This window comes from Sceloporus occidentalis, unplaced genomic scaffold (assembly GCF_023333645.1).
Source record: "Sceloporus occidentalis isolate IW3139 unplaced genomic scaffold, rSceOcc1.0.p SCAF_1, whole genome shotgun sequence".
In the NCBI taxonomy this organism is placed as follows: domain Eukaryota; kingdom Metazoa; phylum Chordata; class Lepidosauria; order Squamata; family Phrynosomatidae; genus Sceloporus; species Sceloporus occidentalis.
In genome coordinates, this window is record NW_028316981.1 from 271,276,842 (window position 1) to 271,348,930 (window position 72,089).

Below are 72,089 nucleotides of genomic sequence, written 5' to 3' on the forward strand. Positions count from 1 at the left end.
TTGTAGCAGTCAGATAATAAAAATATCCACTTAGAGGAATGGTAATGGCCACAGAAGAAGCAGAGAGGATAGTGGTGTATTTCACACTCTCTTTGAGAGTGTATCATACAACCCATGCTGTGGCAGAATTAATAAGCAGATCCATAAGAACAGAATCTCTGCTGGTGAATGTTTCCACCCACACAACATTCCTTGTAGAGCCATAGGTTAATTAATATAATCACAGTGCTTTAAAAATCGTTAAAACTGGAACAGGGATTCCTGGCCCAATGGCCATTAAGGCACTGCTGAGAAACTGTTACATGAAACAAGGCATTCTGAATTAAATTTCAGAGAATTTAATGTAAATGGATAAACTAAATATCATTTCTCCTGATTCAAACTCAGTTATTAACATTTGGGATTCATAATAGCCTGTGTCAAATGAGAGGGGAAACCCTCTACATTTTTTTCTCCATGTCAGATTTTGATATCACATATCAAAATCTGAGCCAGAGGAGAACCCCCAGCTTCCACCCTGTCAGGATTCATTGTCTCCAAATGCTACGTTTCCAATCAGGCTGAGTTTCAGTGTTTGGCTCCTTTTGTCTAGTCCTCAGAACAAGTGAGAGGAATCCCAGGGCAGCAATATTGCCTTGAAAAGTGAGGATACATACATACATATTTTTGTTAAACCTATTCTGAAAAGTATATACTGAAAAGTCTCCCTCCTGTAATTTTGAGCATCACTTTGCTTGCATGGGAGATTAATGTAATGATCCTGTGGTTACTGCAATCCCTGGTATTCCCTTTCTTGGGGACTGCAAAGTATATTTAATGTTTCCCACCTGTGGATCATTGTTTTGTTTTTCATATTTTTTGACAGATTTTGATTAGATTCTGTGTCTGCAGCTTGAAGCATCTCTATTGGTATGCCATCTGTTCCTGGTGATGTATTTTGTCCAAGTGCTCTGTATCCAGCTTCCACTTCACTTTCTAAAACTGGAAGTTCATCTTCAAATGGTCCTTCCTAAAATAAATCTGTCACCCTTTTATCCTTTTTATATGGGTCTTCCGTGTATTGTTTTCATCATCTTTCTGTGTTCCACAGATGGTCATAGTATATCCTTACTCTTGGTTTAAATTCCCTTTGATTTCTCAGATCTTGCAGAAGAAGTTTCTTGTTCTCCCTTTTATGTGTGTATCTTCTATCTCTCTGCATTTATTATTATAGTTGTTCTCTTTGTCCTGGTGCACAAGTTGCTGAACAATTGCTGTCAGGTTTCTGAACTGGTTTCTGCCATCTTTTAATTTTGCTACTTGCCTGTCCTTAACAGCTTAAAGAATTTTATCTGTCATCCATTGAAGCTTTTCTTTCTTTCTGGTGTACAGATAGTGTCTTGTTACATTCTGCCCTGACAATGTTCCAGAGTTCATTTCAGAGTTCTTCTGGCTCTGCTCAGAATAGTGCTAATTTGTATTTTATATTTTCTTTACATTCTTTGGGGATGTTCTTCAAGTTGTCAGAATGTTCTTCGTTACCTTTATTCTAATTTTTGACATTAACAATTCATGGTCTGTGCCACAATTTGCTCCTGGTCTTGCTTTTTTCAGAAAGAACAGTCTTGTTTTTTCCAGATATCTTCTTCTTCCAGTATGTAGTATATTTGATTTCTGTATTGGCCACTAGGTGATGTCCATGTCCTCTTTGGTTGCTTAAAGAATAGGTTTGTAATAAACAAACTGCTGGCCTCACAAAATCAGGCTCTCAACAGACCAGCAAAATATGTCGGCATGAGGGCATGCTGCACTCCCCCACGCCAGTGTGATGTTGGCATCACACTGCCTGACCAACTTCTCTGTGGGCATCATGCCATGTCTTTGGAGAAGCATGTAGACTTGCTGCACCAAAGAGCCATGAAAAAGCTGTGTCAGCAGTGGCTATGGCACACTTTCCGTGGTGCAAAAAGAAGACACTTTTTACGGGGTTTTTTGTGCCATGGACCTACTGGGTTGGGGGCATGATGTGCAATTGCTGCATCCCCAACCCAGTGCTTCCAGGGGTGGCATGGCGCTGCCTCTTAATGGAGGTCTGCCAAGCCTCTCAGTCAATCTTCTGCATCATTTCTTGATCCTAGAGCAAAATTTCCTACACTCTTTGATTCTGGTCTGTTTCCTACTTTGGCATTCCAATCACCTATGATTAACAAGAAGTCCTGTTTTGGGATGTGATCCACAGATCACATCCTGTACTCCAGTATATAGATCTTTCAGTTGTTTCTCTTTCTGCCTCTGTAGTGAGAGCATGAACTTGGATTATGTTTATATTGATGACTTTCTCTGAAGTCTTACTTTTATGATTCTTTCCATTATATCCTTTGACTGTTTTTGTAACATCTACCTTCATTATTAATGCTGCCCCATTCCTTCTTAGATCTTCATGTCCTGAGTAAAATACTGTGCAATTACCTAACTCAAAATGTCCCATTCCTGTACACTGTAGCTGGCTCGTGTCAAGTATTGAAATATTTGTACATTACATTTCTTGTTTTACTATGTTTAGCTTCCCGATTCATTCTTCACACATTCTATGTTTTTAGAATATGTATTGTGCAGTGTCAAACTTCCTTTTCACCTCTGGGCATGTCAACAGATGAATATTCTTTTTGCTTGAGTTCAATTGTGCCATTAGCCACAGTGCTATTCATAGCTGTCCCCTGTTCTAGGCCAGTAGCTCACTGAGTGCTATTTAACCTGGGAGTCTCATCTTTTGACACTATCTCTTGTTCATTTCGGATTGTGTCATCATAGGATTTTCATGGTAAAAGACATTCAAAAGATGTTTAGTATGCCTCCTTCTGTACAGTACTAATAAGTATTAGCTATGGTGCCATTGCTATTGTCCATGAGAGATCCTCCCTCCCACAGTGTCAATCCTCCACACGCACTACTGTTGCTATCCAGTAGCTGTTTGGCACATTTAGTCTAGCTCATCAGTAAAAGCTTGTCTGACATGGGAGGTCAGACTAGCTGCAGTGCTAATTAGCATAGCCTCTTGCCTCTTAAAAGCACACAGCCCCATCACTGTGGAAATGTAGAACCATGGTGAGAAAGAGCCCCAGGTATAGAGCAGGTTAAAACCTAGTACAGTCAATACATTCATGCCACTTTTTTGGACTTGTATCTTCAGAGACTACCTAAAAGAAGAAAATGAGAAGACTGAGACCCCAATAGAAAGAGCAAGAAGGACCAAAACATTGGAAAATTTCAGAAGTAAGACCAAGGAACTCAGTCAAGAAAAATCACAGGGTGTCTTGGATTTCTGTCATTCATATGCTCTCCATATTAATTGCTGGCTTGATGGAATAAACAAGATCACATGTGATTAATGACATCTGTGCTATGCAGTAGAAACAGGGTGCAGTGTATTGTGGGAAATGGGCAGTGTCAAACTAATGTTAAAATATTCTAAATTGCATTTATTCCAAATATTCCAAACTGTGGTTTCATTTCACCAGTCTCTTAAATGTCTTAATTCTCAAGTACTGTGTATGAAAAGGAAATATACCCCATTTTCTTCTGTATCAAGAAGCTATTACTTATTTTAGACCACCAAAGTTCAATCTGCTCTTTAGGTTTTTTAATTGTCTTTTTATTTATGCGGTTGCCAATGGAAAATATGTTTTATTTCTTCAAAGTGTTGGTAGGTTAATTGTTTAAACTGGGTTTATATTCTGGTACATTAAATTAGCTTTAAATTTTAAATAACTACATCTTTTTGTGAACCCAGCTTTACGGATCAGAAATAAACAACAAAGTCTGTACTCATCAATTATTATTAAGGGAATTCTGTCACAGCAGTAGTTGTCTTTATATCAGTTAGTACTGCTTCCATCTGCTATGGGGATATTTTTACTCCCAGTTCTCATCTACTATAGTTTACATACTTTGTCTGCTCTCCTCCCTGATTTTCTCAGTCACTGAGTCAGATCCTTGACATTAGTTTTATACAAGGCTTATCTGATTGCAAGACAATAAACCCTAAGCTTTTCATTAGCAAAACTGAATAAGGATGGGAAAATGACAATTTCAAAAAACTGATGACAATTATGCTTGCTTCTGAATGACAAGGGAGGCACCTGCCACTTTTAAAAAATAAAGAGTCCATTCATGTGTGAAATTCTCAGTTAGAGATCTAGACAGATGTGCTATTAAATTGTAAAATGTACTGTGAGCCCTGAAAATATAACAACATGCCTTGTTGCTTCTATCTTATGTTAGGTTGAAGAAGTCATTAACCAACAATTCTTTCTCCATAGTCTATTTAATATTCTACTGGTGTCAGAGGTACACTTACTGTTTTTGGTATCATTAGCATAAGAAACAGGGGATATATATCTTCTGTTTTGGAAACTATAGAAGTGAACCCTTTTTAAAAAATAAAATAAAATGCTTTCCTGAAAAGGAAGTGATGAAGGCAGCTTTCATTTCCCTTATTTCATTTGTTGCAGATATAAAAGTTACTGTTGATCAATGCATTCAGAGTCAGGACCATCCACACCAGTGAGTGAATCTGTTTGAGTCCTTAGGCTGTCTGTTATCAACCTCTCTATACCTCATAATCACTACTTGTTAAAACACATGCTTACTAGTTTCTACCAAATCTACTTTCTTCCTACATGAATGTGTCCTGCAGCCATTTTGTCTTCCCGCTTTCTCCCCCATTAAACCATATGACTATGCACAATCAGTAAATTAAGATACTATTATATATTTTATGAAGAAATTTAAACTTATGTCTCACTCTGCTATGCCCTGTGCATGTCTGTCTGTTGGTCTGTCAGGGGTGGTTGTTTTTCATCTTCTGCCTTGCATTTGATTACTCTGCATGGGAGTTCTGCATCTTTTACACTTCTCAACAGATTGGAATCATGGTGCACTACACTAGTGGTTGGCCAACACAGCTACTCCTGGATGTGTTTCCTGGATGTGAAGAGACTGCATTTTACTCACAAAAAAGAGGGAACCAATGGACTGGGACTTTACTATTTGAGGTTTCTTCTTCCAACAAAGGTAAAACTTTTTTTAAAAAAATTAGGACTGCAATTGGCCTGTTTAACCTAATAGCACCTATTTTCCCCAATGCAAAAGAATGGAGGCTTTTTGAGAGATTCAGTGTTCTTTGCCTAATAAAGGGGTTTGTAGCCTCCTAAAGGATTGAGATGTCCTGGATTACATAGGCAGTACCTTTTTTATTTTGCTAATGGAATTTTAATTTCCTGGACTTTAAAATATGTTGTCTCCCAGTACCACATGGCCAAAAGGAGGAATGACCTGCTTGCATAGATATTTCTCCATACTCAGTATACCAACAACATCTTGACAAAATGCAGGCCACCCAAAAGGGAAGTCTGCCACCGCCCTAGTTTGCTGCGTGAGAGAGCCACAGCGGACAAACCGCGTGGCTCCCTCGTGCAGCAAAAAGAAGCCACAAAAAGCGGCTTCTTTTTCCGGCGTCATTGTGACACCGCAAGGTGCCAATGGTGCACTTGCGGCGTCACAACCATGCTGAGACGTGCAGATGCTAGGCATCCATCACGTCAAAATGGCAGCGCCCGTGTGTATAGGGTGCCGCCATTTTGATGCCCTCATCACGTTCGAGGGGCGAGGGGCATCTAAAAGCGCCGCCCCTTGCATGTGACGACGGCACCCCATAGGGCCCATCTATAGAGCACCATTGTCAGTTATTTTCTCCTGTATTATTTATAATAATTTTGCCTGATGAAGAAGCCAGTGGAGCTTCAAAAGCTTTCAACATGTATTTTATGCATTTTGGTGCTTCAATAAAGGTATCACTTTTTGGATGGACAAACTTGTTCCAATGAAGGATTTTGGATATCATTGTACTTTGTTGTATGGCCATCATGGCTACCACCCCCCCCCCCCCCCACATATGTTTCTTCCAGAGTGGTAAGGTAGACAAATATTTGCCAGCTCCGTGCAGCCCAGTTCTTAATTGCCCTCTTTCATGACTGCTGCCCACATAGCCTTTTTTTCCTCCTACTACCACATCCTAAATAGGCAGAGTTATGATAGCATAGCATGCTGTATGGATCTGGAGCGCTTGTACCACTTTGGTCCTGCTCAAGTTTAGGTTTAAAGACTACAAGAATACAAACATAAGAGCTGTACAGACAGCCCGGTAAGGGATGGCTCTATGCTGCCCCTGGCAGTGCTGGGTTGGGGATGCGGCACCTGCACGCCACTCCCCCAACACGGTGTAAAAAGGAGCCACAAAACATGGTTCCTATTTGCGCCTTACTAGGGTACTATAAGCGCCCCAGTGTGGCATTATGACACCCTTCGTGCACAGTACTGTTCTGGCACTGCACATGAGGGATGACATCATGGCACGCACTATTTGGATGGGTGTGCACCAAGATGGTGGCCTGCAGTAGGCAGTAGAGCTCTAAGCGTGTGAATGCCCAGCCCTACTGCAGCTCTAATTCACCGGTCTGTACACCCTCTCAGTAACTGAATGTACAATATGTAGTTTTATTGGTGAATAAATGGAGAAAGATACTGAAATAGAAATAAATAAATGTTTTCATATCCCATTGCCAAATGCTGACACAATATGAGTGCAGATGGTCCCTGGGTCTGTGCTGCTACAGGCTGCATTGTTTTCTTAGCTTCAGGTGGGACTTCCAGTTCTTGGGCTAGGTGCTGGCATTTCCTTTTCCTCAAGGCAAAGCAAATCCATCCTAGCTGGAGTTAAATAGCTTAACAGAATAATCTTTCTAGAAGCTACACCATGAATTTCATATGTTTAGGAGTGGTATAGTACCCTCTTACACCCAAGACTAAAAGTGGAGGAGGTTTCCTGCTCTCAAAAAGAGGCTTTTTATCTGCATCAAGACTGGTGTAATCACATTTATTGCATCTTGGTTTACCTTTAGGCTTAAGATCTCTTTACTGACTAATGTGAGCAGAGTACAATGAAGGGATGAAACATGACCTTTAAAGCAAACTAGTAAACACACACACACACACACAGTTTTATTATCATAAATATATGCAAACGTTCTTATAGCACCTTTGAGGCCAGCTGATAGAGAGGCTACATAGACTATGAAAGTTCATTTGACCAACCTCTCTCTTTTAATTAATCTTAAAGGTGTTACAAGATCCCTTTGTGTATTGATTTTCCAAACTAACACTGCCACTTCTTTGAATTCTATTATTACATTTGTATGGATAAATAATAAAACCAAATACTAAACTTCTCATGGATCTTCCATAAACCAAACTAACTGCACACATCTATATGACTGCAACCTTAGTGTCTTCACAGAGCCTGGCACTTTTGCTTTACCAAAAAACAGACATAACATTTTTTTAAAAAGATGAAAACTGAGGTCATGCAATCAATCATCTTATCAAAATGAGAAGTGAATCAGTTATTTAAAAAGGCTTCTCAAAAGATACTTTGGTATGGTTAAAGAATAACACTTTCCCCCAAAGTATAATTTGTATACAAACTGAAAGTGCAAGTTGTATGGCCTTCACAGTACAAATTGGCCTGCTTGAATAGATACCCCTCCATACTCCACCATACACTGTACTCCACCATAAACCATATATTCTATATGTCTTAGAGATTCCACAGTCTTTTGTCAGAGGCTATGGGCTTTTTTCTCTCTCAATGGCTGACAGTTCTTGGAACTCCCTTGTAGCCTGTTCCTGGTGGTGAAGATAACCAAGGCGGGGTACAGACTGCCAGAAAGAGGCGCCTCCCTGGCGCCTCTCTTTGCTCTGCAGGAGCACCGCAGCAACCAAATTGAGGAGCAAAAAAGGAGTGCCCAGAAGCGGCTCCTTTTTGCGGTGCCGCTGCGACACCACAAAACGCCAGAGCTGGCACAGTAACATCGCAGCTGCACTGTCCCATCTGGAAGCAGTGCAGCTACGATGTCACCGTTATGTGCCCCATCTGGTGGGTGCGCCGCAACTGCAGCATCCTCGTCATGTGCAAGGGTTGCCAGGCATGTGGGCACTCTGCCCACTAGGCAACTCTTGCACGTGATGAGGGTGCCGCAAAGGCCCGTCTGTTCTGTGCCCAAGTCAAGTAACTTATGGCTGGGGCTGAGTCTGAATTCTTCCTATACTTTACCCCCTTGTTGCTTAACATCTCTCACCTCATGCTCTAAGGGTCTCATTACACTGTCCAGTGAAAGCACTATGGTTCCACTTTAACCGCAATCACATCACCCTATAGAAACCTGGCATTTGCAGTTTAGAAAGTAATATTTAGAATTCAGCCAGACAGCTCTAGCACCTCACCAAATGTCAAATCCCAGGATTCTATAGGTTGCTACCATGATAGTTAACATGGAACCATAGTGCTATGATTGTGTGGTATGGGAAGACCACAATTGTAGGAAGCTTGATGTCTTGCATGGCACCTTTGGTGAAGTGTCCCCCTTTCATTTTTCAAATTGTAGCATTTGTGGGGTAATGTTTGATTTATTTTCGTATATTGTACTGTTCAGTTAAGGAATTTATCTCATAGGTCATATTTGTGTTGTTTTTATATTTATTTTGTTGTGTTTTTATATTTTTGCTGGTTGTTCTAAGAAATCTAAAGAGCAGCTAAAATCATCCAGCTGTATTAATGTCAATATCTGTAACTCAATGCTCAAACTTATTTTTAACATAACAGTGATAGTCTATTGCCAAGTTGTGTCTGGGACATATGGTAAGGTGCTGCACTAACTTGATTATAGTTAGTGCTTGAAGTACTCTGTATATTCTATAAAAAAAAAAGTGGGAAAACAACTAAGACAAAATATGAGATTGGAGTAGGGATAATATTTGGATTATTTGAGTTTGGCTTCCAAAGTGAATTCACTTGATATACATCTCCCAAACCAGTTTGTGCATTGTACATGTGTCTACAGTGGACCCTTGGTATCTGCTGGGATTTGGTTCCAGGACCCTCTGTGGTTACAAAACTCCATGGATGCTCAAGTCTCATTAAATACAATGTGGGGTAGTAAAATGGTGTCCCTTATATAAAATGAAAAAAAATCAAGGTTTGCTTTTTAGGATTTATACTTAAATTTTTTTTTTCCAAGGTGTGGATGCTTGAATCCATGAATAATACATTCATGGCTATGGAGGCCTGATTGCACTTTGGAATAGCAATGCAAATTTCTTTCTTTATTCTTCTTGTCTCTGAAGGGGGCAGGCAATTTTATTACTCTTCTTGCTCCTCTGTGGTGAGTGAGATATTTCAACTTGGTCATCCCTCACGGAGAAATTAACCATTCCTGAAAATTCTCCATAGAATGAGGGCTATAAAATACTCATCTGGCTTTACCTCCCTAGCTCTCGTAATTAGTTGTGTGAACTGTAAAACTCCATTTGCAATGTCTAACATGGAAGGATGGTCTCTGTTTATCTTTACAATGGAATTCCTTCTCCCTTTCCCCTCCTGCAGCTCAGTGGAATAATTCAAGTTGCCTTGTTTTAACTAACACAAATAAAAGGGACAATATACTTCTATGATCTGAAGCTGTAATTGATCTTTTGGTGGTGACTGGAGAGCACCTTAAAACACTTAATTGTTTTCCCCTTCCACAGTGTCTTACACTGAAGATAAACAATGGCCTATATTCATCATCAGAATTGAATTCCTCCCTTTCACATTCCTGCAGCCAAGTGAAGTAATTCAAATTCTTTTAATTGAGACTCACACAATTAAAATAAATGGCTAACACACTGCTACTTTTACTACTTAAGCAAAAAAACAAAAAATAACAACACCATTTTGAATACTGAATCTTTCTCTAAAGTGCCCTTCCTGTTACTTCTTTTGCAAATATATCTGCAAACTCTCACACTTCAGTAGAACAGGTGTCATATTTCAGAGTTCATAATACTTGAGCTGAACACTGAGAAAACAATCCCATATGAATAGCAATGAGCTTTCCAGCTTTTGTCATATCCCTCTTTGGAATCCATACACCTATTGTTATCCTATCATATTTGATGATATATTGGTTCAAAAGTGTGACTCTTTTCTTTCCATTACATTTTTGTTTCTGTTTGCAGAAACCAGATACACATGGCTTCTACTGTAGGCTTGAAAATTCAGCTGCAATAATCCCTGGAAGTGATATGCCATTACTCAGTGTCCCCATTGGGGAGCCATTTAGCTCCTGAGCAATATAGGTGCCCTGTAACTTGGGGGTGGGTGGGTAGGAACATTGTTGTGTCCACTAACACATTCCTGAGTATCACCAGGTCCTGTGTGCACTAGCAGTTCCATCCAGCTAGTAAATGTAAAAATTCATTTTAAACACTTAAAAAAAAATAAGAAAAAGGTAGAAGCCCTGTAACCTGTTTCTACAGATGTCAAAAACATTTGTGGTTGCACATTCTAAAGGTTATTTAGGACATTCTCTGCCAGGCAGAATGGAATGGGATGAAATGGTTTTGATCTGGGACACAAGACTGTATTTCTAAAAACGTACAAGATTGCATGATTTTGAGAAATGAGTTTACGAGTATCTGTTGAATAAAAGTGATCTGTGTAATAACCCATTTAGATTTCTTAAATTAAAATTCAAGGATAAGATAAAAATGAAATAATCAGATGAGATTAGATAATATTTTAATCTGCAAATCAAACTTCCTAATGCAGAGAAAGATGAGTTAGAGTTTGTGAATCAAAATTTATCTGAGATTAGAATTTATAAATTTGTTTAAGAAACTCTAGTCCAGTTCATATTACAGTAAAGGTCAATATTCTTAGAATTAAATATTACATGGAAGCAGCAACTTGGATTGATTATTACCTATCAATATATGAAACACAAATGAAACTTTTCTTTTATTACAGCACACTTTGTAATTTGCATTTAAGTTAATTAGACTTAATTGTCTACTATTAAAAACCATTCATGTCCACTGGCTTTCATGTCTATATATAACATTTTGATATGGATTTAGAAGTCATTCTGTGATCATCTAGACACAGAAAATTATGGTGGATATTAATTTTCACTAAACTTTCTAGAGACAAGCAAACACAGACAGGAATGTAGTTCATGAAATTCCCCTCAGGAAATGTAAGTAAATGACAAGTTCTGATACTCCTATGCTCATTTAATTCTTTTTAATTCTTTAAAAAACATTGATCTGATGTGTTAAAAGCATTAGTGTGTAACCATCCCTAAATTGATATCGATTGACTATTGCAGTTTACAGTGTAAGTTGAGTGGAGAAAAGGAAACTTCAACATGTAGAATGCTTTGGAGGGCCGTTTCCATTATTTCACAGAAGTAAAGGGTGAAATCAGCCATCCCAAACTAAGTCTCTGGGTCCTTCAGCCTTTGGGAAACAATAGGGAAAAAAACCTGTATTTGACCCTAGCATTTACCTTTCTCTCTCTCAGTAATTTAGAAAGGAAACAGCAATGTCCACATGAAATGTGGATCAAACAGCTATAAAGTTCATCCTAGCAAAGACATAAAGAGCTGTTGTCAGGAAATACAGATCAAATGATATATATCTCCTGATTTTTTTTGATGTTTCACTCTTTCTCAAGGGTCAAACCTACAACTACATTCCTGTAGTACAGTTTGACATATGACTAGAAAGAAGGTATACATACTATTTAATCCTTGAGGGAGGGTACAACACAATATGTAGCAGCAGAAATATTTCTTTTATGTACTTTCTGACAACAGGTGTTTTAATCTTTTTTGCAAGGAAGCAACTGCATTTATTGTACAATTCTAAAGGCAAGGAGAGCATATTTCTATTTTATATACAAAAAAGGAACAGAAGTATATAGGAGGTCGTGTGACAGTTGGAAGACAGTTTTTCACTAGAAAGTCACTTATTTTGTTCTATGAGTGTTGTCCAGTCCAAGTCCAGTTTGAAGATAAATTGATAAAAGAAAGCAGGAGTTTTAATGTTGCCCATCAGCACTTAGTGTCAAGTTTTCAAGAAATTCCGTATATTGTTTGGATATCCATTACAACCCCAGCACAACAGAACTTATATATTAGAACTGGCCATCATGTCTGCCTTTTGTTTTGTTTCTTAAGCAGGAGTTGGAATGCAGTATGTGGGATACAGAAGCTTTACTCGTCTTTCTTAATGAAAATTGTGAATTGTGCAGCAATTCACATAATAAAAAAACCCTTTCCATTTGGGCCAATGGGAGCTTTTTTTCTATGACTACCCACAGTGTGAGTGTTGTCAGAACTGATGCTGGAGATGAAACCATTAGGATCCCAATGTGAAGTCGAAGGCTTTCATGGCCGGCATCCATAGTTTTTTGTGGTTTTTTCGGGCTATGTGGCCATGTTCTAGCAGAGTTTCTTCCTGACGTTTCGTCAGCATCTGTGGCTGGCATCTTCAGATAATGTTTGCCTGGAAAGGACCTGGCTATATATATTGTGTGATCTGGAAAGGTAGGAGTGATTTGCATGTGTATTGTTGGTTGCTAATGGCAGTCCTCAGGGTGTGAGGACAATTTCAACAGGAAAGAGGAATCCCTTAAAGTAAACAAGGTTTGGCTACCAGTCTTGAAAGATAGCAAGATAAAGACAAATGCAAATGAGAACTCTCCCAGGGCCAGGGGTTTCCCAGCAGACAACGAGCACTAATCAAGCAGACATTAGTCCTCTTGTGTAGACCCCCGCACCCTGAGGACTGCCATTAGCAACAAACAATATACATGCAAATCACTCCTGCCTTTCCAGATCACACAATATATATAGCCAAGTCCTTTCCAGGCAAACATTCTCTGAAGATGCCAGCCACAGATGCTGGCAAAACATCAGGAAGAAACTCTGCTAGAACATGGCCATAGAGCCCGAAAAAACCACAAAAAACAATTAGCATCCCCTTTGTCTGCCAGATGAATATCACTTTTCACAGGTAGTATTATTTAACAAAAACAGCAGCTACTTTGAAATATCTGCTAATCATGCTATTAAAATAAAGACAATATTTTCCTTTAGTCTGTGGTAACTATGGATGCTAGTGGAATCTGCCATGGAATCCTCTGACACTACATTTCCCTTTTGCATCATCACAATGGCAGCTTTGTCTCAACAGAATTCTGGCTGGGTGAGAAGAATCCCTGAGCCTTCAGAGTTGTGGACATATTTACTTATGTGCCTATTGCACATAAGTATTGCAATACTTTTGAAAATAATGTGGCTATTGTTGAAAGATATACAAATAAAAGAAAAAGAAGAGGGACACATGTTTGCATATACAAACTAGTACAAATGGTTGACATCCTGTTAGTTACAATGTTACAATGGGACAAGAAGGGTGCATAGAAAATCATGAAGTGGGCAGGAGCAGTGGCATCCCCACCCTTGTTTTCACCTGGTGTGTGGGGGGCTGCTAGGAGCCAAAGGGGCATGCTCAGCCCTCTTCAGAGCTGTGGCAATACTGCGAGGCATGCACTTGACCCTCTGCTTCATAGTGGCAGTGGTGGTTTCATCATGATGAAGCCTCCACGACTGTGGAAAAGCCAGGAGGGGTGCAGAGGGAGAGGGCCTGAACAGGTGTCACCATTCTTTTGAGGTGTCACCTGATGCGGGCTGCAACCCCTGCACCCTTTCAGTGATGCCACTGGACAGGAGCAGCTTACTTGCAGGGTCACTTACATTTGAGTCATGCATTACCAGGGGTAAGCTGGTAGAGACACTCGTTGTAACATTCAGAATTGCTCTCTGAAAGGTTTCTACATTAAAAGTACTGATATTTCAAATACTGGCAATTGAGCTTCTAATACAAGTAGAGACTAGGCAATTATAATTCTGAACTTCAAAAATTCATACAGTTAGCATAAAATAATCACACTGAGTTTAACTGTGTGATGATGGCACTTTTTGATGCACTATTTGCTTGTTTCAACTTGCCAAGTTCTAATTTATTATGCAAGTACTCTGAGATTATCTTTAAACAGGTGATAAGAATTAACCTAATCTGAGCAGATTGCCTAAGACTCCCAGAAATAATTTACAGATGATTAAATTCATAAACTTCATTTAATGTTGTTAAATCCTCCTTGGTCCCAAACAGTTTATTCTTAAATTGTTATTAGAATCTAAGCAGGCACATGGCAGAAATAGAGATTTAGAGAGAGAGAAATGTTTCTTAAGAATATTTAGTTATTTTAATTTAAAATAATACACTTAAAACTAAGCTCTAGGAAACACTGGAACATTCCCTCAACCTTCAAGCAAACTTCCCTGTAGCTAGCATAGGCATCCTTTCTTAATACATGATTATAACAGAAGAATTCCACTTTAACTGCCAATGTCCCATCCTATAGAATCCTGGGAATTTTAAAGAGCCAATATAGTGTAGTGGTTTGAGTACAACACAAGGGAGACCAGAATTCAAATCCTGATTCAGCCATAGACATTCACTGGCTGACCTTTGGCAATTCATACTTTTTGAGCCGTACAGGAAAGAAATGGTAAATTTCCTCTGAATAAATCTTTCCAAGAAAAATCTATGATAGGATTGCTGTTTGTTGGAGGGGCCTTGAAGGAACATAAAACAACATTTATTTTTATGATATTATTACACTTCTTTATATCTAATATTTTCCCAAGTATAAAAAAAAATCATCATTCATAAGTTAAAAATAAAATTGTAATGTTTAAATTGTAAAATACTAAAAAGAGATTAAACCAGACAGATATTAAAACAGTAGTATAAAATCACAGTTAAAATCAATGGAAATGTATAGCAGGGTCCAGATAGGATGGAAAAAGAGATGGAGAAAAGGGGAGAGAAGTGGAGGGGGGAGGCAGGAATATAAAGGTGGACCTAGTCTGGAAAGGCCTGCCGGAAGAGATCCATCTTAATAGCCTTCTTAAAGATTTCCAAGGTGGTGATCTGATGGATCTCATCCGGCAGGTCGTTCCAGAGTCTAGGAGCAACTGCTGAAAAGGAGCACTGGGTCACTGCCGAAAGTCTAGTCCTCTTTGGTTGAAGCAGATTCTTCCCATAAGAACGAAGAGTGCAAGGAGGATGATATGGGAGAAAGCATTTCCGCAAGAAGTCAGGACCAAAGCCATGTAGGGCTTTAAAGGTTAAAACCAACACTTTGTATCTTGCCCGGAAACTAACAGGCAGCCAGTGAAGGGATTTTAAAATAATAATAATAATAATAATAATAATAATAATAATAATAATAATAATAATCTGTTTATTTATAGCCCGCTTTTCCTTGGTAGATCAAAGCGGGTTACACAGAAGTACACAGATGTACACTTTACAAACAGTAATCACATAAAAATCCAAATCAATATATTAACTATTAAAAACTGTGCTAAAATTACAAAATTAAAACCACACAATAACTAGCTTAAAGTGCTGGTGCAACGGGGAGAGAGCAGATATTACAGCATGTCGGGGAAAGCCTGTTGGAAGAGGAAGGTTTTTAACCTCTTCCTAAATAGGTCAAGGGAGGTAGCCGAGTGGAGCTCACCGGGAAGAGAGTTCCAAAGCTGCGGGGCCAAGATAGAGAACGCCCTCTGTGCAGTCACAGAATATTTCGTGTCTGGAACCCTCAACAATTGCTTCACGGCCGACCTGAGAGCGCGGGGCGGATTATATGGGGAGAGGCAGTCCTCCAAGTACCCTGGGACCAAGCTGGTGTAATGTGGGCAAATCTAGATGTGCCAGTAACCAGTCTGGCTGCCATATTCTGCACCAGTTGAAGTTTCCATAAAGCAAAGGTGTCACTATCTCAGCCACCCGTTTGGCCAGTTTTTTATTTCGTAGGATTTTGGATTTCTGGATAAGGGATATTCAACCTGCAGTTGTGATATGCTTGTGTGAATCTTGCTTACAGCAAATTATTTGTAGCAAAAGCAGAAGTGTAGAGCTGAAAGGAACACAAAGGCCACCTAGTTTAACCTTGTCCATGAAAGAAAACACAGCTAAATCTTGAGAGATGGCCATCAAAATTCTGTTTAAAAACTTTCAAAGACGTTACCTGAGGTTGTCTATTGCAAATGAACAGCTTGATCACAGAGGGTCAGGATGTTTAATTTTTGGCATCTCCAAATTAGTTTTATTTTTCTTTGGCATCATGTCCATTACAAAACAGTGGTGCCTCCAATAGTGTCTCCAGAAGCATCATTGGATGAGATTTCTACCTTGAATTGTGAATAGCAATAGCAATAGCAAGTACATTTCTATACCACGTATCAGTGCACTTAAGCATTTCCTAAGCAGTTTACAGAGTGTAAGCTAATTGCCCCCAATAATCTGGGTACTCATTTTAGTGACCTCGGAAGGATGCAAGCCTGAGTCAAGCCTGAGCCCTTTCGCTGGTATTGAACTCGCAACCTTATGGTTTTGAGTGAGTGGCTGTAGTACAGGCATTTAACCACTGCACCACGAGGGTTCCTAGAATAACCACTGCTGCTCCAGGACCGACTGGACCAATAGTCTGAGGCAGTGTTAAGCAGTATCCTTTATATATTCATACAGACTAGCTAAATATTTAAAAATTGTCTACCTTTATAGCAATTTGTACTGCTTTTTAACCCTAATGCCAAATTCTTTACAGTTGGGCCTGATTAGATAGGAATTGACATCTGCTCTCACATTTTATAAAAATGTGTTATTACAAAGCATATTTCATCTATTCATATTTCAATTATTCACTGAGACAAGATCTAAATATAATTTAAGTCTAACAGCTGTACTAATGGTTATTTGGGCTGTGGACTGCTACAGTGCAGTATGTCTCCACGCACCTATCTTGCTTAGTAAATGCTTTTCTGAAGCTGTTGGTAAGTGAAATGAAAATACTATGGAGTTATTTTTCACTTAAAATAAGTGAAAAGGAACAAAAGGTAAAGGATTTTTGTTGTTCTTGTTTTCAATCCACGTACATTATATATAAGAAAGGAATTTTTATAAACTCAGCTGAATGATTAAGCTCAATTTTGGAACAATGTCATTCTTTAGAAACAGTCAAAGTAACCTTCGGAGGTTTATCATCAAGATTGGTCTTTCACAGTTAAGTAGGATTCTTGCAATATATTTAGGAGTAGCTATGATGGCCATGCAGAAAAACAGAACAAAATCCAAAATCCTCCAAACACTGGCACCTTTATCAGGCCAACTAAAAAAAGTACAAAATACCTCATGCAAGCTTTCGAAGCTCCACTGGCTACTTCATCAGAGAAAGGTATTAAAAATCATACAGGAGAAGAAAAGTGATGATACAGGTCTACATTTTATCTAAGATGTTACTCATTTTCAGTTAAGATTGTCTGGAATGATATTAATGCAAGCAGAGGCCACTCTCTTTCTTGGCCGTGTGGAGACTGGAAAACAATGGTCAGTAAAATCCAGATAATCAAATTTCAACTCCATTAGCAACAACAACAACAAAAATAACTTGATATCCATGCTCCCCCTGTCCCATGGAGGTCATTGACCTCTTTCTTAGGGCCAGAGGAGATGGGCAGGAAAAAGTGGCTCCATCCTGTGTTATCTGAAAGCACATTAACTCCCCACCATCCTTACCGCACACAGTGAAGGTGTCCCAAACACACAAGGGCTGTTTGCACAGTGCAGAATCAAGCCATGCCACCCATCGCATTATTGGCAATCACCTTTTTGCTTTGCTGCAGTCTTGTACTGGTGCTGAGCTGTTTATATGCCAATGCAATGGTGTGCATTTTCTGCCTTGAGTCAGAGTATCCCAGCTTTTTTTTGCTGTGATTTTTAGCCCCAGAGCATGCCTTCATTTCGCTTCCTAACCACTTTTGCCTCATGCTTCATCTAAACACTACACCTTCAAAGTGACTGGAAGCCACTTTATTTTGTCTGTGTATTTCCCCTCTTAGGCAGAGAACATTGACTTTTTCCAGAAGCTTCTATACTGTTGCATCTGAAAAACCCTTTAGATGCTATATATTAAAACATACCAATTGTAGTCCCAATGAAAGAACTTTAACTTTGTTAGAGGTAGAAATCCCAGTGCTAATCCTTGTCTTTCTCTTGTTTAGTATTCCCCTATTGTGGCTAAATTTGATATTTTGAAATCAAAGAACCATATGCAGGGGGTATTTTGGCCATGTAGCAAAATATAACAAAATCCAAAGTCCACAAAACAGTGATACCTTTATTCAGTCAATTAATAAAGAAACCAGTGGAGTTTTGAAAGCTTGCATAATGCATTTTGTGATTATAATTTTTTTAGTTTGCCCAATAAAGATATGGCTGTTGTGTGGATTTTGAGTTTTGTTGTATTTATGCAACACGAAAGCTTATGCTAAAATAAATCAGTGAACCTTAAAGGTGCCATATAATCCCCATTCCCATTGTGAAATAAACAAATACATCTCTGTCATTAAAAATTGCTATCTTTGAAGGCACCAGATTTAACCAAAAGGAGTGAAAATCCATCAGTCCCAGTAATCTGTGAAAGATCAAGCTAAAACAAATCTGTTTAAAGATTCCATAAGACTCCCTTTACCGGCTCCCTTCCTTCTTCTTTAGACTTAAGCAGACTAAAACATCTATCTCTTTAAACATTCATGGAACTATCATTTTATTTCACATGCCAGGGTTGCAACTCAACTGAAGATAGCATCAGGCTAGGTGTGGGACAAAGGGGAAGTGGGAGGAGAGAACAATATTCTAGTTGGAAACTTTCAGGCCTATTAAAATTGGTGAAAGATGGATATTTTGTTTAGCACTGTTTGCATGCTCTATTTTATCTTCATGTTGTTGAGTTTACTGCATTGTTAAATAATTCTCTGTCTCAGGGTTGAGGGGAAAAAAAATTGCCCTTGATTTGTTTCTGAGGATACTTGAATGCAATTTTTCAGCCACAGATGGAGAGAAGGGAGTGAGAGAACTGTCAAATGATACAAAAGCAAATCTTCAAGGAAGGCCTAGATTAAGATGTTTTCGGTAAAACATCAGCCCAAAAGCAATGCCTCTGAATTGGACTACAGTTGGCCCTTCACATTTGTGGATTTGACTTTTGCAGATCTGCTTATTTATGGTTTTGATTCTCTCTAGGAATCTCTAGGTCCTCCAGCACAATTCTGCCAGACACTGGCCATAAAATTGTGCTGGGGAACCTAGAAGTTCCTAGAGAAAACACTTCTCTAGACATTTGTAGATCCTTCAGCATGATTCTATGATCAGCGTCTGGCAGATGTTGACTATAGAGTTGCACTAGAGGACCTGGAGCTTCCTAGAGAGGTGTTCTCTTAGGTAAAAAGATTAGTGTTTTTTTATTTGTGGTTTTTCTACATGCACCCCTAACACCAGCAAATGTGAGAGACCACTGTACTTCATACCATAATTGACATGGGACTGATGTCTTCTTTTCCAATGATCTAAGGGTAATCAGCGAGGAAATGTGACCTAATTTTAATGAACTGTCTTTGAAATTAAGCATTTCTTTTTAAAACAAAAACAAAAACCTTCTAAGAAGAGAGCTAAGGTGCTTAAAATGCATTCACACATTTTAAAAAAAAGCATTTAAGATGTCAGCTTAACCTCCATGTCACATGAGCAGTAAATGCACCCTGTAGTCTTATATACATATGTCATGCTTAGCCCCAAGTTACCCCTTGATTTCCATTGGTTCCCACAATTGGGCCCTGTGCAGATATCAAGATTATTTTCTTTTCCAAGAGTTGGTCTAGCAGGTGGACCCTTTCCAATACTGGCCATTGATAGATCATTGACAGAACACTAAAATATATACAATTAAATTCTACAGCCTGCAAAGCACACCCCTAGTTGAACCTGTTCACTGAGCTAAATACTACAGTATGCAGATCTTCTTCCTCCCATAAGAGCTGCTGTTAAAAGAAAGAAAAGAAAAGGAAGAAAAGGAAGTGATCCTTTGTCCAGGGTTTAAATTAAAGTATGTTGTGCACATAAGTCAGAGAGAGAGAGAGAGAGAGAGAGAGATATCAGTGACAATACCCTCCTCCAGAGGCTAATCAAGTTAGGCAGATTAGCAGGGAGTATGAAGTCAGTTAAATATCACTTTAATTTAATAAACCATTAAAGCAAAGTCACAAAAACGAAGGGCCATTGAAAGCCGTCAGCAGAAATCTAATATAAATCAATAATGTCCATATAGGACTATATAAAAACACCCTTGAGTCAGGCTATTACATTTTTAAGAAGCTGCATTAATTAATAATGCCAGTCATTAACCCTTACTAATGGGAGAGCACATTTAGCTGAGAAATTAACACAATAACACCAATTTGGGATATTTTGCATTTCAGCATATCTTCATCACAATTTACAGTTCACATACAGAGAATTGGTTGCTCCACAATAGAATGCTTGACAATGAAAATGCATTACTCTGTATAGTCTTATCATTATGAAAAAATGTCTTGTTAGTCCATTCCTACCATTTCCAGATAATAATAAAATATATTCTTGCCTAGAAGAAAGAGTTATCCAGTGTATGAACAGAACGAGGCAGCCTTATTATAGCACGGACGTTATTTGTCACCACTAAAATAGCAGTGGCTTAAAAGGCTTTTAGGGGATATGGAACATTGTTACATAAAGTGCAAATGTAAAGATAATTGGGTATTTTTCCCCAATAGAGTCAATTGTAATAAAGCCATCATAATGATTTTGCAGCAAAGAAATGTAACTTAATCATCACCTTGGTAAGTAGATTTGTAAGCAGAATACATATCCCCTCCCCAAATTAATACAGATGTAATATAATTCAGATTTAAAAATACAATGTGTTTCAAATCCAGGCAATGCTTACTACATCAATGTTAATTGCAAAGATTATATTTAACCTTCCTGTGTTAAAAAAAAGTTGTGTAAGTCTCCCAATAAGTGATTTTTCTCAAAAATCAGTATCTGTAAAATCAAATCAACAGGAAGAAATGAAACATCCACCAATTATATATACTGTTGTCTGATTTCAATTATCCTTTTATTTTCCAGTATAAAGGAATGTTGAAATTAAATAACATTATTGATTTAATACAGAAATCAGTACAGAAAAGCTCTTAGGGATGGAATAGGCTGTTTGTCTGCAGATGTTTGCTAAACATGAATAGATTTCAACTTATTCCCTGTGCATTTGCCAAATAGACTCGTTTGAAAGAGCCATTGTTCTCGGAAAACATTGTGTTGAAGCATGCCCACCCACCCCCCGAAGTTATACTCATTTGCTTTTTTGAGCACATTTAAGAAATAGGGTGAAACTTTTAGAAAAACATTAAACAAATCAATTAAAATACCCTATTTTCTCTGTATAAAAATGACAACTCTTGAAAGATAAAAAAAAATTCTGATATTTCAAGGCCCAAATATGGGGCCTGGGGAAGTCAAGGAGTTTTATTTATTTTATTTTATTTTATTTATACTCTGCTCTTCAGCCAGAAAGGCTTCCAGAGCCGCTTATAGATAGTTAATTAGACATTTCCCTACCCTCAGGCTTACAATCTAAAAAAGACATGACACAATAGGTGAAGGAAATGGCAGTGGGGAGGAAATACTTCCAGCTGTTCTCCTCTCCGTCCAAGGCCTGGACCATGGCAGATGGACTGGAAGGAGGGCTTTTCTTCTTACTTTAGGGAAGGCCTGATGAGGCTGTCTTCCCTTTCCCTTGCATCATATTATAATTCCCTTCACATTTGTGATGTCACACACCAAAGGTAAGGTCACTCCTTTCAAGATGAGATCTCATGGCTAGAAATGGGTCTCAGCTGCTTTGAGGTTCTGGAAGACAGCCAGAATTTTAACCAGTTTGAAATGCAGGGAGATGTGGAAGTCCCCTGCATGCCATACTAGCTCTTGTGTCAAAGAAGGAAGCCCAGTGGTAGAAACCATCATTCTATTTATATAATGGAAGGGTAGTCAGAGGGTAAATCAGAGGCTGGATGGCCATCTGTCGGGGATGCTTTGATTGAGAGTTCCTGCATGGCAGGGGGTTGGACTGGATGGCCCTTGTGGTCTCTTCCAGCTCTACAATTCTATGATTCTAAATTTTATCAAAGATAAATTCCCAATTACAGCACTTTCTGCGAAGAAAAAGTCATGTTCTGTGCAGGAATTAATATGTTTGCATTGAAATATTATTTTCCTTTTGTCTCATCTGCTTGAGGCCTTAGTGAAGAATTACATCCCTACCAAAAAGTAACTTTTTCAAGTTCTGTGTTTATGTTACTGGACTAGTGTTTTCCTAGACTTGGAAAGAGGTGGTGTGGGAGAAACAAAAACAGATATTTCAGTGAGCTTTGAGATAATTTCTTAGAACTGCATCTTTTTCTTAGCATTGGCTTAGTTTGTTATTTCTTGTTATAATGAAAACACGAAACTCATGGTGTAGAAAATCAATAAGTCTTTCATAAATAGACATAAACAGGTGTGAAACGTGATCAGTGGGATTAATTATTTTAGTGAATTTGAACTGCTCTGCTTATGTCCCCAAGATCCCTGGGAGAAAGAAGAATGGCTTAGCAATATTTTATAATGACTCAGCTAGCTTGCAATGGAGGGCTCTCAATCTTCCAGGAAGATCCGGAGCTAGTAAGATTTTAAAATGCATTTTAGGAGAGGTATACCAGGTTCTGGTGCTGAATAAGTTGAATATCATCCAGTTTGTTCACACCAGAACTTGAGTTTGCACCATGTGTCATCTGAGCTCACCAATGAGACATCAGGGAAGGGAGGCAATTTTATTTGGCCCATGCAGACAGGGCCCAAATTAATGTACCTTCAGAAAAGTAAAAGCCCAGCTAGCATGAAGTTTAAAATGACTGCTATATCTCAAAAATTCTGATCCTCGACAGAAGATTTTAACATGAATATTATACCCCAAGAGAGAAAAGAAATTATACTTGATAACCATAACTGGAATGTAAACTTATGCTAAAATAATATGAAAATAATGTTTTCAAACTGAGGGTCTGTTTTCTATAGCTAATGTCAGAAACACTATGGCTGCATCCACACTGGAGAAATAACCCGGTTTGGCACCGCTTCAACTGCCCTGGCTGAAGGCTATAGAATTCTGGGAGTTGGAGTTTATTGTGGGCCCAGAATTCCATAGCCTTGAGCCAGGGCTGTTAAAGCAGTGCCAAACCGGGTTATTTCTCCAGTGTGGATGTAGCCATTGTCAAGCACTGTTTTCTTTCTTAATGTTACCCTCACCCCAAATTTTGGAAATTAGTGCTAGAAATATATGATGCAAAATTTACTATGATTTTATAGTTTCCTTGCTAGAACAATTATTTGAAAGGAGGTGTACTGTCCTATCCTGCATCCCATTGTCTAATTCAGTAATTAATCAATACTTCTCTAAGCAATGAATAATCACTATAGCCTGTTACAGACTGCCAAAATAAAGCTGCTTCGGGTCTCTTTGGAGGTATGCTGTTTAGATGATGCATGCACCCCAAGAATACGGAAGCTGCACCAAAGCTGCACTCCAGTGCTTAGGAATGCAGTGTGGCTTTGGCGCAACCTCCAGACTCTTAGGACCCATGCATCATTTAAATAGCATACCTCCAAAGAGACCCAAAGCAGCTTTATTTTGGCAGTCTGTAACAGGCCTTTGTTTTGAACCAAATTCTCATCTGTCTCTCTCTGTCTTTCTCCCTGCCTCCATCCCCATCTCTCCCACACAATCACAAACTGCTGAACCATTCTAATATGTTAAAAGCTTCCCTGGTGTTATGTAGTAGTGACGAAAATCACACCCAAACCTAATTACTGGATAGTCTAACAATGTCATTTGTATATTTTCAAAGAAGCACACTTTTCAACTTCACCTCTATTTTAAAATGATGACCTTTTCAACTAGAAGCTCATCGTTATTATAATAATAATACTGACACTGCAGCTTGATTCATAAAGCTAGAAATTAGTTATTCCCTCTTTCACTCCAGCTGTTGATTGAGGTTATATTTAATGTCAGTGAAAAAAAAACTATATTGTAGTAGAAATGTTTTGTAAATCAAGTTTCCATTTCTAACAAAGTGGGTGCTAAACCATCAAAACACACAGCACAATTGTAAGACCTGTATCTAATTATGACATTGAGGTAGTGGTTGCATATTGGCAGAATTAGCACAAGGATGGTGTTCAATATATTTTTCATTACATAATCTGTTGTAATCCAATGCAACAGAACTAGCAGGATTTTTTTTTTTTACTGTAATACCATGACAAGTTGGATATAGGACTAAAGCCTGAAGCAGACAGGTGGGAAGAAGCAGCCTCTGGTCGTTCCGGCCACAATCTGCCTAGGAGTATGGTGACTGCATGGCCTGCTCTCAAAGCACACTGCCACCACAATCCCAAATGGGCTGCTGCCAGGAGCAGATTAAATCTGCTCCTTTTCCTGGTGGCTTCAGGCTGCATTTGGCAGCCTCAGAGCAGCTTCTGGCTGCTTTAGCGGTGTGCGTTTGTAACGTGTTTCCACAATCTCACAATTCTTTCCTTCTTTGTGACCCAACACACCTGTGGGTTTTTAAAGGTCAGTAGCGTGGATGGATGTTAAATCAGAGGCCAAGTGGATAATTAAACAAGAATAAAAGTTTATTTTAACACAGAATAGGCAAAGGTAACTTTGACATGAAGTTGTTACTATGTCTTCTTTTGTTGCAAATATACAAGCCTGGTTTTAACTTTCCAATAATAACTCAGCCACACAGGCTATACTATCACTCAAGAAATTATGTATCCAAACCCTTCTTTCTGAGTCTGGCTACACTGAATCTCTCCTCTCCAGACTCTCCAGAACTAATACTATCCCTCTCTGGACCTAACACACCCCTCCTTGGTCTATTATCAAAATACTGTTCCCTCAGTCTCTAATCCTAACTATCTTCCCCACTGAACTCCAGCTTCATCTCTCAGGATTCCAAACCGTAACTGACTCAACCCAACTGCCAAGCGGAATATTATTACTCCTCAGCCAGCACCTGATTGGCTAGTGGGTCTCTGGCTTCTGATTGGCTGGTTTGTAAGTCAGTTCGTCACACACTTCCCCTCTTTAATAGCTTCATTGACACACATAACCAAACAGTTATATGGGCCAAGGAACTCTCAGTTATAAATTATACTTACCCATTATATATAACATTATACAAACAACAGGTAAACATTGTCACTATATACATATATATGTCACTTATATACATTATCATATCAACCTATTTACAAACCTTGTCTCTCTTCTTTTACCCCTCTTTAAATTGTCTAGAGAGACCATCGGCTACTACATTTTCCTTACCCTTGACATATTGAATAGCGAAGTCAAAATCCTGTAACATAAGACTCCATCGTAATAACTTGCTGTTATTTCCCCACGTCTGATTTAACCAACACAAGAGAGAGTGATCTGTTCTGATCACAAACTTTCTCCCCCACAAGTATGGCTTAAGTTTATTTACAGCCCACACTATAGCCAAACATTCTTTTTCTATTGTGGCTAAGTGTCTTTCGCTAGGTAGGAGTTTCTTACTTATATATAAGATCGGATGGATCTGACCCTCTTCCTTTTCTTGGCTTAACACGGCACCCAGACTAACATTAGAGGCATCCATAGTAACTATGAAAGCCTTGGTGTAATCCGGAGCCATCAGAACCGAAGCCGTGGTCATCAGATGTTTTAATTCCGTGAACACACTATCACATTTTGCTGACCAAAGAACTTTAGCAGGCTTATCCTTTTTGGTTAAATCGGATAATGGGCAGGCAATACTACTAAAATTTGGAATGAACTTCCTGTAGTATCCTGCCAATCCCAGGAATGACTGCACACCTTTTTTGAAGTAGGGACAGGCCAGTTAACTATGGCTTCCACTTCAGAAGTTTCTGCCTTGATGGTCCGGCCACCCACAATATAGCCTAAATATTGGCTCTCTCTTTTCCCTACGTGACACTTTGAACTTTTGACAGTCATTCCACTCTCTTTCAGTTTCTCCAGTACTTTAGCGAGATGTTGCATATGTTCCCCACAAGAGTTACTGAAGATACCAATATCATCAATGTAGGCTATCACACAATGTTTTAACCCCGCTAAAATGTTGTCCACCAATCTTTGGAAGGTGGAGGGTGCGTTCTTTAACCCAAATGGCAACATTATAAATTCCTATAATCCCCTATGTGTAATAAAGGCAATTTTTAACTGGTCTTTAGGGCACATGGGCACTTGCCAATATCTCTTAGCCAAATCCAGGGTGGTGATATACTGAGCCCGTCCCATCTTTTCAATTAGATCCTTGGATCTGGGCATAGGATAGGCGTCAGTTTGGGTGACTTTGTTTAACCATCTATAATCTACACAAAACCTAATAGTATGGTTGGGTTTCTCCACCAAAACTATCGGAGATGCCCAAGGACTCTGTGATGGTACGATAATCCCCATCGTTAACATGGTATCAATTTTATTACTTATGTTATCTGCTAAAGGTCCAGTAACACGGTATGGGGAAGTAGCAATAGGTGTTGCTTCTCCTGTGTGGATATGATGGACTATCCCATTTATTTTCCCTGGCATATCTGAAAAGATGCTCTTAAACTTCGTTAACACCTGTATTACTTCTTTTCGTTGTTGGGGAGTGAGAGAAGGGTCAAGAGTAATCGCTTGTATCTTTTCTTTTCCCCCATTCTCCTGTCTCCAACTGGGAATGGCAATCCCATCATTCTCAGTCTCTTTAACCGCGTATAATACTAGATTTTCTGTCCTGTGATAGGGCTTTAACATATTCACGTGTACAAACTTACACCCCATCTCCTTCTTCAAGTCCACTATATAGTTTATGTCACTGATTTTCTCTGTAACTTGAAATGGACTGGACCAGGCATATTGTAGTTTGTTTCCTCTTGTTGTTCGCAGAAGTAAAATTTCATCTCCTGGCAGGAATTTTCTGACTCAAGCCTTTTTATCATACCACGACTTCTGTCGACCTTGAGCCGTCTTTAAGTTTTCCCCGGCACTTTGTAATGCTTGATTTAGGGACGTCATCAAGTTTTGGATAGAGGATACCACATCTTCTGGCTCCCTTTTGACTGTATTTTCCCACTCGTGTCTAAGAAGGTCTAAAGGTCCTTTTATCTTGTGTCCAAACATTAGCTCGAATGGACTGAATCCTAAGCTTTCTACTGGGACTTCATGATAGGCAAATAATAAATGTTATAACTTGAGGTCCCAGTCTCGTGGGTTTTCTGTGGTATATGTTTTAATCATGTTGACCAGTGTCCCATTAAGTTTTTCTACTAATCCATTCCCTTGTGGGAAATTATGTAACCCAAACCCCTCTTTCTGAGTCTGGCTACACTGAGTCTCTCCTCTCTAGACTCTCCAGAACTAATACTTTCCCTCTCTGGACCTAACAGACCGTCCCTTGGTCTATTATCAAAATACTGTTCCCTCAGTCTCTAATCATAGAATCATAGAATCGTAGAGTTGAAAGAGACCACTAGGGCCATCCAGTCCAACTCCCTGCCATGCAGGAAATCCAAATCAAAGCATCCCCGACAGATGGCCATCCAGCCTCTGTTTAAAGACCTCCAAGGAAGGAGACTCTATCACCCTCCGAGGGAGTGCATTCCACTGTCGAACAGCCCTTACTGTCAGGAAGTTCCTCTTAATGTTCAGGTGGAATCTCTTCCTGTAGCTTGCATCCATTGTTCTGGGTTCTGTTTTCTGGAGCAGCAGAAAACAAGCTTGCTCCTTCCTCAACATGGCATCCCTTCAAATATTTAAACAGGGCTATCATATCACCTCTTAACCTTCTTTTCTCCAGGCTAAACATCCCCAGCTCCCTGAGTTGTTCCTCATAGGACATGGTTTCCAGACCCTTCACCATTTTAGTCGCCCTCCTTTGGACACGCTCCAGTTTCTCAATGTCCTTTCTGAATTGTGGCGCCCAGAACTGGACACAATATTCCAGGTGGGTCCTGACCAAAGCAGAATACAGTGGCACTATTACTTCCCTTGATCTAGACACTATACTTCTATTGATGCAGCCTAAAATCGCATTGGCCTTGTTAGCTGCCGCATCGCACTGTTGACTCATGTTCAGCTTGTGGTCTACTTGGACTCCTAGATCTTTTTCACACGTAGTTTCATTCAGCCAGGTGTCCCCAATCCTATATTTGTGCATTTTAATTTTCCACCCTAAGTGCAATACCTTACATTTCTCTGTGTTGAATTTCATTTTGTTAGCTTTGGCCCAGCTTTCTAGTCTATTCAGGTCATTTTGAATTTTGATCCTGTCCTCTGGGGTATTAGCTTCATCCCTCAGGATTCCAAACCCTAACTGACTCAACCCAACTGCTAAGCGGAATCTTTAAACTCCTCAGCCAGCGCCTGATTGGCTAGTGGATCTCTGGCTTCTGATTGGCTGGTTTGTAAGTCAGTTCGTCACAGCGTTATTTATTTATTTTTTTAAAAAAACAACCAAAGGAACATTAAACAGCACATATTATAATCAAACCCAAATTTAACTTTAAGGTAGTAAAACTTCTCAATATTTCCTTCCCGGAGCTGAGGAAAGGGAATATTGAGAAATTTTACTGCCTTATAAATATTTTGCTATCTTCTGCCTGAGACCTGACACAGAGAGTCAAACTATATGGAAGGATGGAACTGGACTGACAAAGGATGAGGAGATGAGGTTGGGAGAACTGGGAGGATGAAGGAACAAGCATTGTGATTGTATAGTGGTGCCAAGATTTTTTTTTTTTTTTTGTCTCACATGGGAAACTATAGTGACAACCAGCTCACTTCTTTCCTATCTCCCCCTCTTTCTCTCTTCCCATCTTCTGTTAATGGGCTGTTTTGCTATATTTAAAAGATACATTTTTTAGCTTTTTAAAATGTTTAGAATGCTGATTTGATCAAAACAACCTGGACTCTGACTTGATTTTGATCAGTATGGATCAGCTCAATTCAGTTCATAATTTGGCCAAGTTGGTTGCACAGTCCATTCAGCATGGATATCGGGAAAGGTCTATCCGTGCACAAGCAGCTACTCATGGGCCTCTGCAGACATACACAATTGGGCATTGGCATTTCATATGACAGATTTGCTTAATATATGAATGTTAAACTCATCATCTCCTTGGTATTTCCCCAACTAAGCACCTAAGTAGTATAGTCTTCCAAAATACTCTCTTCTTTGTGATTTTAGAAAGAATATTTATTGAAACCTCCTTGGGTATTACCTCAGGAGAAATGTTCACGTACTCCTATATTATCATATACCCACACTAAAGTTGCAAGGCTTTTATGGGAGAACTGACTCTCCCAGCACACACAGTCCTTGATACATAACCCATTTCCCAATCTCTCAGTGTCATAGGGAACAAACATATATACTATGTAACTTTAACAGTGTCCAGTTGTTCTTTAGGAATAATTTCTCTAGGGCCAAAATACACACACACACACAAAAAGACATGCAAACATTTTTTGGCGTGTGTGTAAGTACAACATGAAAAGCTATGTTATGTTCCCCTTCAGTATCATCTCTTAGGATACATGTGCAGAAGCTACTAACGTGGTTAGATCTGACAGAAAGAGTATTTCACTAATACTGTAGGTGAAATATTTTAAAATATTTCATATATCACAAGGGCAAAAGTGTGCCTTAGGAATCACAGTTTGATTAAAAACTGATAAAGGGGGGATGTAATATCTATAAGAGAATAGCATCAAATATTTTTGCTTTGGGCAAAAAAGGAGGGAAGTTCAACCAAATAAGGCACCCATTTCTTTGCATTCCTCTACAGTTCCAACAAACTTTTTTGAACTTCACATTTATAGTACTTCATGGAAATACCAAAAGTGGAGATTCACAAAGCCAGTGAACATGAAGTACTGTAAACTGAAGTGCTTGTAAAAGTGTCAGTACTTTTTGAAGTTTTTAAAATTCTGTTTTAACAAGAGAAAACATTTCAAAGTTTGGAAATGTCATTTTAGATAGCAATAGAATTGTGACAAGACTCCAGGTAACATTCTAGCACTGTACAATGGCAGGGAGAAGGCAGAAAGACAGATAGACAAAGGGATTGTGAATTTTTCATTATGAATTGAATCAGAGGGCAGAAATCAATTTGGCAAGTAGGGCTTAAGTGTCACATTTTAGTCACAAACTTTGGCCATCACATAAATCAAGCTGTACAAACCAACCAGTCCTTACCCTGGGATTATAAGTAATATGAAATCATTGGAAATAAAGAAAAGGTTCTATTCAGATATTTAAAGGAATTTATAATGCATCCAAAGACATAGCCATGTTACTCTGGAAAATCAGTATGCAGAGGGATCTTGCAGCACCGCTGAGAGTAACTGAAAGATGGAAGTTGGTAGCATGACCTTTCATAGACTTTAGCCTACTTCCTCAATGCACCCAATGGCTCATATTTTTCTCTCTCTCTCTCTGATAATTTTAAAATATTCCATAGGCAGCCCTATCAAGTCCAGTGCAACAAGAAGCCATATCTATGTTGACAGTATACTCAAAATCTGATTTGGATAAACAAAATTCTGGTTCAGAGAGACATGAATTGTTTCCCAGTATTTAAACCCAACCTTTTTCAAATGTTGGGCTAAAAAACCCATGCCACCCACCTCATTGAAAACTCCTCAAAATGCTTATTCTGTTGTGTATGTTTGCAACCATAGAAGAATAAGGTAGTAGCACACTTACTGGAGTCAGGGTAATCAAATGAGTCTCCCAGCCTTCTTGGCTGTGCTGCAATGGCTGTGCACAATAGAGACATATATCCAATTCTTTGTATTTTTGAGTCCCCATCCCCACCCCAGGACAGTATAGAAAGATAATGGTGTACAAATTTTGTCCATGCAACTATACAACAGTGGTGCACACAGCATTCTAGCAAAAGATAACTGCTGAGATACTACATTGTGCACTGATTGTGGTACATAACTTTTGTAGTAAGTAACAACACAGCAAAACTGAATGTGCAACTCAATGTGCAACCTAATTCAAAATGGAATGTACAACAGAATGGAACTCCCACTAATTTCAGTAAGGGCAGACTTTACACACTGGTCAAGAATACTCATCTATATGTACAACAGCACCACATATGCAACTTTGCTTCCACAACTCTGAACTGAATGAGGAAGCTGTGCATTGGCCAAAGAAGTTTAACTGTTTCCATAGCAGAACTTGTGCATTCATTTGACACCAACAGGATTTTTGCCAGTGTGTTGCCTAGCTGCAAAGTCAACATAGGAATGGAGAGAAATACTTTCCCCTGGGAAAATTGAGATATGTCATCCATCTTTTTAGCTCTCTCCTACAGGATTTCTTTTAATGTTCTATTTCTACAGCCCATGAATCATGATAGCAAAGGCAGCCCATAAATAAGGCTGCAATAATCAGTAATAAGGCTGACTCTGCCCAAACCTACTCTTTTACAATGTACTGCAAAATGCCTGCACTTCTTTTTTGAATGACAAAAGATTTTTGTCCCTGGCACAGATCATTTCCTCCTGGCAAATACATATGTGGCAAGTTGTCCCACATCTCCTGGTGCTTAAGCAGTGCCCTGTAGTATCTCCATTTACTATAGTTTAGATGTCAGTTTGATGTGCCTGGATGGCAGGAGAACCTCAATTAGTAAGTTAATGACCAGAACGAATCACAAACACTTTCTGATTCAAGGCTGAATTATTTGTCAAACCCATATTGGCTACCTTTACTTGATACCCTGTGGCAAACCTAATGTTTTTTTCTGATTCAACATTTGTTTAAACATACAGCAGATATTAGTAGAATTATTTTCAGTGGAAAAATTTGGGAAGACTATTTCATTTTTATTAATTGATTGACTGATTGATTGATTGATCAAGATACCAATTCAGTTTGGGAAATATTTCCAGCCTAGGCACAGCCTAGGCTTCCATCTCTTTGCTGTGGCGCATGACCAATACTCCCACTGCTGATACAGTATGAAATTATTTGGTTGCTTAGGGGCCAGGTAGGAATTTTCCCCTTAGTTTACAGAGATCTTTTTTTCCTACCTCATACTGTTCCAGTCAGACAGGGACAATTGGCTGGGGTGGTGTCTAAGTAGGCTGTCATTTGTGCAGGAGTGGGGGAAGATTTAAAGTTTGGTGAGCACCTAGAACACCATTTTTGGTGAAAGGGAGGTCTCAGAAAGTGCTTCTTTAGGTCCCAGGACCTGGGAGATGGAGAAAGGGACTTCCATTGAGACTGTTGTGAAGGATAAACCCTCTCTTTAAGCCCTGTGCCTGGAGGGAGAGATTTTTGGGTTGGTCTTCCTAATGTAGACCGGGGAGGAACCCAGCTTTTGGATTCTCCTTGGGGCTCTGGTGTTATCACCAAGGGGAAGCTGCAGAGGAGGTCTGGGTAAGAGACCACCTGCTACAGCTGCTCCCACACTAGGCTACTTCCCCCATTAGTTGCAGCTCTTCAGAAAAAAAACAATAAATAGATTAAGTTAATAAAGTGGCCAAATTTCAAATCCATCATCTTGTATCTGGTCTCATTATTTCCTGGCTTGATCATAAGTTTCAGTGTTGAACTACAAAACATTTTTGATGATTTATTTGATATTACTTTATTGTTAGAAGAAATGAAAATCATATGTTAATTGCTTTCAAAGAATGACTGAAATATAACTGTTCCTCAAGACAGCATGCTCCTCAGAGAATCAGGATTATTATTAACATTTATTTAGAGAGCATGTAGTGAGGGTCAGATAAAAAGGAAAAAGGAAAAAAAGAACCAAAACCTGTCAAGCAGCATACAGTCTAAAACAAAAGCATTACATGATTAAAATATATTTAAAATAATACTAATTAGTATACAATAAAAACAAAGTAAGCAGCAAATTAACAACTAGTAATTTGGAATGCCTCCCTAAACAAGAGTGTCTTCAATCTGGTCTTAAAATTAGCCAAGAAAGTAATAGTTCTTAATTGTGTGGGGAGGATATTCCAGACATGAGGAGCAGCACAAGAGAAGAGGTGGATTCAAGCTGGGGAGAAGGAGACTCTTGGCTGGGTCAGGAGACAAGTATCATAGGATTTCAATCTCCCTGGAGGGTGGTAAGGAGAGATGAGCGCTGGCAAATAAGAGGGAGCCAAGCCATGAAGGTCAAGAGAAGAATTTAATATCGAATTCTGAAAGGAAAGGGGAGCCAATGGAGGGATAACAACAAGGGGGTAATATGGTCAAAGCAACGGGCAGAGAAGATGATCCTGGCTGCTAAGCATTGCACAGAGATTAGGGGGCTAAGGTAGGAAATAGGAAGACCCACTAGCAATGAGTTGCAATAATCCAGGCATGCTATCACCAATGCAAGCACCAAAGTCTTCGCTGTCAAAACAGAAAGAAATGGTTGAATTCTGACAAGATTATAAAGAAAGAATCTGCATGGCCTGGCTGTAGCCTGGTTCTGTGGAGTGAACAATAACAAAGACTCAAATAGGAAGCCAAGATTATGAGCTTCATTGACAGATTGAATAGAAATGTCATTCACAGTAACTGACAAACAACATTGCTAAGATGGCTTGAGTGGGAAGACAAGTAGCTTAGTTTTGGCCATGTTGAGTTTCAGGCGTCAGTGAATCATCCACTCACAGAGACAGCAGCAAGACATGATGATAATCGCTGCTCAAAACCCAGAAAAATCTCAGGGATAGAGAAGCACAGCTGGGTGTCGTTGGCGTACAGGTGATATTGAAAGCTGTAGGAGGTAATAAGATTTCCCAAGGACAGGGTATAAAGGCAGAACAGTAAAGAACCCAAGACAGAACCCTGAGGGACACCAACAGCTAATGAGATGGGGGCAGAAACCTGACCTCCTATAACCACCGCAAAAGATATGTTTGATGGGTAGGATTTGAACCAATTTAAAACTGATCCCACAAAACCCAGCTCTTTGAGTAAATCCACGAAGAGACTGTGATCGATGGTGTCAAATGCAGCAGAGAGATCCAGGAGGACTAGAACAGAATAAAGACCTTTAGATTTAGCCAGCAAAAGCTCATCAGTGATCTTAGTAAAAGCAGTCTCAGTTGAATGCAGTGGGCAAAAGCCAGAATGAAAAGAATCAAGAATAGAATTAGTAGTAAGAAACTCCAGGCAGTGAAAATAAACAACATGTTCTAAAACCTTAGATAGAAAAGGAGGAGGTGAGATAGGCTGATAGCTTGAGAAAGAAGATGGATCAAAAGAAGGCTTTTTCAAGATCGGCAAAACTAAAGCATGCTTAAAGGCAGAAGGGAAGGAGCGATTAGAGATAGAAAGGTTGATAGTGTAAAGAAGAGAAGGTAAAATACAGGGGCAACAGAAATCAAAAGGAAGTGGATAGAGAGGGTAGGTCATTGGTTTAAAAGAATTCAAGAGCTTAGATAATTCACCCAATGAAACAGAAGGCAAAGCAGAGAATGCTCCATTTATAAATAATTGAGTTGCTGAAGAATGCAGGGAATCAAGGTTGGAACAGATTGTTTCAATCTTAGTAGTGAAATAATCGGCAAAATCTGTTAAAACACTTTTGATGTTGCACAGTGCATGAGGCAACATGTCAATACTGAGAAGGAATGGTTGAAATCCAACAATTTCTAGAGAGCCACAAAATGTCAATTTCTGCCATTTCTACCCCTTTATTCCTTAAAACTGCAGTCTTGGAGTTTTCCTTGTTCCAGTGCTAGATCCAGAAACATTTGTGTTTTGTCCTTTTATTGATGTCCCTCTGCTTTAAATAGAGATTATTTCTCTCTGAAATTGCATATCCAAGATAAACCAACCAAAAATCTTCTGGCACCTTAAATTACAAAATGCATGTGACATACACTTTCATGAACTGCAGTGAGTTTCACTGGTTGTTTTTAAACCCCAGAGACTTTGTTGTGGCTGATAGTCTAATGTGGCTACCTCCCCCACCACAAAATCTAAGTAAAGTATTGTGTTGTTTTCTAAATCAAAATTATGTGCCATCTGCTTACAAACCACATAGCCAGCCCAGTTCATAGGAAAACAAAATGAACACAGCAAAATATAATTCCAGATTTTTTTTTAAAAAAGGAGTAAAATATATTCTAAGAAAAAGAATTACTATATATATATATGTGGATGTGGACACACACACACACTATGCTGTAATGGTATCTATTTAGGGAGAATGAAGCACATAATATATAACTGTATGTTTGTGTGCACTCAGAAGAAACACACTAGTAGAAAATTCTTTAGGCGGTAATCCTGTACATAATTATCTAGGATTAAGTCCCATTGAACTCAGTGGGGCTTACTTCTAAGCAGACATGAAGAGGATAACACCATAAGTGATGTTTTCTAATTAAAGTTTCTACCCAGAGTCATATTTGACAACAGATGAAATAGGAAATAATTTTCTTATTTTACTTTGGGAATTGATTTCCTCTTTTTTATTCATATCTTTACAGTTCATATGAAGTGCCATTTAATTATTAATCTCAGGTTTACAGACATCTCTACGCTCTCAGTGTAGCAAGATTCACATTAGTAGCTTTTGAAATGAGTGAAGATTGATGTTGCTATAGCAAACTATTTCAGCTTCCACAAATTAGCCATCATAAGCCTTGAACTGAATATGTTTCATGCACAATACAATTATGCAATGGATGTTTCAAGCAACTCTGCTTAGTCTGATAATCTGGTTTGGAATAGTGATTTTTTCCTCTTTTGATTGATGGAACTGTGGCTTTTTATGGAAAGGCCTATTCCAATTTCCTGATCAGAGTATTCAGTCATTTCAGTGACTCTCTAGTGGTTATTATGGTCAGCAGAAAAAGTAGACGACAGTCAATTAATGGAAAAGATACATAATACGTAAGGAAATCCAATGCATATTTTCAGTAACTGTCATAGGATAAAGTTGTGATATACAGTTGATTAGTTTCGCTCTCTCATTGTGAAGTTTTGAGTGGTGTGACAAAGTATTTGCAAAGCTAGGAGAGCATGGAATTGCTGTGTCCATGTCAGTCTTTTCGATATTTACAATGCTCCAGGAAAGAAGCTTGATAAGACCATCTGTTATATGCTGCATTATTCATGATAGTGATTTTGATGTTTCTTCATAGTACAGCCTCAGTGTTTGAGAGGGCTATCAAGCAAATTGCTTCTTTGCTTCAGCAGACTATGTATTGGGTAGAAAGCTTTGCATCTTAGTATGTATAGAAGGATCCACTATATGTTTTGCAAAGCTCTGTTGCTTGTCAATGATGCATCACAGTTTTGAGCACCCTCAAGATCTCTTACATAGGCCATTATGTGTCCAGGTGCTTATCATTCCATTATGACACTTACCAGGATAGGTATAAATGATTACACTCACAACTGAAACCAAGAGGCAAAAAAGGTTGGGTTAAGTAGGGCTGCATCTTTTAACATTAGCAAAGGAGATCTGCATAAAAAAATTGTCTGTGGTAGAAAATGGCTGAGGCAGGATCCATTTTGAAGGCACCTAATTTGCCTAAGGAAGGGTGACCATATCCCTTGATCAGTGTATACCTTGATTTGACAGGGACAGCATCAGTTGATCATCTTATGTCCCACTTTTTCAGCTGCGTTTAAAATGTCCCAATTTTCTCTCTTCCTCCCACTCTATCCCTTTATCCTCAGCCTTCTTTAGTTGCTGCAAATTGAGTTCAATGTACAAATTGCCATACTCAACTCAGCAGGAAGGAGATGAGGGGTAGGGACAGAGACTTGTGCTTCTTAAACATACTACATAGGTTCCGGGATTTCTTCTTCATTAATAACTTGTGCCTGTTGTTTTCTGGCCATACACTTGTGGTCACACTTTGGTGTATCCTGGCCCCATATATTTCAGTTTTCATCTCTGAAATGTTACAGGCTCTCTCAGTGTATTGTGTAGTCTTCTTCTCCCTCACTTGGCCAGATTTTGGGGTTAAGGATGGCATTCTAAATATAAAGTCCCAAGATTATCACTATGTAATCAAAACAAGTCCCAAAGGATGCCAACACTCCAAGTGAACAGTCTTTAAAATTCCTTTTCACCATTCCAATGGAGTGATCATAATACTGACGTTAGGTATAACTTTTTCTGCATTACCACTAATCTATTTCAGCATTTAGGAGCATTCTGTATTGTGGGAATGGCCAAAGCTCTGGCCCTGCATGCAGATGCCCAAGGTTTTTATTTTTGCAGCCCTTTACCCTCTTAATTTCCCTTTTGTGTTATTAGTCATCAAGGGGATTTCAACTTAGAGTTGTGCTATGAATGAGCTCCAGTCATCAGCAATCCCACAGACTCTGCAATCCTGCAGCAATCTTGCAGAGTCAGGGCCCTAATGCTATGTTAACTGTTCCATTTCTTTGTTTTATAATTTCTAGGTTTCCCTAATTTATGCTTTTCACATTCCAGCTTCCTACTGTGTACATTGTTCAGCTTCAGACTTTCTACTTACCTCTGAGCATATGAACAGCTGAATGTCCTTCCAGCTTCAATCCAGTTGTGTTATTAGACATGGTGCTATTTATACTAGTCCTCTGATCTTCCTCAGCAGCTGAGTTTTTTTTTAAAAAAAAAATCTTTTATTTAAAAACTATACATAAAATGATTAAGATTAAAACCAAACAAGATCAACCCAAGAAGAGTCTGTGAACAGATTACAAGGTTCAAACAAACCTATCTTTCTTCTAACACATCCCCCCAAAGGTGTACATGGTTTCCTGGTAACAGAGTTAAATATGAAGTGGAGTTTACAACTTTGAAAAAGGAGACCATTTTTCTTTAAATGATATACCACACCCATTGGGGGATTCCATTCTGTCAGAAAATTTCCCCATTAAAATGGAAGATGCTTCTGTTATATGTTATATATGTTATATGTTTTATGTTATGTGGTTTAGGTAAATGTAATTTGTTTTGTTTTGTAATAAAAAAAACTTTAAAAAATGGAATCCCATATTCTTCGACACCAACCTTCCAGATTTAATTGGCCAGTTTTCTACTTCTGAGCAATCTCTACTCTTGTAGCTAAGGTTTTTGATACAATTAATAAACATTTACAAAAGTACTAAAAAAGGTCACAAATAATTTTTTTTTGATGAGTAATCTGAGAGATTATAGAGGGAATTTGTTCCCAAAAGTTTAAAATGTGAGTACAGTAAAACCACATATGGAGGCAAGTTCCTCTATCGGAACAACCTCTCCAATGACAACGAGAGGAATTTTTATTAATGTAAGTCAAGCAGACGGGTCGTATATCAGTTCTAAGGAACATTCTTTAATGAGAGCTGATCTAGAATGAAATGGGGGGTGATTCCCAATGCATTGCCATGCAAAATCTGGTACTAAGATGTTAAGTTCCAATTCACAGTTTAACTGCTAACCCATTACCATACGAGTCTTCCATGAGTCCTTTAAAATGAACCCCATTACTGGAGGACTTATTCGAAGACACACAAAGATGTTCAAAAGGGGTTAGGTTTCTCATAGGTTCCTCTGTTCTAGCTATCTTATTTAACTGAGTGGAGATTTGCACTAATGTGAACTAAGCAGGTTTAATAGGAGACAAAATTTCAAGAATAGACTCCGTAGAGTTTGGTTTGAGTCCATAAAAAAAACCTCTAACAGTATATAGCCCCTTCTCTTTCCATGTTTCAAAATAAGATTTCTCTTCACACTGGAATAAGGAGTGCAATAACAATAGTTGAATAGGAGAAGAGCCAGGAGCTAGCATATATTTCCATTTGCTCCAAAATTTAAGTGAACTGTAGAAACATTGGTTGTCAGTAAGATAGGAAATTTTTGAGTTTCCCGGAGCAAATATTAAGATCCTTACAGGAAAAGAAATATTGTCAGTTTCCAAAGGCATCCAAGATGAAGAATCATTCCCATGAATAATTTGGATTATTTGAGCAAGTCTAATAGCATGAAAATAATATAGTACCTGGGGAATCACCAAGCCTCCGTGTTTGGAGTCTATAACTCTAGAAAGTGTGGAGAATCTCGTATTTTGATTCTGGAACATATAAGAGTTAATAAGTCTTTCCCAGTTTTGAAAATAGTCTAATGGGGAGGTGGGGAAAAAACGGAATAGATTGAAATTAAAGAAGGAGTTTGGGTAACACAAACATCTTTACTAAAGATATACGTCCCATTGTTGATAACTGCATTTTTTTTTCTATGAGCAGATCTTTGAGATCATCCACTTTGTAATAGATTTATAATTATGGTGAACAATTTGTAATAAATCTTTAGAGACTAATATTCCTAGATATGTAAAACCTGAAGGTATCAATTGGTATCCTGAGAAGAGTTTACAATATTGTTGACAATTCATATAGCAAAGCATTTTAGCTTTATAGATTTAGATTAGTATAACATTTATTAAAATTTATACTAATACCTGCATACTTAAATTTATTTAACAAAAATTTAGGAACAGCAATAGAGTACTCTGGACATGATAAAAAAAATAAACACATCATCTGCATAAAGGGTCACTTTATATTCAGCCTTTTTACAGAGTATCCCTTTTATATTTTGGTTTTGTCTAATGCAATTGCAATTCAATAGCAATAGCAAATAATAGGGTTGACAAAGGATGCCTTTGTTTAGTTCCCCTATAATGATAAACTGGGAAAGAAAAACATCTATTAATTTGAATTACTTCTTGAGAATCACTATACAAATGATAAATAAATGCCACAAATTTATCTCCAAAATTTATTTTTTTAAACAAACAAAATAGGTAAGGCCATTCAATATAATCAAATGCTTTAAGAGCATTTATTGAAGCAAAAGCCAAAGGGATGTGGCCATTGTTAGATATATGTATTATAGTCAACACTTTTCTTGTGGCATCTGAAAGTCTTCTTTTTGACATAAAGGCAACTTGATCCGGATGGGTAAATTGCACTATAACGGGATTTATTCTTGTAGCTAAGATGCAGGTCATTAATTTCAAGTCCTGATTAATAAGAGCTATGGGTCAAAAATTTCCTGTATTTGGATTATCACCCTCTGGTGTTTTTTTTTTTTTTTAATTAGAGCAATCATAGAGGACTTCCAACTAATAGAGGAGGAAGACCATTAAGAGAATCATTAAAAAGTGTAACTAGATAAGGAGTCACATCATTCATTATTACTTTATAGAATTTGGAACAGTATCCATCCATTCATGGTGCCTTCAGAATTTCTAAGTGTGGTGGAATTATTAGAAGTAAAATCTGAAGTACAGGATCTATCAAGATGTGTATCTAACAATTGATTAGCATCTCCACCTATAATAATTACACCTGCTGCTATGTCTGAGAGGTTTTGAAGAAAATTATTCATAAATTCTGTCTGTTTGGTGTTGGGGGGGGGGGGGGAAACTGTATCAAACGTAATTAGGATAGAGAAAAGTTTTCCTTGCAGGATTAGAAACTTTCCTTCAGTATCTTGTCTAGAATTCTTAAATGTAAAGGAACATGCTTTATTAAAGATTATGCCTACCCCATGTGATTTACCATTACCTCCTACATTATATACTGATTTCCAAATTGGGGAGTTTTCAAAACAGGCTTGGTACTTCTACAAGAATACTTGGTATTCTTCACTCAGTTCTTAATTCAAACATGTTTAGAAAAGACAATTCATATTGTGATGAAATAGAAGAAAATGGTATCTTTTTGCAATCTGGGCATCTGTCCATCAGTTGTCAAGGTCAATCAGATCAGTAATAGAGCCAGTGTTTGTCTGAATACATCAATTTATAACTTATTTTGCAAATGATTCTACCTTAAGATGTTCTGCTAGATTCCATGGATCTCCCATATTCACTGGATTGGTTAATGTTGAGACTGATTTGCTGTTAGAAATTAGATTTATCTGTGCTTCTACTTCTTGCCTCCTGTTAACTTTCTTTAATGGGGAAATTCTGGATTGGTGGTTACTTTTTTGCAGCTCTAAACTTGTAGATATCAGGTCAGTTGAATTTGACATTACTTAGTCTAATTTGTCTTGTTTTCTTCTCTGTATGATTTATTGTGATGTCTGTTGATTGATGTTTATTTGATGTTTGATCAGTTGATTGTAATAATTTTTTTTAGTATTTCCTGAGGTTTCTCTAGTGATTGTCTATTAATAAAATATTTCTCCAAATCAGAAATTTGTTTTGTGTTTTAGTCTCTCTTTTATCCTCTGTGGCCTTAAGCCCAATATTATTTAATAAGTTGCTAACTAGTGGAAAGCTTTCCTTTTCTTGCAAAAGGGGCTCAATAGATAAGTTTTTAAATAAATGATCTGGAAAGATGACAAGGGCATTTAAATTGAGACTTTTCCTTATCATAAGATTTGGGATGAATTGGTTAGTAAAACTGAGTAGTAAACTTAAATAATGGCCAGAAGAGAAAAACACCATTACTGATGATAAATTTGTAGTTTTAATTTTCAAAGTTTGTTCAAGATATTTATTGGCTCTTGCAAAAGAGCTCCAGCTAAGAAATTTTCCATTAAAAGGGTAGACATCTATTACTGTCTTTGAGGATTGTAGAGATAAGCGACAGTCTCTTTCGTTAGATATTGGCATATTCAGACCTTTGCAATGACACTGGGTTTTCTGATTTTCTTTCTGCTGGGTGGCACCATTAGAACTCAAATTAGTTGCATTGTGTAATGGCAATTTACTCAGAGTTCTAGAGTCCACTTGTCCTTGTGCAAACATTAGGGTCAGCTGAGTCAACATGCTTAAAACTTTTGTTAATTTAGAGCTAACAAGGTCCAAAGTTTGGGCTGTTAGCATGCAGTGTTCAGCTAGAAAATTAGTACACAATCCCAAAGCATTACCTACTGGAGCTGCAGTTAGTTACATTTTCCAATGTATTACAATTCATCAAGTTTCAGCCAATATCCTCATTTATATTTGTAAATGTTATATTTCACTGAAAGGAGTAAAGCTGTTAGAGACAGGTATCTCAGCAATGGGGGAGGTTTTGAGATATTAAAAAACCCTTCTATCTTACTTTGTTTAAAGATGTTTATATTCTTAGAAGACAGATTTTCCCCTTTCTTTTACTCAGGGCAACGTTAAGTTGCTTATTTTGATGGTAAAGGTGAAACAGATCTTTTTTCCCTCTCAGTCATAATGACACGTAATAGCACTATTTCTTTTGGTTTTAAAATAATATACAAAGCAAAACCAAGAAAAATTTCTTGCAGACACTAAAGTAGCTTTATTGCATCCAATTAGCCATGAGTTGTAATAATAATAATAATAATAATAATAATAATAATAATAATGTTTATTTATATTTCCCACCTCTCTGAAGATCGAGGGGGGATTACAACAATATAATTATACAAGATAATACAAATACTAATAAAATCAATAAAACACTAATATTGAATTTACCAATTCCTATTAGTTCTCTAAAATCAATTTATATAGCTTCCAACATTCAGTTGTTTGTAAGGTCAAATACCACAGTATCTGCCATTATAATTTTAAAATAAGGCAACAGAAGGTATGATATCTTACAAGTCTTGAAGCTCTAATCTTTCCAACAAGGCTGTAGCAGTTTGCTTTTCAAAGGTTTCTGGGGTTAAGATAAAAAAATAAAAAAAATAAAAAATGCCTTTATCAAGAAAAAAATAGCACACCAGGAGCAGCTAGCACACACAGCCTTTCTCCTCCTGGTCATCTCACGGAATTTATCTCCCTCAGTAACTGGATGTTTACCTTCCAGACTGGGTGAAAACAAGCAGCTTAGAGCCTCCCCTTTTAGGCTGGATTGGGGCTGGGGCGAGCAGACATTAGGCCCAAATCCAGACAGATTCCACCCCCAAAAGGAGTGGATAAGATGTGGTAAACCGGCCCTTCTCCCGAAGAGCCAGATTTCCCCCACAAGAGCTAGCTGGGGGGCAATGCCACGCCCCCAAGCGGGAGAGAAGCCGGCCAGCATAAAATCGCCAGTCTGGCTTCTGTCTGGCTTGGGGGCATGGTGCATTTAAGCACAACACACCCAAGCCAACCCCAAGCTGGCCCACAGACTGTCTGTTTCAGCCTTGAGAACCCCATATTCCAAGACTATCTGTTCCTTCATTTTGGAGGCAGATTCCCTGAACAACTTCTTTTCTATCCAAATAAACAAACAAACAACAACAAAAAACAGTCAACGTGAACAGCTACAATTTGAAGCCTTCACTTTAACTTTTAAATAGGTTTCTGTGACTCTTTGTACTCTTTGACATAAAAAATACCTGCTTTTCTAGCCCAGAAATGGATTCCTGGCCACTTTTGTTTTGTTTTGCTTGCATTTTTGGCATGTTATAGGTCCCCCTGGACAGTAGCATCCTTGGCGGGGGGGTGGGGGTGCAGGCAGCACTGGGTGACACCCCAGAAGGGGAATGACACCTCAGAAGAGGGAAGTGACACCCAGTGGGCCCCCTGCGGGTACTAGGCCCATGCGGGGGCTTCTCAGTGCCTCTGCAAGAACAATTTGGGCCTGTGTGGGCACTCCTCTGGGCCATTCGGCTGCCACTCTGGGCCATGTGGCAGATCCCTAGGCCTGTGCAGGTGCTCTCTGGGTCCACACAACTGCTACCTGGGCCCCAGAAGTCCCACCCCAGAAGTCACATGATCCCACACTGGGTGTCACCTGGTGTGAAAACACCATTGCCCCTGGATGGCACAAGTGCAAAGAAAGGAAGGAAGGAAGGAAGGAAGGAAGGAAGGAAGGAAGGAAGGAAAAAGAAACGAAACACATACACTATACTGAGTGCCATTTCCCTGAGGTTCAAAATATATCGGACTATCTCCACTTCTTGCCAATCAGTGCCATAGGCAAAAGGTTCTTATAAACATTTTATGATGAAAATGTATAGTTACAATTATATATGTCAGGTGTGTGAACAATGTAGTAAGACACATTATTAATACCATTTCCTACTTTATATGAGATGTGGGCTTGGGCAAATGGGAGTGACCTTGAAGTTTATGAACTTGGCCTTTTGGTGTGCCCAAGTTATCTCAGTCTTCAGTAGAATAAGTAACACTTTAATGAGCATGTACACATAAACTAGCATGTATAAAAACTGAGTAACAATCATTTTCTCTTCAAGCATTGTTTTGGGTGGGAAGATCTTAACAAATCTCAAGGTGTGCATTGTGCCCATTTTAGCTTTTGTTTCAATTCTGGTAAAGCATGCCAAATTTCCAGCAGTCAAAAATGAAATCACTGGATGGGAGCCGCTGGATTATTGGAATTAGCAGACTCTCAGTAATTCACTATACTACTATTCTCTCTTTTCCATAACCATATTCCTCCACTGGCAATGGATATCAGGAGACCTGTGGAGCAGGAAGGTTGATCAAATGGTTTTCTTAACTGGGTATAATTTTTCAAAATATCAGAACCTCAGACAGCAAGACAGTCATGAAGAGAAAAAGTGCTGTAAAAATTTGTTACTGGAGGTGACTGCACAATCAAGGAACTAAGATCAGGGACTGAAGAGATGAATACATATTAAATAGGTACATTTGATTTATGTGACAGGTTGGCATACTTTTGCTGAGTAAAGAGCAAGAATCAATAACAAGCCACATCTATATGATATGGTGCCTGTGTATTCTTTTTGTTTTTATGTGAAAGCCACATAATTGTTTATATTTAAGTATGTTATATCTATGCCTATCTCTGAAATACTGTTTTCTCCATATGCAAAACATTCTATCCATTTGCTTTGACATCAATGAACTGTTTGGTTCCTAAACAAGAATGACAAAATGTTCAATATACACTCTTACCTTGAGACCCTCCTTTTTCTAGAAAGAGAAAGTGACGTACCATATATACTCAACTATAAGTTGACCTCATTTATAAGTCAAGAGAAGGTTTGGGGGCCAAAGTAATGGATTTTTTTATGACCCATGCATAAGTTGAGGGTAAAATTTAGGAGCATGTAACAAAGGATCTAAAGGATGAAGCAAAGGGAAACAATGCCAAAGAACTTACAGAAATCCAGCAGGCATAACTGTTTGTGTTCACACTAAAGGCTGGATGGCTGAGAGAGTAAAGGGAGATCAGTGCTTCCAGGACAGATGACACTCTTGCCTTTCACCAAGGGGTGGTTGCTTATTTTATAAGAATTAAAGTACAGTTACATTGACTCATGAATAAGTTGACTCAGGTTTTTGGGGTCAATTTTTTGACTAAAATTTCTAGACTTATACATGAATATATACAGGAATCTTCATCTCCTCATCTTGTGTACATATTTGTCCAATGAGAACAGTTCAAGACTCAAAGGTACCTTTCTGTTGTGGGTATTGTTTAGAAGAGAGGATAAATTCTCACCTCTTTGAATGTGACCTGATTAGGAATGTGCAGATTTCTGGTCCATGTTAGCTTTGCATGTATTCAATGTTATCTTAATTTCATTCTTTTTCTCCAAATTACAAAACTGCACATAAATTCTTATTTAGATTGCAATTTTTTTGTAAAATATGTACTTGGATACACATTTGTTCATGAATTAAAAATGTTTGTATGCATTTTCTGAACTGAGAACAACATCAAAGGATTTGAAGAAGTGCACAATCTGAACGATAATTATGTCCCAGTCCTCCTATTAGTCTGTGAAATGTGAATTAGATTGAAAATGTGGGCCATACAAAATTCTCTGGTATCCCTTGGTACCTGACAGGCTCTATAGAGGAAACACAGAGCAATTATATCATCTACAGTGACTTTGAGGAGACCTATTGAGGCTCTGCCAATGTGTGCATCCAAGAAAATAACTGGATACTTGTTTGCTATTCCCCCAGAAATGGCCAGAGATGGAGGGCTGAGGTCAGAAAACATGTTTTGGAGGGAGAGATTTTGGTTATTGTGTGGTTGGTGGAGAACTCTGGGATTGTGTGGTTGGATGGATGACTTTGGCCACTCACTGGATGGATGAGGTGAAACTGGTCAGTTATTTCCTCATGCCCTAACTTACCTGACAGGATTCTTTTGTATTCACCCATTCTCTGGGTAAAAATCATTTTGTTTTAAAAATTTCTTCATGAAACTGGGTATATTATATTTCCTGAAATATTATCCATAGTCAATGTAAAGGTTTCACCTTTCCTATGATTATCAAGTTGTGTCTGACCATAAGGGGCAGTGCTTATCTCCATTACAAAACCATGGGAATCAGCATTGTCAGAGATGACTCCATGGTCATGTGGCCAGCATGACTGCACAGAATGTTGTTACCCTCCCACACAACTGGTACCTATTTATCTACTTACACTTTTTGCATGCTTTTGAACTGTTGTGTTGGGAGAAGCTGGGACTAGCGGTGAGAGCTCACTCCATCACACAGTGCTTGGGCCTCAAACTGCTGACCTGCCAACCTTACAATCATAGCGGTCAGCATCTTAACTGCTGAGCCACTGTGTCTTGGTCATAGCCTACCTTCCCTAAAATGAAATGCAATATCAACAACAAAATGTATATATTTTACTAGAATCAAAAAAGAAAGTGAGGAGAAATACACCTCAGTGGTATGTTTTTCCCCAAACCTTATTGAGTTTGTTTTCCTAAGGGGGTGGGGCTTCTGTGAGGCACTGGGGAGGGGCTAGCAGCCTAGCCTTTATAACTCCTGCCAGAGGCTTGCAGGCTCAGTCCTTGCCAGGAGAAGAGGAGAGAGGTGTCTTGGTGACCATTTTGACTGGGTGAGGGTTTTCCCCCCACACTAAAGGGAAACATACAGCAAAGAGATGATAGTCCTTTCTTTCATGGATTTTCCTTTACTTTTAACTGTTTTTATTTCTTTAAGGGGCTTGTGAAGGAGTTGTGCTCAGAGGAAGTGAGTCAGAGACTTGCCTCAGGAATGATCTAACAGCCAGGGCCTCTCTATATAGCAATATACTGAGTCTCTTGAGCTCAGTCACAGAGTTTGAGGAACAAGCCAGGCAAACAGGGGTCTTTTACCTGAGTGTTTAATAGACAGTTTTTGAGGGGGAAGCTCACAGTCCTGTGAGGATGGACAGTGAGGGAGCTGCTACAGTCACCTGCAACACTTGTGTAATGTTTGTCTTCTTGACTATGGATGTAGGGAACCTCACCTGCACCAAGTGCAAGTTGGTAGCCCTGTTGGAAGAAAAGGTCCAGCAGCTGAAGGACCTGGTATCTACACTACTGCATATTAGGGAGCAAGACGTTTTCTTGGACAGAATAGAATAGACTGTCCCAGTTGGGGAACACACAAGGAAGTTTCTGGGGAGGAGGATACTTCACATACACAGGAGCCAGACAGTTGGAGCAATGTCACACACAGAACTAGGAACACCAGAGATCGTTCTGGGAGCTTGCAGCTACAAAACCAATTTGAAGCCCTCTCCCTTATCAAGGATGATGAAGGAGAGCAGCATGGAGAGTCCTCAGCAAAATTTCAAGAGATCCCTGTAAAATTAACACAGGGAATGGCTCCCAGTAAGCCTTGGTAGAGGTGGGTAGTGGGGGACTTCGTGCTGAGGGGTACAGGATTAGTTGTGTGTGGGACTGACAAGCTGTCTTGGGAGGTGTGTTGTCACCCTGGGGCAAAGATACATGATGTGATGAAGAAGCTGACAAGATTTGTCAAGTCTACTGACCATTACCCTTTTCTTTTGGTTCATATGGGAAGCAATGATACTGCAAGGCACAGCCTTCAGAATATCAGAAGGGGAGCATGAGGCTCTGGGTAGGAAGCTGAAAGTGATGGATGCACAGGTTGTCATCTCATCTCTTCTCCCAGTTAAAGGGCATGGTTTAACAAGTAAGACATAATTTTGATACCCTAACTCATACATGGTCCAACGTAAGATTGATTTGGTCACATATTTTGCCCCGTCAGGTGTGGAGAGTGGAAGGTAATCCATGTAAATTGGCCAGAAAATAAGTTAATAGTGAAATATGAAATTCTCTATTAGGAACATCTGGCTTTGTAATTAACCACCCATTTATTTTGTTTAGACGCCCTGATCTTTACAAGTCAGATGTTGTTCCCCTTTCAGAGGAGGGCAATTTGACACTTTTGAGGGATTTTCAAAATGTTTTGAAATACATTTTGAATTGTCTGGTGGGGGAAAATACTAAGCAGACACTTGTCCCTTATCAATGGTCCATATGGGGGATAAAGAACTGTTTGGTGCACACAGTTGACATCCCTTTGTGGTGTAAGGTTAGGCTCTGGAACAGCTTAGACAGGTCAAGGGACCTGGAGTTGGGAAAGAATCTGCCTTTGGGGTAAACATGGTGATTTTGCTCAACCTTACAAACTTGAGGGAGTTTGGGGAAGAGTGCCTTATGTTTAGCTCCCTAGGACTGGCTGAGGATACAATCTGAATCATCAGATTTACCTCAGGGTCTGGTGTTTGCACCCAAAGGGAAGGGTGAAGAGGTGTTCTAGGACTGATACCTGGCTTCAGCTGGACCCGCACCAGGCTTTTCACTTTAATCATTTTTTTCAAGGATTTTTGAAGTTTAAAGTTTGAAGTTCAAGAATTTAACATTAAATAGGAAATAGGTCAAATAAATGGCCCTTTATTCATCCACTTTATGTGTCTGGTCTCTGTTTCATGGCTATATATCAAAGAGTTCACAAAAAGTACTTTGTGTAGTTCAGCTATAACTCTTGTCTAATGGAATTTTTAACAAAACAAGCAAAGGATTTTTAATGATCCTTTTTGTTTTGAAATAGCCTTGAGACTTTTCCTGGAACATCTTCAGAAGAAAAATAATATTGAATGTGATGTCTGTTTCTACAGAATTCATTCATATTCATATTATAGCAATAGCATTTACATTTCTATACCACTTATCAGTGAACTCAGCATTATCTAAGCAGTTTACAATCTGTAAACCAATTGCCCCCAACAAGCTGGGTACTCATTTTACTGACTTACAAAAAGATGGAAGGCTGTCAGTCTTGGAGCCTTGGGATCGAACTCACAACCTTATGGCTACAGTACCAGCATTTTAACAACTGAGCCACCAGGGCTCCTTTTCTTAGCTTTGAAATCTATGTTTGCTAGAAAAAACATATGGAGAGAAATCTTCAGAATATGCTTTATTTTTTGTTCCTCCTGTACCTTAAAAGCAGAGGGAGTAAACTGTATCTAAGGATACAAGTCTCCTGATTTTAACTTTGGAAATGGATTTGGAAATATATATTTCCAGTGATACAAAATGTAAACCATATTTGTAGGTAATTTGGGTGACTGAACTTAACTATAGCTAGGTGAAAAGTTCAGAGAGGAAGTCAATGAAAATAATAAAAGAAGGGGGAGAAGAAAGATCATGTATTTCCAGCTTAAATGCAAAATGATAAATCTACATAAAGGCTGCCATGGAAAACACAAAAATTAATGAGCTGAGAAAATGTGAAGCATTCTGATATTAAAATGCGTGCATAGGGTCCCAAAGCAGATAGGTCATCAATGTTAAGATTAAAGTCCTTGGCTATCAAAGATTTCTCCAAAGAACAACTCAAAGTTATCTGGAGATGAGGAGGAAAAAGTAGAAGTGGTTTAAAGCAATACACAAAAACCAGACACCTCTTCAGAAGTCATTGGTTGATGTATAAACAAGATGGCCATCCATTAAAAATACATTGCAGGATCTCTCTCAACAATAACATGTATAAACATCATCTCCTGTATTTCTGATGTCCAATGTCTACATGGCCAACAAATAATTACTCATGCTCCAGAGGAAGATATCACCAAGTTAAGAGAATCCCTAAGGTTGGCAGAGAAAGAGGAAATAGGATAAAGTCCTAAAGGTGTCTCCCACCCCATTGCCCTAGTGCAAGTATTTTCAGTGTCCACAGATTGTTCTGTAATGGTAGGGTGGCAGAAAACCAGAGGGGACTGGGAAGCACCATAGTGATGCCAGAATTGGACAGAATGTAATTTCAAGTGTTTTTTATGATAATTTTTCTATAATTTGCAAATTTCTTCATATTTAGAATGAAATGAAGAGAGTGACATTAGCAACAGCAGCAGCAACAACAACAAAAGTATGACAAGCAAAAATTGACAGATCATTCAAACAAATTTAGGGGTTTTAGTGTTTAATTCTTTATAGCTTGGTTTTAAGTTTCTGACTATTCAACTGTCCCTGTTGTGCTGAATAAGGGTTGTCCCTTCTTTGTTTCTGATATGTTTGTTTTACACACATGCACACACATACCTACCTGGTATTTACAATATGTTTCTTTACTTGTTGGGAATAGCTATACCTGTTGAATGTGGCCAGTGCAGATGCATTAAAACGTGGTTTCAGTTTAGTTTTTTTGAAGAATTTTCCACAGAGATGCAAAACACATATCCAGGAGAAGAACATGATTTAAAAACTGAGTGTAGAAGAATGTGAAGCTGACACACCTTCCCATTCCTAGGTCAAAGGCAGAACAGACCAGTGGATTGCAGAATGTCATGATCAATATTTGGTTTCAGGCTGCTTTCTGTTATTTAATATTATTTATTTTGTTTCAGGTTGCTTTCTGTTATTTACTATCTTGTCAGTGACATATGTACCTGTAAACCTGGTTTGTGCATGAAAATTTGTGTATTTTGACACTGGGCAAGGGGCCATTCATTAGCTCCTCACGTAACATCCAAAATCCTCCTCAAGATAGCCGTTAGTCCACAGGAGCATTGCCACAGCCATTTACTGACCAGGCCAGAGGAACAGGGGAGGTAACTAGGCATGTAGCCATTGCACCAAGATAAATGGTTTGCAAAATGTATTATGCAACAGAGGAAAGTCAGGAGGTAACCAGGCATGTAGCCATTCTGGCTGCAGTTTTGTACCTGAGGAAAGAGAAGTGAAGGTGCTTTCTGGATCCCAGAAAAAGTCAACATGGGTTTCTCAAAAACAAGTCATGCCAGACTAATCTTATCTAATTATATATATATATATATATATATATATATATATATATATATATAAAATTACTAGTTTGGTAGATGAAAGGAATGCTGTGGATGTAGCATATCTTAATTTCATTAAGGTTCCCAATAATATTCTTGCAAAAGAGCTAGTAAAATATGGGCTAGACAATGCTACAGTTAGGTGGACTTGTAATTGATTGACCTGCTGAACCAAAAGAGTGCACCACAATGAGTTTTCTACATCCTGGAGAGAAGTGACTAGCAGGGTGCCACAAGATTCTGTCTTGGGTCTCCTACTATTTGACATAATGGAGGGCACCTTTCTCATGTACATGTGAAAGGGATCTGGGAGTTGCAGTAGACAAGAAGTTGAGCACAAGTCAATAATGTGATGTGGCAGCCAGAAAAGCAAATGCAATTCTAGGCTGCATCAATAGAAGTCTAGATTAAGGGAAGTAATAGTCTACTTTGTCTATTCTGCTTTGGTCAAGCCTCACCTGGAATAGTGTCCAGTTCTGTGCACCACAATTCAAAAAGTATGTTGACAAGCTGGAGTGTGTCCAGAGGAGAGCGACCAAAATGGTGAAGGGTCTGGAAACCAACCCCTATGAGGAGCAGGTTAGGGAACTGGGTAGGTTTAGCCTGGAGAAGAGAAGGTTAAGAGGTGATATGATAGCCATGTTTAAATATTTGATGGGATGTCAACCTGAAAATGGAGCAAATTTGTTTACTATTGCTCCAGAGAATAAGACCTTTAGCAACAGGTTCAAATTATAGGAAAAGAGATTTAGGAAGAAGTTCCTGACAGTAAGAGCTGTTCAACAGTGGAACAAACTCCCTCAGAGTGTGATGAAGTCTCCGTCTTTGGAGGTTTTTAAACAGAGGCTGGATGGCCATCTGACAGGAATGCTTTGATTGTCTATACCTGCATGGCAGGTGCTGGGCTTGATGTCCCTTGAGGCCTCTTCCAACTCCATACTTTATGGATGTCCCCCAGAACTGATAGCTCTCAAATGTAATATTCTGAAAAACAGATATTATACTTCTTTTTTCTATTTCATATCACACAAATCTCTCTGTATCACATGAACTGTTGCAGTTTCTGTGCATGTTAAACCAAAACAAACATTTAAAATGCTTGAGCTATTTATTTGTTATTGTGATGTCCTTTTTTGTTGTAGTTTTTTGAGGGATTGTTGTTTTGGCTATAACAGATTATATATCCCTGGTAATATTGCAGTGTTTCAAATGTTCTTGTATTAAATCTCTCAGCAGCTCTAGCTAGGAAAGTCAATGATGAAGGATGGTTGGAGCTGTAGCCCAGCAATATCTGGGGAGCCACAAAAGGCCTATTCCTACTTTGTACCTTCTAACAACACATGCTAGAGCTTGTGATTAAGTATTAAATAATCTTATGAGGAAGGATATGTTCATGTACTTCACCTAAACAAGGCAGGTAGAAAATGAGATTAAAAAGCAGCTTGTTACCCACAACTTGGAAACATCACCCAAGGAGACATTCTGCTGTGCTTTGTGCAACTGGACTTGTTTATCTCAGATCGGAATTTTTAGTCATCAACACGCTTGTAGAAAGCGTGGGATGAGTCCTTCCTGAATTTTCATTTGCGAAGAAAAGCCAGAGGACCCACAGACTCTGAGTGATCCTGTTTGGATTGAAAGGACCTTGAAACAGCAGTACATGCGCTGGTAACCTCTTTGTTAGATTTCTGTAATGCACTCTACATGGGGCTACCTTTGTACCAAGTTTGGAAGCTTCAGTTAGTTCAAAATGCTGCAGCCAGATTGGTCACGGGAACATCAAGATCTGACCATATTACACCGATATTAAAATCTTTACACTGGCTGCCAATTAGCTTCCGAGCCCAATACAAAGTGTTGGTTGTTACCTTTAAAGCCATACATGGCTTGGGCCTGAGTTACTTGAGGGAACGCCTCTCCCTATACAATCCGCCCCGCACTCTCAGAACAACTGGAAAGCTTCTACTTGAACATCCCAAAGTGAGACTAACAGCTACTCACCAAAAAACGTTCACAGCTATGGCCCCCTTGCATTGGAATAATCTCCCGGAAGAGATTCGACTCATCCCAGCTCTCGATGCTTTTAAAAAGGTGCTGAAAAGTCATCTGTTCCAACAAGCATACCCTCCTGACCCTCTATAAAGGAAATCACTCTCAATTTGAAATCTACCTCAGGATGTTATATTGTGATTGTTAATTGTATGTTTTTAGACAATTTTATCTTAAATGTTGATTTTAAATCATTGTAACTTATGTTTTGTGGAATTTTGATATTGACTGTAATCCCACCTTGATCCGTGGGGAGAGGCGGGAAAATTTAAATAAAAAATTTATTATTATTATTTATTAATATCCCTTGCATGGTTAGGGACCATTTTTTAGGATTCAGTTAATAAGATAATAGCATTGTACATGACTCTTGAAGAGTTATCTCTTCTTCCATGGACTGTTTCATCAAGCAGAAATGCTGCTGACAGGAACTTGGATTCTTCTGAATTTTGTTTCTGTTTTCTTTGTCAGGAGTCCAGGAACTACACATGAAAACATCTGATTTTTCTGTGAAAAGGAATCTAGACATCTACAAAATTAACTTTTAATATAGACAGAAAATATCCAGTTGCTGGACTAAGCTATGTCCCAATACAATAAATTCTGTTTGAGTTAATTTTAGCATTATATTGCATTAAACATTTCTGTTAGTTTTCTTGAAAATGAAATAACACAGTCCTACAGAGGCATTGACTATCCCCTTTGCTGAATCCAGCAGTCCATCCCTGGCCCTTTGTATATGAAAACAGTAAGGTCTAGCTCACTCATGGAGTCTCTTACCTATTTTGAGATCCTGTCTGTGACTTCAAGCTATATTGCAGGACAAACCAGGAGATACAATTACATGCACTAGAAATATGTTAGCTATAGCATCCAAGTCAATGAATTTAACCCATTTCATCTACAAGGTGCTGTACAAATTCTTTATAGTTGGCTGGCATACACTCATTTCTCATGGGTCAGAGCATAATAGGCTTCCAACTACATTAAACAATAATGCTGGATAGCTCTTTGAAGAGCTAATAATGGCAGACCTGTTGCCGCTGCTGAGGATTTTGAGGATGACTATCATTTTAAAATAAATTGTATTATACGCTACTCTTATTGCCATGGAATAAGCATCCAACTAGATTCTAGCCTGTGTTTGTTCAAATTTGTTCTGTGTTTTTTGCCAACATGTATTTAAAAACAGGCAGTTCTCTGGAAAGTCAGTAGGTTGGTTTGGCAACATTGTGAGAGAGATGTTCAGGAGCAATCATATCCATTGCCTTGGCCATATCCAATGCCTTGGCCATTTCTTCATTTCAGAAATCAACAGATTAAATTTCCAGGTTGAAAGAATAGTTCCAAACAACCATCAGTAAATAATTTTGGCCGTTCAGACTCCTGGAACAAATATCCATCACCCCCAGCCATTCAGAGTCTCTGAGTTCCACTGAGTCCAAATCCCACCATTGTTCCATGACAATAAATAATAATAAATAATAATAAAATTTTTATTTGTATACCGCCCTTCCAATGATCAGGGCGGTGAACAACATGTTAATAACACAGTACAATTACATCATAAAACACAATAGAAATACAACACAGCATATTAAAATCAAATTAAAACCCTGTCAGCCAGCTACCACTGCCATCGAAGGGGGAAGACAAGTTGGAGCTTGCTTCGGGGGGGGGGGGGGGGGATGGAAATATAAAGAATTCTTCTACTCCATGATCACCATTATACCACAGAAAACAAGGTCCAGAGTGTGACCTGCAGCATGACTAGGAAAGGTACAGCTTTAACAGAGCAATGGTTGTCATCCTGTGTCACTCCCAACTGAGCAATCTTAGCATGGATGTTGAAGTCCATTATGAAGCAAAAGCTATTTAAGGGATACCAAGACTACTCCAACTAGTTTAGGAAAGCAGCAGAGTGTGTGGGAAACCAACAGAATCCCTTTTCTGTTGCATCTACCTATCTCCAAATACATAAATTTGACCTGAGTAGATTTCAGAACAGGTTGCCTGGTCAGGGGATTGGAGTCATGATGAACTATTACAACTCCATCTCCCCATCCCAAGTTCAGGCTCCCCACCTCCAGCTTCACAGAAAACACTAGTGGGAACAGCTGATAAGAGATTAATCCCTCCCCAGCTTCACCCAGCATGCTGTGTAATGCAAGCCAGGTCAACATGCTCATTCCAAATCAAGTCCTGGATGATTGCTGTCTTCCTATTTATTTACCTAGTGTTCAATAGATCATAACATGTGACTTGCTGTTATGAAACCACATTGCTTAAGCATGTTGCTTATGTTTACAGGTATGTTTTTTATTGTTTATAACTTTTTAATTTTCATATCTTATATTTTAAAGGAATCATTCTGTAGATCCAGATGGGTGAAATTGTGATGCATATGTAGGTATCAATTAATGGATCAATTAATTTCCATTCCATATCAGTTCTGTATATGTTCCATCATAAGATATTTTTCTTATTTTTGTCATAAATATTTGTATTTATATTGTACACATTTATTTATGAATTACACATTTTCATTTAGAAATGTTTGATCATAGGGATAACTTCATTCTAAACCATGTGCTATGGTTATCTTCATTCTAAACCATGTAAATACAGATTAGGTTGATTCTCTTAAAAATGGGAATAGAATAGAATTCTGTTAAATTGCTAGGAACATATCAATCAATCATAAAACAGGCTAGCTAACCTCATAACTACTTCTCTGTACTTCCTGAAGGATGAGTGGAATAGAAATGTGATTAATAAATAATAAGTGTTTGGGACATCTCCAGGATTCAATAGAAACACTCTACATGGCTTTCACTATTCACCTGACACCACACCAGATGAAGCAGTAAAATGTTCTCTAGTTAGGTTAGTGGCTATCCTTCTTTGCATGTATATCACAGAATTAAAGAATGGAAACATTGGAATGGACCTGAAATGGAGCTTTCTGAATTTTAAGTAGGGACAACATTCATAAAGTTGGTGTACATGAGCTTCTAGGAGTTAGTGATGGAGGGAAATGAAGTGACAAGGATTTAACAATCTCATTTTAGAAAGTATTTTATGATGTGTTATTAGCCATATAAAAAGTCACATTGAAATCAATAGGGCTACTCATGGTATAAAAATTATGTCAAACTATAAATGCTTCAGTGGTTCAAAATCTATAGGGCATCCTCAAGGTCACCAAGGAATGATACATTGAATAGAGTACCAATGGGTCTTTATGGCAAAGAAAACTATGGAATCAAATTGTAGCAGTGACAGATACTTAACAATGAAGTCTTAATTCAGATAGTGAGGAGCACAGTTAGTACAGATATGTTCTCCTACTACACCTTAGTGTAACTTTAAAGCACAATCCATATTAAGTGGATTTAGGTCAGCCAAAAGACAAAAAAGAAAAAAGCTTCCCAGAACCACATCTGGTAGCTAATTTGTACAAGGAAGCTAAAATATGCTTTTGTTTTATTTTTCACATTGCAGAATACCTATGATGTTGTTGTGTGCCTTCAAGTCATTTCTGAATTGTGGCAACCCTATTATGGGGGTTCTTGGCAATATTTGTTCAGAGGAGATTTGTTATGACCATCCCCTGAAGCTGAGAGCATGTGACTTGCCCAAAGTCACCCAGTAGGTTTTCATGGCTGAGCTGGGAGTCGAACCTTGGTCTCCAGAGTTGTAGTCCAGTATTCAAACCACTACACCAGCACTTTTTCCCCCTAGATGTAACATTACCAACATTTCCTAAAAATTCAGTGTTCTTTGCCTAAGAGAGACTGGAGGCTTCACAGAAGACAGAGACATTCCGGACCCCAAAAGACATTAGTTTACCACTACTAATGGAGTTTAAATGTTACTGTCTTTTGTCTTAGTCCCTGTGTGGCTAAGAAGAGGAGTGGCTGCACTGAGATCTCTTCAGACCAACTGAACTACAACAGAAACAACATCTGATACAAAATGTTGGCCTGTGAATGTAACACTATCATTTTCATCTCCTGTATGATTTTAAAACATCTTTTGCCTGATGAAGAAGTCAGCAGGGCTTCAAAAACTTCGCTCATCTGATTTTTAGTCTTGTAAACTGCCTTGTGTCCCTGGCCGTGAGAAGGACAGCACATACAGTGGGCCCTTGATATCCGTTGGGGTTTGGTTCCAGTTTCACCTATGGATACCAAAATCTGGGGATGCTCAATCCCATTAGATATAATGTAGTATATTCTCTCAAAAATTATGTCGTATATAAAATGGCAAAATCAAGGTTTGCCTTTTATTTTTAAAAATAATATCAAGCTGTGGATGGTTGATCCATGATAAAGAGTGTGTGGATATGGCGGATAGACTGTAAAATAAACAGTTGTTACCGGTTCAGGGTTCATTTCATGAATTGCCTCAAACCATTGCCAGCAGGTATTTAAGTAGTATGACACTGGTATGAAGGTGCTTCAGTTGATAAACTTCAACAACTTGGAAGGCGTTTACAATTGTGTGCCCTTCACACAGAAAATTACCACACAGTTGTGTAGTGCTGTGACAATGTAATGATATCCAAGAGCTTAAAACATTATGACAAAAGAATAAGCAGGGAAAGAAAGAAAAACATTTGGACATGCACCTTATCTGAAAGGTTTGCTTTTACAGGTTACACCTAGAAGTATTGTCACTCCTCCTTTTTCATGTTCAAAAATGTTATCATACATAAAGCAATTTGACTGTAGAAAGTAGATTATGCAGGATCAATCATCTTGCTTACAGTCCCTCTTACTATGGCTGCAGCCCTACATTTATGAGGAAATAACTAATCCAGCTCTTTCCCTGCTTTTTCTTAGAATCGGATAGTAATACCACTGCCACCCTGAGAGCAGAATATGCTTCAAAAATATTCAAAATGTTGACCTCTGAAAATTGTCCCCCAATGACCTTCAGCTGCTTTCATGATCAATACATGACTGCTAATCTTGTTTAAGATAAGCTTCACACAACCTGACCTTGATTATCATAGCTTCAGCCTCAATAGTATATGTGGATGTTTTTCCTGATCATAATTCATGGGTTTGCATAACACCATAAAAGCAAATTTTAAAACAATATTTTAACATGTTTCAATGGTGAAGGTTTGACATTTTCAAATATGATGCTGAAAAGAGAATGTAATAAACAACTGTTTACCACAAAAGGGCACTTCAGTCAAATGTGAGGAGGAAAGGGCAGATATTCTATTTCATTAATTATTGCATAAAAATGTTTAAACATGCAAACAAAAAAACCCCAGCATGACAGAATTCTATCTGCCCACTAATTACACATTTACTTGTTATTTTGAAACTAATGAAAAGCCAAAGAAACTTTAAATGCTACATTTCACAAGAGCAGCTTAGTAATTTTATTATTCAGCAATTGCCTTCAACAGTCATTATTGATTTAATAATTATGTTTTTCTTAAATAAAACACACACATATCTCACATATAACCATTTGGTGCACACACAAAAAACCCTCATGAATTTAAACAATATTTCTTAATATATTCTTTCACATTTTTGAGTTAAATCTGATGGCTGATTGATAAAAATAATAATCGAGCTCTACGTAGATTTGTGAGATGCCTAAAGGGATGTAAAAAATACTCACAAATGTTCCTGTCCTCAATTTAAACAGATGTCTTGACACATTGAGACATCTGCAGTAATCATAATAATAATAGTTGTTAGCTGCTGCAAGATTTTCTTTTTCTAGAAACAACGTTTTCTTCCATTTTTCATTCATAATGCCTGACTGTTGGTCAAGTTGGCTGGGGCTTCTGGGAGTTGTCCAAAATAAATAGAGGACCGAAAGTTGGGAATCACTGGTCTAGAGTGAACTTTGATTTGATTTAATGTATAACATGACAGTTGCTTTTCTAAAATAAGTGAAATAAAAATGCAACATTTTATGTATTCATTGAACAGTCTATGACCCAAAAAGAGAATTGCCTTCTAAATCTGTAAACAGAAGATTCTGGACACAAAGAAGGGTCCAGGAGCATATGTGAACCAACAACCAAAAAGGTTAAAGGACAGGGGAATCAGAAATGGAAATGCTACTAGGCACATAACATGCACTGTTCCAAGGTCAAAAAAAGAAGGATCAGCAAAGAAACACAGATATAATTTACTACAGTGCAAGGGAGCTATTTCTATACTAAGACCAGAACAATGCCTTGATTAAAATCAGTCAAGGGTATTGTTGTGTGCGAAGTGATTTCAGAGATGATACAAGTCTTCTTTCCCAATCACATTTTGGAGACAGGAAGCTAGGAATGAGATGCTGGTAAGATAAATAGTTGGCAAGGTCAAGAGAGTTTCCAAAGGAGTTGCAATTCTGGATATAATAAACCTTTCTCCATTCTGTCTTAATGTTTCTATGATAATACTGTACTGTCTAAAAATGGGGGAGGGGGAAGGAAATGTCCTACCAAGTGGATTATTTAATATATCTCTGAAGGAAGATAATTGAATAAAATATCAATGCTGTTTGGGGAAATGATCAAAGTCACCCAGTGATATCTCTTTTGTGGACATTTGAATGCTCCCACTACAGATTTCTCCTTTTGTGCCATACAAACTCATATTAAACACATCCATGGATAGCCATGTTGGCCATATAGCAAAGTACACCATCATCCAAAATTCAGAAAACAGTGATACCTTTATGAGGAAAACCAAATGCATGTTCCCAAGCTCCACCGTTTTCTTCATTGGGCAAAGGTGTTAAAAATGACACAGGAGAAAGAAAGAAAGAAAGAAAGAAAGATTACATTGTTAGTGTAGGTCTGCATTTGGTCAAGAGGTTGTAGTTGTAGTCCTCTGTTCAGATGGTATGGAAGAGTATTGAGGCTCTTTTTTATTACCTGGCTGCAAAACTGTACCTAGCTACTTCTTTGCTGCCCCTTCCCCATAGTCAGCACCCAAAAGCAAAGCACTACAAACACTCGTGGATATTTAATCTCCACACATGCAAATCTTGGATAATTATGTGTGTGCCTGCTTTGAGAAGTGATAATTTGCATGCATTAGTTTGTTGTACAAACTGCTCTATGGGTTATGGGGGTTGGAGTTATAACATACTGTGGCCTACAGTGGCATCCATTGCAGCAATGGCTGCAGTACCTTTCAGCAAGAGAACTAGAAGTCATCCAACTATTGCCAAAAGATGGAATTGGGAACAGAGGGGAAGAATTAATTTGGTAAATGAGTTGATAGGCATGCTAGCATGACATCATGGTTCATGTAAAAAACAAAACAAAAAACATTAATGGTATGGTGAAAGACATATAAAAAAGAAAGCAACAATAACTGAGGCCTGAAGCAGACAGGCCAAATAGAGGGGCTTCCAGCTGCTTTGGGGGTGTGGTGTTTAGGCGATACATGTTTGCAAAGTGGCCAGAAGCCACTTCGAGGATGCCAAAGGTGGCCGAAAGCTGCTGGAAAAAGGAGCAAATTTAATCCAGTCCTACCCACAGCCTATGTAGGATTGTGGCACTGGCCTGCTTCAAGATCAGGCAGTCCAGTTGCTGTAGTCCCAGACCGATTGTGCTGGAATGGCCAGAGACTGCTCCTTCTGGGCTGTCTGCTTCAGCCCTGATTTTAAATTAAACTGTCAACTTTATTGCCAAAAAGGATAAAGTGTTGGTGATGTGGGAATGGGTGATAATTGCTATTGCTTTTTTTGGATGGAGGGATTCATCATGGGAACTGATTTATTTTATTTAGAGTTGTTATACCCTACTCTTCAGAAATAAGTGCTCTTAGAGCAACTTACAGATTGTTCATTTGACAGTTCCCTGCCCTTACAATCTAAAAAGACATGATACAAAAGGAGAAGGGAATGGTAGTGAGGAAGGGGATCAATTTCAGCAAATACTGCTGGTTCTTCGGTCTCTCCAAGACCAGGAGTGTGGAAAGGCTTTCTGGTCTCAAGCATTGTGAATAAGGGAGACTCAATCTGTATTATCTATCTTTATTATTGATCTAAAATCACCTTTACACTTTTGTAACTATTGACTGTTGTGTTGGGGTGTGCCTTCAAGTCATTTCTGACATAGCGACCCTAAGGCAAACCTATCATGGGGTTTTCTTGGCAAGTTTCTTCAGAGGGGCTTTGCTGTTGTATTAAATGTTGTGTGGAGAGTTACAACACAAAGAGGAATATACTTTAACATGTCCTCTTCTACCCAGGACATAATTTGGATAGTGCAAGATTTCAGCAAAATTAAATATTTAAATAGTATTTTTTCTTTTATACATGGCAGGGTTTTTTGTCTATCTATTTCTCTATAGGTCACAGTAAGTGCCTTTATTCTAACTTGAGGGTTATTTGTAGAGGAAGTGATTAAAAGAACGAATTTTGCTGAGCTGTGAGGCAGGTATCTAGGGAAAGCAAGAGATTAGAGAATATTACTAAGGGATTATAAATATCTAATAATATGAAACTAGTTTGTAATTACAGCTGTGGGAGTTCAAAAACAAAACTGCAGTATTAGTTAAGATAAAATAAATAAAAGGCACACTACCATGACATGGATAATCAGCTCACAAAAGGAAATCTAGTGTAAATATTTTTGTCTGTTTTAGCTTTAATAACACTTTTTTAAAAATTGTCTCTGATCTGACTGTTTTGGCAGGCTTGTGTTAAAGTATACATTGGGCAGCAAGTTTTCCAGTTCCCTAGACTTCCTTTAAAAAACAAAACAGAACAAAACCTCAAAATTTCACATAAAATGGCCACTACCAGAAACAACGTTAGGCATCAAAATAACCATAACAATTCCAAAACATGCCTTAAACTGCCACCCCTCTCCAAAATAAAAACCTGAAAAACACAGAAGTAATTCTTCTGGTCACTTTTGGACCACATTGTTGGCCAATTTTCAGCTGAAAATGTACTGGGCAGCCAACAACATGGGAGAAACCTGAGCCAGTCTAAACACTTGGGAGTAGGAAAACTTTTGTTATATGTATAGTGTATGACTTATTATTATTATTATTATTATTATTATTAACCTTTATTTATAAAGCGCTGTAAATTTACACAGCGCTGTACATACAATCTTTTTAATTGGACGGTTCCCTGCCCTAAGGCTTACAATCTAAAAAGACACGGCACAAGAGGAGAAGGGGAAGGGGATGAGGGCCAACAGTTCTTCTCTACCTCTGAGGCCTGGATCAGGGGAGATGGACTGGAGGGAGGATATAGCAATACAGGAAATGATTCAATAAAACAGGCAACAAAGGAACATCAAATAGCAAGTGACAATTATGCAATGCCTGGGAACGCTTCTCTGAACAGGATGGTCTTCAACTCAGTTTTGAAGCTAGTTAAAGAAGTGATGGCTCTTGTTCGTGGGGGAAGAAGGTTCCAGGAGTGAGGGGCAGCGAGTGAAAAGGGGTGAATTCGAGATGGGGCAGAGGAAATCATGGGCTGGGACAGCAAACCTTGACTACCAGAACGGAGGGCCCTAGTGGGAAGGTGAGGAGAAATAAGGTCTGATAAGTAAGGAGGGGCCAGCCCATGGAGGGCTTTAAACGTCGACAGCAGGAGCTTGTACTGAATGTGGAAAGGGAGGGGGAGCCAGTGAAGGGATGCCAGCACAGGAGAGATGTGGTCAGAGCGGTGGGCAGATGTGATAATGCGTGCAGCTGAATGTTGGACAGAGATTAAAGGATGGAGGTGAGAAAGAGGAAGCCCAGTCAGGAGAACATTATAGTAATCAAGTCGTGAGACTACTAGGGCATGGACCAGGATCTTGGCAGAAGAGGCGGAGAGATAAGGTCGGATTTTGGCAATATTGTATAATAAGAATCAGCAAGCCTTGGCTGTGGTCTGGATCTGAGGGATACACGACAGAGAAGAATCAAAGATAAAACCAAGACTGCAGGCTTGCTGGACTGGTTGAATAGAAATGTTGTCAACAGAGACAGAAAAGGAGTGTTGAAGGGCAGACTTAGGAGGAAAGACAAGAAGCTCTGTCTTGGACATGTTGAGCTTCAAGCGCCAATGGCGCATCCACTGCGAGACAGCTGTGAGGCAAGACGAAACTTGCTGTTCAAGCCTTGGAGAAAGGTCAGGGGTGGAAAGATACAACTGGGTGTCATCAGCATACAGATGGTAGGAGAAACCAAAAGAGCTAATGAGTTTACCTAAGGACAGTGTGTAGAGAGAAAAGGTCATTGGAGATCTTAGTGAGAGCTGTCTCTGTAGAATGCCTTGGGCGGAAACCAGACTGAAAGGGATCAAGGATGGAGTTGGCTTCAAGAAACTCAAGACAGCGAGAATAAACAACCTGTTCCAAAACTTTAGAAAGAAAGGGAAGAAGAGAAATCGGACAATAGCTAGACAAAGAGGAGGACTTAATTCAACTCCTAATGTATGTGTTGACCAGCTCATAAGGAAGTATACCTTCAGCAGTCAATGATCATAAGTACCCTTAGATTATGGTAAATTATACATGTAAAGGGCCCTGTCAATCAAATTTTCAGATGCAGAATAATTTACAATAATTGCACATATGAGTCAAAATTCTGCATCAGACATGTAGTCATAATGTTGTAGCTATGTTTGAACTTCTCATCTGGCCCCTGAAACTCATCTTCAAAAGCCGGGCAGCCATCCAGAATGATGGAGGTCTGTGTTTCTACTGAGCAAGGTACTACAAGATTACATGACCAGCCTCTCCCACCAGTGAATGATACAGCTATGAAGAGTTGCAACAGGATCCTGCAGGGCTCCTTGCTTTTGTTCCCTACAGTTTATCTTGCTGTTGAGAGGGGACTAGTCATTTGACCCTGCAACACCCTGCTTGGCAGCACCACAGACCTTCACTCTTCTATATGGTTGACTGACTTTTAAGGTGGGTTTCAGGATAAATTGAAGTCATGACAATAGTACCACAATCAGAAATGTACATAAGAAGCAGTTCGGATGCCCCAAGTCTAATTTAGGGCACCGTAACTGACTAACAGGGCTCCAGCCATCATCTGCTTCATCAGAAACAAATAAGTAATTGATTTCAAACTTTTTCATCATCTAGGCACTAGTGGAATAGTTTTCCTTCCTTCCTTCCTTCCTTCCTTCCTTCCTTCCTTCCTTCCTTCCTTCCTTCGCTAACTAATATTTAGCCTGGAAGAAATGGTTTAAAATTTAAATAGGACTAAAAAACATTTCAGGGGAAAAATACCAACACAGAAACAAAGAAAAAGTGTCCATGCAATTACAAAGATTAATTAACTTTTAATCTTAATGTGTTAAACAAACCATCTATTAGTAAAACCTTGTGTAAAAATTACTTACCTACTAGGAATACTTCCTTCCCTCATGCACCCCTCAAGCTAATGCGAGACCTTCACTGCTGCACTTCAAATTAGTTTTCCCCCAAAGAAATGCATTCATAAATATTTATGATATTCTATGATTTGGTGTCAAGAATTACACACTGACTTCCCATCTGGGCTATCTCTACAGCTGTCTTTTCATTAACCTACTTCATCAAAGACAAATACAATACTTAAATAGGGGAATATAGTCACATAATCAGTCTGAATTAGAACTAATCTCAAGTGATCTGACTGTAATCCAAGTGGCTGACACTCTTCAGTGGCCAAATCCTCAAGAATCAATGAGACAGATTTTTTATTTCTTGGTGGTTGAAAAAATTGAATGTGTTTAAGTCTTTGGTTCTTGTTTGTGCACATCTGTCTGTATTGTTGATTTCCCTCAGGATAGACCTGAACTCTGTATTACCAGAGATCTATCATCTCAGTCGCTTCTTCAAAAATGGAAACATCAGGATCACAACCACCCATTTTTATAGCATGGACCGAGTTCATGAACAATACTTTAAAAATGTGCATGATTATTACATCAGAATCAGTGTGTCAGAAAGGACACCCAAGTGCATATTTCAGTCCTTTGATAACTACAGTAGCTTCCAGTAAATGTACATTTGTCAGTTCATGTATTAAGAGATTAGTACCCAAAGGACATACTCAGGTAGAAATTATAAACACATTTCCATATGTGTGCATTTTATTTTTATATTTATTAAATTTATTTCCTATCTTTCTCCCAATATGGTAGTGAAGGCCCCTTATATTTATAATCCACATGTAGTACAAAGTTAGGTAAAATATGGAAGGATTTTTTTTTTCTTTTTAAGGAGTTTGACACTGAAAGTGAGTATAGAGCTTAACAAATTTCAACTTCCATGCCTAGTCCTTGATCATGGCAGTAAGACAACTCTTGCCAATGGATCTCCTAGTTTTGGCAGCAGTGGCACCAATGCATCACACGGCTGGCAGAAACAATTATGAGGATGTCATATGGCAGAATCATATTTTCACACTTTTGACATTTCCCACACAAAGAAATCAAATTGATTTGCAATCCATTTCTTCTGTCATTCTCTTTTCATTTTGCCAGATTCATCAATGTCTGATACTTATCTCTTTTTGCAGGAAGAACTGGGTAAGGAAAAAGAATGTGAAAAACTTTGGGGAAAGTTTCATTATAAACCAGCTGTTGGTTGTGGTTGTGATAAATGTATAACATTGTTCTGAAAGCACTGTTCTGGGAATGATAAATAATCCATGGGCCAGACAGTTTTTGCAACTAGCAACTGCTATTTCATGTGGGCATTCTCAGCAGGAGTCCTGAGAAAATTTGGTAACCGTTTACTTTGTGGAAATATTCACAACTAGCCATTTATGCTGATGTATAAACCTGTACAATCTACTCTTCTTTAGCAATTTCACATACATCAGTAATGCTTGCATCTGTTTCAGACACACTTTTCACACATCATCTTCTTTATGAAAATTGGACCGTGGGAGAGAAACTTAAATCAAGTTTACTTGGAAAGAATTATATACCCTGGTAAGAACATGCTTATCTCTCTAGGCTTTTTTGGTGTATACTGTCACTCAAAAAGCTCATTTTATACCAGTGATAGTCTGAGATGTCCAAAACAAACTGTAGAAATAATCTAGTTTGAGACTACTTTAACTGTCCTGGCTCAATGCTAGGGAATTCTGGGAACTGCACTTTAGCCTTTCCTGTCAGAGAGTTCTGGTGCCACAATAAACTGCAATTCCTAGCATTCCCTAGCACTGACCAGGGCAGTTAAAGCAGTTTCAAACTAGATTATTTCTGCAGTGTATTTTGGATCATAGGCTTTGTTTTTAAGTCACTGATTTGGAGAAAACAAGTGCTAGAACCCGACACTTTTTCAGTCTCAATAGGTCCTTCCTTATAGTTGCTTTGTGTTTCAAGTTTATCGCATGGGGGTTAAACCGCTCCCCAGCGCGTTCTAACGGGGGCGAGCGGGGACGTGCACGGAACACGATGGGCACCGGATGGGGCCCAAAACATGACTTTATCGCACGGGGGGCCGCCGCCGCCGCGCATTCCCATCGCGTCCCAATTCGGTTCCAGAGGGCGCCATTTCTGGGGACGCTTTGAAACAGTTCCCAGAAATGGCGCCCTCTGGAACCGAATTGGGACGTGATGGGAACACGCGACGGCGGCGGCCCCCCATGCAATACAGTCGCGTTTTGGGCCCCATCCGGTGCCCATCGCGTTCCGTGCGCGTCCCCCCTCACCCCTGTTAGAACGCGCTGGGGAGCGGTTTAACCCCCATGCGATAAACTTCTTTGTTTTAATGAGACACAATGTCTAGAGAACTCTGAGAAGTCTATTTTCTCTCACAAAATAAACAAGACCTCTCAGAGGTCTTTCATAAATCTCTATTCCATATATTTATTATGAACACTGAATAAAGTTTGAGAGACTCGTGCTTTCTGTATTATTAACAGTTAATAAGTAAAAGCTACATTACTCCTGATAGTAAACTGAACATTTTATTCTGCACACATAGAACTCCTCATATCCTTCTTTTGGACATGAACAATCTGCAAGCAAACAAAGTGCAACTCACTTCTACTTCTGTTTGCACATTTCTTTATCTGAGTTGGTGTGATGGCTGATGTGGAAGTAAACTATCATGTAAGCTGAATATGTATTATGGGAGTGACTTTTGAGTATATATGCCTGTGAATTTTAAAAAAATGTAATGGCAGCTGATGATGATGATGACAACAATGATGGCAGCAGCAAAGATGATGATAGTGATGATGATGAGAGTGATTATCTTTATTTCTGCCCTGCTGTTTTCCTCAAACTTACAAACTAAGCCATCTTGACATGGTCCTGTTTTTCCTACATGTGCTCCACACCAAGGGTGTAGCTAGGGGAAGAGGATGACAAGTCTATATCTTCCAATGACATTTTTATTACATGTTTATTTAATATGTTTGGGACCAAACAGCTTACACTGTATGTTAGAACAAACTATTTAAAACTTATTTATGGCAGTAGGACTAAAAGAAAGCCTTTGAGATCTTAAAACTCAAGCTTGTATATACAGTCTTTTAGATGGTCTGAACTCAACATGTATAGCCAAAATTTTCCTTGATTCTCCAAATGTCTAGCACTGTAGAGACTGGAATGTATAGAGAGTGTTTGCAATTTATGGAATATTTTTTCCTACATTTGTTGACAGATTTTAGTTAGAACTATGGCAGACTCTGTCTTTATAGTCTGAAGCATCTCTATTAGTGTGACATTTTTTTTTTGGTGATTTATTTCTCTCAAGTGCTCTACCTGCAGCTACCAATTCATATTCTAAACCTCAAATTGGAAGTTCATCTTCATATTCTTCTTCCTCAAATAATAGGTCACCCTCCTATCTCTTTTCTATAGTTCTTTCATGTATTGTTTCTATTCATCCTGAATGTATATTGTGTTCCCTTTCTGGTCATAGAGCATCTCCACTCTTGGTTTATATATCCCTTTGATTTCTCTAATCTTGTTGGAGAGATTTCTTGTTCTTTTTTCATCTTTGATCGCTTCGCATTTATTACTATGTAGTTCTCGTTGTCTGTATGCACAAGTCATTGAACAGTCAGGCTTCTGACGCTATTTCTGTCGTCTTTTAGTTTTGCATCTCTTCTGTCCTTAACTGTTTAAATAATTTCATCTGTAATTCATTGAGGATTCTCTTTCTTTTTGGCTACAGATAGTGTTGTTTTTTTTTTTTGTTTTTTTTTTTTTTGCATTCCTCCTTGACAATATTCCTGGCTTCAGTTCAGAGTTTACGCTTAATAGTGCAAATCACTTTTTTTTTTTTTACATTAACTTTAAATTTTATGGCGATGTTGTTCAGGTTGTAGTTTGGCCTGATGCTTGGTTTAGTATTCTTCCTTAGCTTTATTTTAATTTTTGATAAATGCAGTTCATGGTCTGTGCCACAAACTGTTCTGGGTCATGTTTATATTTAAATGCCAGACATTGTATATATTTACATACCAGATGGTAAAGCATATCCTTGTATGTATTCTAGTAACAATTTTGCCCTTGCCAACATTATCTTGGAAACATTTGCTCACATTTACATAGGCAATGCAAACATCTCAAACACAGTATAAAAAAGAAGGAAAAGAGCACACTACATTTCCTCCAGAGACTTTCTCCTCATTTTCTAAGAACAAAGCCTTTCACATGTACAGAAACATTCATGATATAAATCCCAAGACATCTTTCAATGCAAACCTTTTTTTCCCTGAGAGAATAAGATAATCACACAATAAAGATTGGGCTGTATATATCACAGAGGTTCTGATTTAAAAGTGATCCTTGTAGTAGATAATGAATTCTAAATGCGTACAACAAGGGTGCAATTTAGTATCAGCACATATTCATTTATATTTAATATAGAAATATTACATAGTCTATCTCACCTTTTTTCCAAGGAAGTCAGTAATCTAGGGCTCTGCAGGTACTCTCATGCTTGTAACTGTAAGAGTTTAGTTTGGTTCAGGCTCTGTTTGACATTTGTATGCCTCAGGAGTCTCCTCAGTTTTCCGTAAGTTCATCATTGAATGAATTTCCCATTGTGATCTAATGAGTCAGTTGAAGGCACACAAAGAGGCTAGGTCCCTTAATGCCATGGAGATTAGTCAGAAAAAAGGAGAAATTTATCCCTTAAACAAAGAGGAGAAAAATTTGCATAAATTTGCATTCTCTGTGAGTTGCCACAGTGGGTGAAACTATGATTACCATATATACTCAACTATAAGTCAAAGATTATGCCCAAATATTGACCCTAAAATCTCGGGTTGACTTATATACGGGTCAATACTGTAATACTGCTTAGAAAGGTCCTGAAAGAAGCACCACCCTGTGTACCTCAGCAGTGGCTTTTGAAAGAACTGCCCAGACAGATGTGTGTGTGTGTGTGTGTGTGTGTGTGAAAAAGGTGATTCCCGCCTTAATCCAATGTTAAAACCATCTCTCCCCATCCTCCATCTAAATCTCTCTCCCCACCAAACTTATCATTTACTTCCTTCCCTTCACTTTCTAATCCAGTGTTAAAACCTTCTCATCCAACACCTGGGAAGTGGTTTTAGGTGGTTAGGAGAGGTCCAGTGAAGTAGAAGGAAGGCGAGAAATTGTGTTTTTCCCTTTACAACCTTTCTTACATGCCCCTAAGTTTTATCCTTGACTTATCCATGGTTCATATCAAAATCCATGATTTTGGCCCTAAAATATTCCCTCGGCTTGTAGATGAGATCATCCTGTACATGAGTATATATGGTAGATGCATGTTTAGACTGTTGTCTTCATTGAAAGGAAGAGTCAAAGCTGTTGATTTCCCTTTTTGTGGTTCTTTGCTTTTAGACTTAGTCTAGACAGTCCTTCAAATAGAAGATTCCAGTCTAACAACCTTTCAAATAATGGGAGTACCCTCTTCTGTGATGTAAGATACTGGGCATTCTAAGGCCATGTTTTATCTTGGCCTCTGTAATGGTTTCAAGTGTACTGGCAAAATTATTTAGATACACAGAACCACACCCACATCTGAAGTGAGGTGTGCTTCCATCTTTGTATATCCCAAATGACTTGAGCTTGCATCACACAACATGCAGATGATAGAATTTGCTGCCATGTCAAAATGTCTGTCAAAGTTTTAGTTCAGAGATGGGAAATGTGTGGCCTTTCAGATGTTGATCAGCAGCTGCAACCATCACAGACACCACCAGCTTTCACTGATTTTGGAAGGACTTAGGCAAAGGCCCCATTTTTTTTTAAATGAAACAGATATACAGGCAATTACAGATATCACTGTACTTATATGTTCTTATTATGTATGATATATTGGCAGCTAAGACTATTTTGAAAATAATCTGATTTAGTTCTTTTCTACTCCAAAGAATACCTTTTTTTAATTTTAAAAAGGAAATGTATTAAATCACCTCACAAAGAATATAGATTTTGACTACTGGAAAGCAATGGTGAAATAGAAGCTTTTGCCAGGCTCCACTAATAATTTTACTTATGTGAAAACTTTACTACTTTATGGTCTAATCCACAATCCTAATCCACAACCCAGAATCAATGGAACAAAATTATCTTGGCAAGACTGTGCTGGCTGGAGTTCCAGTTGTTACTTTTTGATACACATTTGGCTTTAATATTTGCTTTTCAGGATCTAGAGAAGGTTAAATCAGGAATATGAAAATCAGCCTGTTTCATTCTTATGGGCTTTCTCAGAACCCCACCAGCATTCTTCTCCCATCAAAGTTCTCCAGTGGATTGATAGATTCTTTCCATCCCACATTCCTATATGAAATGTGTTCATGTTTTATTTTTCTCAGTCCCCCTTTGACTTGATTAAACCATGTCTATGTGATATTTCAAAATAGAAAAAGTCATATTCATTCATCTGAAAAATGGAAAAAAGTTGTTTCCATTTACCTGATTATAATTTGGAAAAAAAATCTGACACTTCTTATTTCCTTCTGAAGAATAGCAATAAGAATAGCATTTACATTTCTAAACTGCTTCATAGTGAACTCAGCATTCTAGGAAACTAGAATAGGAAACTAAAAGGTACATATGCTCTATTGTTAACAGTCTTGCATTCTATAAATTGTGTAAATTCACTTAAGAAAACTTTTAGTTAATATGCCCCTAGGTTATAAAGACAAATGCTGACATCCTACATTGCCAATTTAGTTATGATTGTGTAACAAAGTAATATCTCCTGGTTTGGCCGCCAAACTTACTTTAACAGGCACCAGATGCACAGCAGCATTGAGTAACGGAGGTCTGTTCAGCTGCTGATTACATGAATGACATTCTGAGCCTTCTCCTACCAGTGAGTGAGACTACGGCCCGTTACAAACGGGCTAGAAAGTATGCGGGGAGCACGTACTAGGGTTAGAAAGGGACAGTGCTTTCGCACCCCCCTAACCCTAGTGCGCGCTCTGCGAGCACAAAATGGCAGCAGCCGTTCCACACGGCTGCCACCATGACGATGTCACAACCGCGCCGCCTCTATACGGGGCATCATGGATGTGACGTCCTCGCTCCGCACCAGGGCGCTTAGTGCACCCTTAGTGCAGAGCAGGAAGGAGCTCCATTTTGGAGCTCCTTCCAGGTTTGCGCCGCTGGGCGCAACCTTCACACGGCTGCGCCCAGCGGTGCAAAGGAGAAAGGGGCCAAGTGGCCCCTTTCTCCTCCTCCCCGCCGCCGCGGGGTGTCCTTGGGGCTTGAAGCCCCAAGGACACCCCTTTCCAGGCTGCGGGGAAGCAGCCTTTTCCCGCTTCCCCGCAGCCTGGAAAGCGATGGATCGGGGCCTCAGTGGCTGCTGTTCTGGCCGCTGAGGCTCCGATACCCCGGGGAAAGGGGCGGGTACAGGCCGCCGCTTTTTGGCGGTCTGTAGCCCGCCACCATCAGGATATTGTGACAAGTGTCAAGCTTCTGACACTTGTGGAAGGGAGAGAGCTGGAAAAATCATCCATTTGTGCTCCAAGTAGCAACTGAAGAGATTTCTGTTTTTCTGTGCTGCTGCTGGCTGCTAGGGTTCATGGGAAGCATTTACAATCTTGGCAGTAGTGCCATGATCATGAATACATTGTATTAATGAATACAAAGCAGTTACATATTG